Source organism: Cornus florida, unplaced genomic scaffold (assembly GCF_030987335.1).
Source record: "Cornus florida cultivar Cherokee Brave unplaced genomic scaffold, ASM3098733v1 CherokeeBrave_3.0.0_Hap2_Chr11, whole genome shotgun sequence".
NCBI lineage: Eukaryota > Viridiplantae > Streptophyta > Magnoliopsida > Cornales > Cornaceae > Cornus > Cornus florida.
The window spans coordinates 124,166,577-124,238,665 of NW_026775581.1; the positions used below are offsets into that span (position 1 = coordinate 124,166,577).

The 72,089-nt window shown below is 38.4% G+C and overlaps 4 protein-coding genes and 1 non-coding gene across 7 annotated transcripts; all 5 read left to right on the top strand.

Annotated features, from left to right (window-relative positions):
- The first annotated feature begins 20,365 nt into the window (after positions 1 to 20,365).
- LOC132283293 (cytochrome P450 81Q32-like) lies at positions 20,366 to 22,426 on the top strand. Its single transcript, XM_059785229.1, has 2 exons — positions 20,366 to 21,409; positions 21,648 to 22,426. Exons 1-2 carry the CDS (start codon positions 20,525 to 20,527, stop codon positions 22,266 to 22,268), a joined length of 1,506 nt encoding a protein of 501 aa, XP_059641212.1. The 5' UTR covers positions 20,366 to 20,524; the 3' UTR covers positions 22,269 to 22,426.
- Positions 22,427 to 24,020: 1,594 nt separating this feature from the next.
- LOC132283292 (probable receptor-like protein kinase At5g24010) lies at positions 24,021 to 27,537 on the top strand. The gene is made up of 2 exons (XM_059785228.1): positions 24,021 to 26,669; positions 27,136 to 27,537. Exon 1 carries the CDS (start codon positions 24,115 to 24,117, stop codon positions 26,653 to 26,655), a length of 2,541 nt encoding a protein of 846 aa, XP_059641211.1. The 5' UTR covers positions 24,021 to 24,114; the 3' UTR covers positions 26,656 to 26,669; positions 27,136 to 27,537.
- A 1,577-nt stretch (positions 27,538 to 29,114) lies between these two features.
- On the top strand, positions 29,115 to 49,516 carry LOC132285293 (probable receptor-like protein kinase At5g24010). Of its 3 annotated transcripts, none has more exons than XM_059787465.1 (2): positions 29,115 to 31,715; positions 49,295 to 49,516. In XM_059787465.1, exon 1 carries the CDS (start codon positions 29,265 to 29,267, stop codon positions 31,695 to 31,697), a length of 2,433 nt encoding a protein of 810 aa, XP_059643448.1. In that variant the 5' UTR covers positions 29,115 to 29,264; the 3' UTR covers positions 31,698 to 31,715; positions 49,295 to 49,516. The 3 variants fall into 3 exon arrangements, with proteins under 3 accessions (XP_059643448.1, XP_059643447.1, XP_059643446.1); XM_059787464.1 differs by lacking the exon at positions 49,295 to 49,516 and adding an exon at positions 47,458 to 47,760; XM_059787463.1 differs by lacking the exon at positions 49,295 to 49,516 and adding an exon at positions 40,316 to 40,409.
- Positions 41,286 to 41,954, top strand: LOC132282054 (uncharacterized). Its single transcript, XM_059783686.1, has one exon. The coding sequence runs from the start codon at positions 41,286 to 41,288 to the stop codon at positions 41,952 to 41,954; it is 669 nt and encodes a 222-aa protein (XP_059639669.1).
- An 11,572-nt stretch (positions 49,517 to 61,088) lies between the features above and the next one.
- Positions 61,089 to 61,197, top strand: LOC132287487 (small nucleolar RNA R71). The gene has a single exon (XR_009473038.1). It is a non-coding gene; the product is annotated as a small nucleolar RNA R71 (small nucleolar RNA).
- Positions 61,198 to 72,089: the final 10,892 nt, after the last annotated feature.

Here is a 72,089-nt window from a genome sequence, read left to right on the forward strand (position 1 = left end):
TGGTTCCTCATTCTGTTGCCTCTGAATAGGTGCCCCATTCTGGTGAGCATCTGAACCACCCTTGAGCTTCTTCCAAGGCTGTTGTCCCTGGAACTTACCTTTGTCATTTTGCCGGTGACCATTGCCATTCCCCTTTTCAGCTGATTGGTTAGTAGAGTCTTTATCACCCCGCTTCTCACCACGAGCCTATCTGATGTCCACAGTAAACTGATACTGTTGTAGAGCGGTGTCTACCACCTGAGCATAGGTAGTATAGGCTGGACTACCTGTAATAGCTCTCTTGATAGACCACATCTGTCCCTTGACGAAACTGTTACGCTTATTCTCATCTGTATCCACCTCCTCCGGTGCAAAGAGAGACAAGTGTGTGAACTACTGCTCATACTCCGCCACTGTCATATTTCCCTGCTGCAGATTTAGAAACTCGGTCTTCATAGCTGCCCTGACTGCATAGGGAAAATATTTCCCATCAAAGCGAGCACTGAACTCATCATAAGACAATATCATCCTCTCCTCTGAGGTGGTAATTGACTCCCACCACTGTAGTGCATCCCCAACTAGCTTGATAGTAGCAAGCATCTGCTTCTGAACCTCCGTGCACTGAACCAAACGAAAATGACGCTCAATGTCCTTTTTCCACTGGTGAGCTGCTCTCGCATCGGTTGAGCCTAAGAACACAGGTGGACTCCCCTTTGTGAAAGAGCTCCTAGCCTTTCCCCAAGAATCCGTTTGAACCACTGGTGCTGGTACAGGTGCCTGCTGAACCTGTAGTTGGTTCCGGAGTGCAACTGTTACCCCAGCCTCTATAGCCCGAGCAACAAGGTCATTGAGGTGTGGAGGAATCTCTGGATCTCTGACCTAGTCCAGAGTCTGTTGAACATTCTACTGTTCCTCCTGAAACTGATCCATGTCATCTTGAAACCCAAGCCTTTGCTGCTCTTCCTCTATTTGCTGACGCCGTAGGAGATATTGTTGTCTACGTGCCACTCTCCTTTCCTTCCTAGTTCCTTGCATGTTCTGTCCATTTCTAGCGTTAACCATCTGATAACACAAAAAGACAGACGTCAGTACCATTTCTATACGAACCATAAGGAATAGAATGAATCCTAACTTAAGCTCTATTCAAGAGAACGCTACGCGGAAGACTTAATACGAAAACATCCTAGAGACACTTGAACCAGGAGTGCTCTGATACCAACTGTGATACCCCTCGAATCCGAGACACAGGTTGATCAGGCCCAGGCCCGAGCCCGAGGGAATATCAAACAATTAATATTTTATAATGAACACGGAATACAAAACGAATTAAGAAATGAAATTAAAGCTGAAAGGAAACTAAAAATAGAATCAGCAAAATAATATAATTATTAAAATCCATCAAACCCAAACTCCAAAACTCCATCAGTTTACAACTCGGGAATCCATCTCTAGTGGACCCCTATTAAACATCCAAACGGAAAATAAAGCAACTGTAATAAACATCCAGAAATAAACTATGGAGTGAGTCTTACATCGTCGGAAGAGTGAATAGAGACCTCTGCTCAGCACAAACACGTCTAAGCCTGGAACTGTCGTGTACCTGAAAAATAGAAGTGGGTCAGGCCCACGCGCAAGTTCTATACTACTACAATCCAAACAGAGGCCCGGTACGCATGTACATCCTAAACAATTCAACAATAGCTAATAGTTCGTAAGTGTGTATATATATATATAGTCACACTAAAGGACTCTCACTGGACTACAGGCCGGTCTCAACCTGAATAGAGGTAACATGCTAAAAACGCACACGAAATGGGCATGTGTACCTAAACCTAAACAGGGTACACCTCTAACCATCGTATCCAGCTATGCATCCCAATGCATATACGCTCCCTAACCGTCGATTCTGAGACTCAAGCTCATATCGAGGTACTATAACAATATATTTAAAATCCATCCTGAATCCTAGTAGTGCCGCTCAACTAGTTGTTGCCATGACACTACAATCAATAGGACTTAACTTTTTGTTAATCCAATTCTTAATCCAAAGTAGGTAGGTTTTGGTATTTTGAAACCAAACCATCCCTAGTATACCACCGTCCCATACCGGTGTATATTATCTAATCATCCAGCAGTTGATAATACAGACAACTACCATAAAGATCAACTCAAACCATATCTCCCTTTCTGATACTAATAGTCATATTGTAAGCATCAATAAACACAGTCAACCATATCCTTAAACAGGCTCAGTTTTATATCCATTACTGATACTATCAATTAAGCACAGTCAAAATATTTTCCACACATGCTTAGTTTATTATGTTCCACAAAATCTGATTTAGTGCTAAGTTTAAATCTTATTAGCATCTGACATCCAGCAGTTGGTATTACAGTCAGTTAAGATAACCATTAACTATGTCCATTCCCCCAACAAGTGATACTAGCAGTGGTAAGATAAGCATCAACAGCAGAAACCACAATATGTACATAAACATGCTTAATTTAAGTTGTTTTACAAAATTTCCTTTAGTGCCAAGTTTAAGACTTAATCTCATTCAACTCTAACACATCCCAGAAGAGTATAATTCAGATACATGCTCATGTTATAGAGTTTAACAAGTTCCAGTTATATCATCCGTCTCACAAGATTTCTATTGCAGAGAGAGTTAAACACTCCTAGCTTCACAGATTTAAACATAGTTTAAATACCTGATTAAGTCCCTACTGTCCAAGCTAATCTAAGCAAGTAGACTTAATTAACACCACAACATAAGCTTTAATCTAACCATATACATCAATTAAACCCTCCATAATCACTTTGCATTCAACTGAATACTCCAGAAATAACTACTGCATGCAAAACTTACTGGAGAACAAAGGAAAAAATAAAAATTCGCCAAAGGAGACGTCTCCAAAAAGTGGAGCCGCCTCTTTTAGACCTTGGAGCTGGCTCTACTTTTTGGAGCCGCCTCCACCTAAAAAGGGAGCCGGCTCTCTCCAAGTGAGAGCCGGCTTTCTCCCTCTCTGTCTCGTTTCTTCGCCCTCTATCTTCGTTTTTACGCCTCTGCTACCTCACGCCATGATTTCCGGAGACTGAAACCCACTCCCAGTATATCCCAGTTCGTGCTTAAGTCCAGTTAACATTACACACATTGCTTTAAACAAAGATTCATGCAAGCAAACAACTGGTTCTTAACAGTTTTACAAAGCGTGAAAACTTACAGACCAGTTTCGGTTTAAGCACAAACAAAGAATGTTTTAATTCATCTGATTAATCCTAAAATTGTTTAAGAATGCAAAGAACACGAAACCTAAGGGAGAGAGTGAGGATAGAACTTGCCTTTTGAGATTTTTGTTAAAAATCTCTACGTTGTCTTCTACGATCTCCGGCGATTCCTACGACAAACTTCCTCTGTTCCTCTTCTCTATTTCCACAGACGTGTTTTGGGTTTTGTTTGTTTGTTTTTTTTTTTAAAACCCTAGTACAACATTATTACATCTATTTATCAGGTTACACAAAACCTACAGCTAATTGCAGCCCTAATGTGAAACCTAATCGGCCCATAACACCATCTAAGTGAAAAAGAAAACATGTCGGCTACTTACCACCAATCCTACAGTAACGTGAATTTAGGAAAACAAGTAACTTTAATCTATTTTAATCAATTTATTTTAATTGCCAATTAACAAAAAAAAAAAAAACTAAATAAAACAATTAACAAAAAAAATCAAAGAACACAATTAAGCAAACAAAATTAAACTAAGTAAAACAATTAAATAATTAAAGTCAATAAACAGGTCAACCAAACAACTAATTACAATTAAACCAATTAAATAAAATAAAAAAAATTAATGAAAAGAAAACAATTAATGAAAATACGTCAACCAACAACTAATTACAATTAAACCAATTAAATAAAAAAAAATTAATGAAAAGAAAACAATTAATGAAAATACCGAGACTATCCTTTTGAAAATTAGGGGTATTACAACCGGCTGACCATTGCATTTCAGTCGACCGATCCTCCTTGGAACCCTCTCCCTCTCAGCATCTACCAGATAGCTTTGTTGTTCCAACTTTGGGAGATCATATCTCTTTCATTTCGAATCCGATTTGGGTCATTCTTGACTCTAAATTCAAGAGTTTAGAGTTAGCTATCCAATGGTACCAACCACACATCATAACTCCATCTATGATGAGAGTTATTTTAGTTTTAGTAAGATAGGTTCATGGTAATTCTTAAACGACGAAGGCCACCTTGTTTTAAATTCATATTTTGTCCGTTCGAACTCAGAATCAAGCGATTCTTGAGTCTAACCTTATTCATTTTTTATTGTCTTTCCAATGGTGTGCTTAGTGGCACCCATTTCAATTTAGAAATAACCATTTTGCCCTTAGTTTATTTCTTTTCGGATTAGGCATTCTTGCTTCATTTGTTTGGCTCATGTGAGTTTAGTGGCTTTATAGGGAGTCACTTCAGTGCCTTAGGGATGACGTACATCTCTTGAGGCCATTTTAATTCTTTTGCTTCCGCATCATGGATCCGGTTCGGGTCATCACAGGACACGCTGGGTTGAAAAATCTTAAGTTGTCGCAGAGGCAAAGGTGGAGTCTTTGGAAGCTAAAGTCCAGCGCTTAAATGATGTTATTGGTACATGCATTACTACTGGGAGGCAAATGCAAGGATGCTATTCCATTATTATGCGCTTATCCAGTGCAAAGACTTTTAGGTTCGGCTTCAGCCAGGGCTCTGGTGATAAAACAAAGGATCCATAAGCCTTTGACGCTAACATGAAGGTGTCCTTCCCTTATGCTGAGGGTCCAAAAGCCCAAGAGGCTGAGGTGCTCTTTGCTGAGATGGTGAAGGCTCATCTAGAGGGTCATCTAGCTTCGAGCTTACCTGCTCCTCCATTGTCTGACCTGCCTGCTCCTTTATCTACAAATTCAAATGTAGTGGATGCTTTTGACTCTGCTCCCTTTGATCAAAAAAGGAAGCAAAGTTGTGTAATTTTTTAGTTTGTTTTGAAAGAATGAATGTAGAAACTATATATATATTTGTTCTTGATATGCAGTAACTACATTTATTTTGAAGTATCTTTCATACTTGTGAATGCTTTTGATGTTTGCACTATTACATTGTAGTTATATCCTCGAGAAGTAAGGCTCATTGCCTAAGAACTTCGTACCTCTTGTGATCCGAAGCAAAAACAAGAAAAATGATAAGAAGGGAATCCCTTTGACTATTTATTCAATATATGTGGATGGTTTGTGGATGATTTCTCCGTCTAGTATTTTAACCGTTAAGAGAACCCTTCTTATCACTGATTCATATGGCATAGACATATCAATACTTATCTTTCTTGTATTATTTCGATGTGGGACAAAACTTTTCACGAGTTATATACCATTAATCCATTAAAAATGATCTGTGGGCGTGTTGCCATAGGGAAATTTTGCCCCCAGTTGGTCTTATTCCTTACTGGCGTAGCCTCAGACTCAAATTGCCTGAGGTGGTATACTCTTTGGCTAGGAGCCTGAGAGAAATTGTATTGCACTAGACTCCTGTTGTCCGAAGCGATATGTTTCTCGGTCATGAGCTTGAGAGGAGCTGTACAGTGCCGGACTCTTGAGCTCTGAGTGCTGCATTCCCCGGTAATGAACCTGAAAGGAACTGTATTGTGCCTGACTCTTGCGGTCCGGAGCGATGCGTTCCTCGGCTATGGGCCTGAGAGGAATTGTATTGTACTAGACTCTTAAGGTTCGAAGCGATGCGTTCCTCGGCGATAGGCCTGAGAGGAACTGTATTGTGTCGGACTTTTGAGGTCTAAAGTGATGCGTTCCTCGGCTATGGGCCTGAGAGGAACTGTATTGTGCTGGACTCTTGAGGTCCGAAGCTTTGTGTTCCTCGGCTATAAGCCTGATCTGGAAACCTTATCAAGTATGCTAGGCTGGCCGAAGATTCAAAAATGACATGAGACCAAAAAAGAGAGTAACTGTAACTGAGAAGTCCCTCATTCATTTATTTGGGAGACTTTCCTTCACAGAGACTCTCTTTGTGGCAACCAAAAGTGGTATGCTAACTCTATATTTACTATATACCTCTTGTACTCCTAGTCGATGTCGAACAAGGAATATAGTTTACTATGGGCCAAAAACGTGGTTTGTTTAGAAAGAAAGAACAAAATTTATTGCAAAAAATGCCCATTGGTATAAGGGCTTTGAACACAACTTGGGCTGGGCCGTTACTGTTACCAATGGGCCCTCTTTGCAATGCACCCAAATACTTTAATATTTTCCTATATAAAGGTACGTATTGCCATAGGGAACTTTTGCTCCCAATTGGTCTTATTCCTTATTGGTGTAGCCTCAAACTCAAATCGCCTGAGGTGGTATACTCTTTGGCTAGGAGCCTGAGAGAAATTGTATTGCACCGGACTCTTATTGTCCGAAGCGATATGTTTCTCGGTCATGAGCTTGGGAGGAGCTGTACTACGCCGGACTCTTGAGGTCCAAGCGTTGTATTCTCCGGTAATGAACCTGAGAGGAACTGTATTGCGTTGGATTCTTGAGGTCCGGAGCGATGCGTTCCTCGGCTATTGGCCTGAGAAGAACTGTATTATGCCGGAATCTTACGGTCTGAAGCGATGCGTTCCTCAGTTATGGGCTTGAGAGGAATTGTATTGTGGCGGACTCTTGAGGTCCGAAGTGATGCGTTCCTCGGCTATGGGCTTGAGAAAAACTGTATTGTGCTGGACTCTTAATGTCCGAAGCGATGCATTCCTCGGCTATGGGCCTGAGAGGAACTGTATTGTGCCAGACTCTTGAGGTCCGAAGCGATGCGTTCCTCAGCTATGGGCCTGAGAGGAATTGTATTGTGTCGGACTCTTGAGGTCAGAAGCGATGCGTTCCTCGGCTATGGGCCTAAGAGGAACTGTATTGTGCCGGACTCTTGAGGTCCGAAGCGATACGTTCCTCGGCTATGGGCCTGAGAGGAACTATATTGTGTTGGACTTTTGAGGTCCGAAGCGATGCGTTCCTCAGCTATGGGCCTGAGAGGAACTGTATTGTGCCGGACTCTTGAGGTCCAAAGCTTTGTGTTCCTCGGCTATAAGCCTAATTTGGAAAGCTTATCAAGTATGCAAGGCTGGCCGAAGATTAAAAAATGATATGAGGCCAAGAAAGAGAGTAACTGTGATACCCCGGGTATTACAGTAACTGTAACTGAAAAGTCCCTCATTCATTTGTTTGGGAGACTTTTCTTCACAGAGACTCTCTTCGTGGCAACCAAATGTGATATATTAACTCTATATTATATACCTCTTGTACTCTCAATCGATGCGGGACAAGGAAAATAGTTTACTATGGGCCAAAAACATTGTTTGTTTGGAAAGAAAGAACAAAAATTATTGCAAAGAATGCCCGTTGGTACTAGGGCTTTGAACACAACTTGGGCTAGGCCGTTACTGTTACCAATGGGCCCTTTTTGCAAATGGATCCAAATACTTTAATATTTCCCTATATAAAGGTACGTATAGAAGTAGTTTTTTTCCGATGTGGGACCACAGTAGATAAGTGCTTTGAGCTACACATATTTGTGGTTTTTGTCAAAAAATGAAAGAAAAACTGTAAGTAGAGCCTGAATGTTCAATGGGCATTCGTTGTAATGCACATGCACTCTAAAGTACGTTTTCATGAAAAAAGACTTGTAAGTACCACCAAAAAGTCAAAAAATTATATAGCTTTGCTTTGTTTGTTTTGTTTTGTGGTAATATCTTTCTTTTGTCGTAATATCAACAGTAGGGTACATGCTTTTGTCGCAAAATCAACAGTAGGGTACATATATCGCCCCCTATAACGACAAAAGAAAATAACAACAAGTAATACCCTATATAACTAAAGCAAAAGGAGTAAAGATGTGTATAACTCAAGAAACTTTTATTATATGGGCTAAAAATAGCCGTACTTGGATAGAAACACAGTCGTATGCTGTCTATAAATGAAAAGTAAATAAATCATATTATCTAATGATAGTACCTTTTTAAGTGTATTGCATTCTGTGGACGTGCAATTGGACGCCCATCAGCTTCCGCCAATCAGTAAGCTCCTTTCCCTACTACTTCTGTGACTCTGTAAGGTCCAATCTAATTGGGTTGTAACTGTTTTACATAAGTTATTTCCTGCTTCAGCACCCAATCTCCTTCCACGAAACGTCTGAACTTGACTCGCTTGTTGTAACTGTTACGCAATTGTTGCTGGTATGACGCGAGCCTAATTGTTGCTGCATCCCTCTTTTCTTCCAAGAGATCAAGGCTGTGTTCAAGCTGTTGATCATTGTTACCTTCGAGCACCAAGTGGGTCCGAAGAGTTAGAATTGCTGATTCCGTAAGGATGACAGCCTCAGACCCATAGGCCATGGCAAAAGGGCTTTCTCCCGTTGGCCTCATGAGGTGGTTCGATATATACAAAGCACCTGAGGTAGATTCTCGTACCATTTTGATTTGAATTTTTCCAACTTTTTCTTCAAGCAGCTGAAAATGGTTCGGTTAGTTATTTCAGCCTGCCCATTTCCTTGAGGATAGCTAACTACAGCCAGCTTCTGCCTAATCCCATGCTCGGTAAAGAACTTTCTTGTGCTTCGGTTATCCAAGTTCGGGCCATTGTCCATCATGAAAACATTCGGCACCCCAAATCGGCAGATTATATTATTCCATGGAAAACTTTTCACTTGTTCATGGGTCACGCTTGAGTAGCTTTGGCTTCAACCCATTTAGTGAAGTAATCTGTGGCTAGCAACACATATTTCTTTTTCTCCACAGTTTTGGGTAAAGGACTGACCATATCAATCCCCTATTGAGCGAATAGCCATGGATTCGCTATTGCGTGCAAATCTTCGGCGGGTTGATATTTCATTGGACCATGTCGCTGGCACTTATCGCATCTTCTGGCATACTTTTCAGCATTTCAAGCCAGGTAAGGCCAAAAATAACCTTGAGTCAGGACCTTATGTGCCAAGGATCTACCTCCAGAGTGGTTGCCACAATCCCCGTCATGAATCTGTTTTAGAATCGTGAGGGCTTCAGTGGGACTTAAACATTTCAGGTAAGGACCTAAGAATGACTTCCGATATAATTGATTATTGATGATAACATATTTGGCTGCGGTGAGCCTGAGTCTCCATGCTTTGGCCTTCTAGTTCGGAAGAGTCCCCTCCTTAAGGTAAGCTTCCAATGGATCCATCCAGCATGATTCGCGTGGAACATTTGGGATCACCATTATCTCCTGTGGAGGGCTTATACTTAGTTCATCCAGGATGTCAATTGGTACGATCCGGACTAAGTCTTTATCTGAAAAAGACGTTGCTGCAGTCAACTGATCCGCTTCAAAATTCTCCTCGCGAGGTACCTGATGGAATTCAATTTGATCGAACCCTCGTGAGGCATTCTCCAAAGCCTCCCTGTAGGCTTTCATTCTAACTTCCTTTAGCTGATACTGGCCTGTTACCTGATTCACAACAAGTTGAGAATCACTAAAAAGTTTTAGACACCTTATCTGAAGCTGGCTTGTTAACTGGAGTCCTTTGAGCAAGGCCTCATATTCTGCTTCATTGTCAGTGGCAGGAAAAGTCAGACGGATTGATTGCTGTAGCTTGGTGCCTTCGGGGGTTGTGATAACGACTATGGCCCCGGTAATAATTAGGTTCGAGGAATCATCCACCCGAAGCTCCCATTGTGGCTCGGAAGGGCCTGGCTCTTCGGGCTTATCCTCAAACTCTAAGAGGAAATCAACTAGTGCTTGTCTTTTGTGTGACACCTTCGGTTCATAGGATATATCAAAGGAACTGAGTTCGATTGCCCATTTAGTTACTCTTTCGGATAAATCTGGCTTAGACAGAATGACTCGCATGGGGTAGTTGGTAAGGATTTTGATGTTGTGCGACTTAAAGTAATGTCAAAGTTTTCTCTTTGCATACACCAATGTTAGTATGATCTTCTCTGTATCTTGTTTCTGCATCTGTCATTGTCTTACTGGTGTAAAAGATTGGATACTGATTCTTGCCTTCTTCTCTAATCAATACTGCACTCGTGGTTATGCTGGAGATGGCTAAGTACATAATAAGAGTTTCACTAGGCTTTGGAGCTGACAGAATCGGGGGTTTAGCCATGTAGCACTTCAATTGATTAAGAGCAACCTGCTATTAAGGTCCTCATATGTCTTTGTTTTTGGACCTTATTGCATCAAAGAATGGTTTGCACTTATTTGACAATCGAGAGATAAATCGACTGAGAGCTGCGATTCGGCAGTCAAAACCTGTACTTCCCTGCTGGTTTTTGGCTCTTGATTTTGTATAAGGGCCTGAGCCTGAGCCGGACTTACCTCAATTCCCCTTTTGTTTACTATATGGCCGAGGAACTGTCCTGAAGAAACCGTAAAGGAGCACTTCGAAGGGTTTAACTTCATACCATACCTTCTCAAAGTGTCAAAGACCTCTTGGAGGTGCTTAGGATGTTCCTCTTTCTTCACACTTTTGACCACCATATTGTCAATATAAGCCTCGACCGTCTTTCCCAACATCTTGTCGAAGATCTTGTTAACAAGGCCCTGATAAGTTGCCCCAGCATTCTTGAGTCCAAAGGGCATAACTCTATAACAGTAGGTACTTTTCTCTATTATGAAGGCAGTTTTTTCTTCATCCTCTGGATTCATAGGGATTTGGTTATAGCCGGAGTATGCATTAAGAAATGTGAGCCTCTTAAAACCAGTAGTAGCATCAACCATCTGATATATTTTGGGTAATGGAAAGCTGTCTTTAGGACAGGTTTTGTTGAGATTAGTAAAATATATGCACACCCTCCATTTTTCATTCTTCTTTTGAACTACCACCACGTTAGAGAGCTATTGTGGGTAGTGCACTTCTCGGATGAAGCCCGCCTGAAGCAATTTGCTTACCTCTTCAGCTATAATTCGGTTACGCTCAGGAGCGAACCTTCTGTGCCTCTGCTTAACTGGTTTGAACACTGGATCCACCTTTAGGCTATGGCATGAGACCGAAGGATTGACTCCTACCAAGTTTGAATGCTCCCAAGCAAATGCATCTGCGTTCCGTCAAATGACATCAATTAATGCCTTCTTTTCTTCGGCTGTAGAGGAAGAACCTATATAGGTGACTTTCTGAGGATCGCCGGGGATTACTTCGACAACCTCCAGAGACTCCTCGATAGGCTTTTTAGCTTCGGCCTCATCCTCTGCTTCTTTCAGAAACCTGGGCAGAGGGTTCTGTAATTGCAATTTGGACATGCTCCCAGGAGGTGTGATTGGTTGAGACTATTTTATTACCTTCTTTGCTTCATTCTATGTCAACATGTAGCATTCTTTGGCAGCGACCTGATATCCCCTAAGATCAATGACCTCTTTACCGTCCGGAGACAAGTATCACATTACTTGATGAAGGGTAGATGAAACCCCGTTCATTCGGTGGATCTAGCTTCTTCCCATAATAAGATTATATAAAGGGTGGATCTCCGTTAGAACAAAATTCTCCTTCAGTGTCCTCTTTGCCGCAGTTACGAATAGGTTAATTACCCCAAGCGAGTCCACCTTTGTGCCATCAAACCCCATCAAGAGGCTGGAGGTGTGTGATACCCCTCGATTCTAGAGCCACAGGTGATCAAGTCCGAGCATAGATCCGAGGGATACCCAACAATTAATATTTAACCGAACACAGAATACAAAATGAATTTAATAAATAAAAGTTTAAAAACTGAAAAGAATACTAAACATAATCCTTGAAATTAAAATACTTGAGATCCAATTATCCAAAACCTTCTTAAAAAGAATCCTTCAATAATTTTACAACTCGGGAATCCATCTCTAGTGGACCCCTAATAACAATCCCAAACTGAATGTAATTAAATAACTGAAGATAAAATCCAAATCTAACATAAGGAATAAAGTCCTACATCGTCGGTAGAATGAAAGATCGTCTCTGCTCAGCCCGAACAAGCCCTAGACTGGAAACGCCCGACACCTAAAAAAATGATAAGTGGGTCAGGCCCACTGGCAAGTTCTATACTACTACTACCCAAGCAGAGACCCGATACGCATGTACATCCTAACCAATCCAACAATAACTAAATAGTTCGTAGATATATATATATATATATATATATATATATATATATATATAATCACACTACAGGCCCGTCTCAACCTGACTAGTAGGCACCATGCAAAACGCACCTGAAGTGGGCATGACTATTTAGACCTAGCAGGGTACACATCTAACCATCATAGCCAGCTATGCATCCTAATGCATATACGCTCCCTAGCCAACGACTCTGAGACTCAGGCTCATATCGTGGCACCATAAAAATATATTTAAAATCCGTTCTAAACCAAAAGTGTCACTCAACCATTTAGTGATCTGACACAAAATATAGGTAGGACTTAACTTTTGTAGTTAATCCATCCCTTAATCCAGAGTAAGTAGGACTTAGCATTCTTTTTGAACTAATCCCACTAATATGTCACCGTCCTATACCGATGCATATAACCATCCATCCAGTATTGATAATTTATATATGACAGCATAACATATTAATATCAACATATCCAATCATAAGCATAACAAGAATGTTTAACTAGCATGCTTGTTCAATACATCCAGTATCTGATTCTCTAACAAATTTTAAATGCAGAGAATAAATATAACCATCATGTAACTCACAACAAGCATAATAATAATATTAACAGTAATTACATGCTTACTTGTAATTACTCCACAACATTCCACAAGTTGACATAAACAATTCTTGGTAAACATCAACTAGTTTCTTATTAAGCATTAACTTTGTTGAATCGTCCTCAAAAAAGTTTAAACTAAAAACTTCCCTAAGGGTTAGACTGTGACCCTATTTCAGCTTCTTATGGTATCTTATGAATTACCATACCTTCTGCCCATTTAAGAAGGGTTCTTACCTTACTGAATAACCCTAGAATAGCTTTTGAATCAGCCTGGGACCTTAAAATTTCAACCGCAGTAGCCTAGGTTCGCAGAAAAGTCAAAAAACTGGAAATTGTCAAAGAAGCCGCCTCCAACCAAGTTGGAGCCACCTCCAAACATGTTAGAGCTGCCTCCAACCTTCTTTGAGCCGGCTCCATGATTCCATGGAGCCGCCTCTTCTTTCCCCTCTCCTCCTGGTTGCTTGTTTCGTCTCCGGTGATCTCCATTGTTTCCATTCCTCTCTGTTACAGCCTCTAACGCTTTTAAATTATGTTTTGACTGACTAAACTAAGTCCTAGGGTGTTCCAAAGTTAATTAAATCCATTACTTATTAACCAAATTCAATTGTAACAAGAATTTAGCAAAAACAGTTCCCGCAAGCCAAAACTAAAACCACGAATACATACTGTATAAAATTTGTTTAATCCTTCAAACCAACTTTCTTTCTAGTTAAAACTAAATCCCGAGGTGCTCCAGAGTAATTTAAATTCATTATTCATTAATTAAATTCAATTGGAACAAGAATTGCACAAAGCAGAATAACAACAAGCAAAATATTTAATCGGAAACACAAACTGTTTTGAACAAATTCCATGCAACCAAGCAATTTAATTTAGCTTTTACTCATCTTGGGATTGTGTTAGAGATGCAAAGAACACAGGCCAAAGAGATAGAGTTAGTATAAAACTTGCCTGTGAGTTTTGGTTAAAAAATCTCAACGTCTTTCTCTTAAGCTTTTCCGGCGATCCTTTGGTTTTGTCCCAAACTTCTCTATATGTTTCTTGCTTTCAGTATGCCTGAATAGGGTTCTAAAACCCTAGGCAGACGCTCATTACATATATTTATAGATTTACAGGTTTAGACAAAACCCTAATTTAATTCAAACTGTACACAAATCCTTAATCGGCCCATAGAAAACCTAATCAATGCTTAACTATGTTGGCTACATACGTGACGTCTAAAAACCTAATTGAACAAAAACACATTTAACGAAAGATATAATTAAGTCAAATAAAATAAAATAAATCCAATTAAACAACAATTAAAACAAAATAATTAAATAAAACAAAATGAAACCAAGTCATTAAATAATTCATAACTAATTCACAAACAAATCATAAAATTCTCGTCATTAAATAATTCACAACCAATTCACAATTAAATCACCAAATTCTCAATTAAATAAATTAAATTGTAATTAAACAATTAAATAAATACCCGGACTATCCTTTTAAAATTAGGGATATTACAAGGTGGGCCGAATTGATAAAGACGGAATCTCCAGTTGCTCAAAGACCACCTTTGTGATGATATTGGCATGGCTACCCGGGTCTATCAAAACCCTCTTAATCATGCAATTCGCTACCAAGAGACTGATGACCAACGGATCCTCGTGGGGGAGTTGAACTCTGGATAGATTTCCATCACCGAACCCAATGTTGATGCTTCCCGAAGCGATAACGTTCACTGACTCTTGATCATCCTCCGATCTTCCTTGTATTGCATGGATGACCTTCACTTGATTACCTTTGACTTTCTGAGGATTAACCTCATGGGGCTTCACGTACTCCTTTGTTGTGAGGTAGTCTGCCAATTCACCTCTCATTATCATGTTTTCCACCTACCGCCTAAGGGATCTGCAATCATTAGTTGTATGCCTGTAATCTCTATGGTAAACGCAATGTTTGTTCTTATCTCTCTATTCCAAAGGTTGTCTTATTGGCTGAGGGGTTACAAACTTCATCTTATTCTCCTAGAATAGACGAGCCAAGGTTGTGCGAAGAGGTGTGAACTTTTCCTCTGTCCTTTGCCTTTTCTCGGGTATTTGAATGGCTAGTGCTGGAGCGTGCTGGTTTTTTCGGCTATTTGAGTTTGAAACCCTTTCCTAAGGCTTGTTCTCCACTGTAACGAAGGTGGCATGTTGCGCTCGGTGGGCCACATTCTCCTCAAGCCCAATGTAGATATGTGCCCTAGCATCGAGAGTTTGTATATCCGGAGGGGAATATTTAACTAGGGATGTATGGAACTTGGTTCCCTGAATTATTGCAAGTTTGAACGTTTCTTTTACGATAGCAGGATGGCAATCTGCTATTTCCGAAGCCTCCATGTTAAATCTGGACAAAAAATCCTATAATGTTTCCCTTTTCTTTTGCCTTATGGTGAAAAGGCTACAATACTCTTCTTTTGCTTCTTATTACTGCAATACTGCGGCAGGAACATAGTGCACAGAGTTTCATAGTCTGGAATAGATTTATGTGGTATATTCCTGAATCACTCAATGTAGCCCCTATTAGACTGGTAGGGAAAACTTTGCACATCCATGGGTCATTGTGATCGTCTAGGGCCATCTTTTGTGCGTAGTGATCTAGGTGCCGAGAAGGATCTTCCGTACCATCAAATTGGGTAAAAGAAGGCATAGTGAATTTCTTAGGTCTGTCAATAAGGTACACATCGTCAGTGAATGGGGTCTTCACGAGAGAATTCTTATGTTCCCTGGCCATCTCAGCAAGCGTTTGAACTCTCAGAAGTCTCTTTTCGTCAAAGGCCTCCTTTACTCCTACACCATCTGGAACACCATTAGGCCATACCGTAAGCTTGCGGCTGGACTCGGCCTGTTCGTCCTGTGTACGATGAGGAAGATTGTCCGAAGCTACCGCCTCGGACCGTGTCCTCTACTCTTACTAAACTTCACTTGGTCGAACTTCATTAAGCCGAACCCCATTGACCTGAGGCTTGTTTTGGTTGGGAGGAGGCATAGCCACATCAATTGGTGGTAGCTCAAGTGTCAACTGAGCCATAGCCGTTTGAAGGGTGTCGTTTTGTTGTTGAAGTAATGCAATCTAGGCTACGCTGGCTTCATTCGCCTGATGAAGTGTTTCGAATTGGTGCAAGAACTCTTCTCGTATCTTTTGCATCAACTCCATTTGCTGATCAGCTGCCGTTGATTCTCCGTTCGACATTCCAGATCGTGGAAACAAAAACAATTTGAAACAAAAGTGGGAGTATCTTTCTATACGGTTCCCACAGACGGCGCCAAAGTGTAGGTGCAAAATTTCTCTCTATTAAAATAAATAAAAAGAAAAAATACAACTCATTCAGAACAAGCAAATATACTACTAAAAAATAAGTGTATAATGCTTAATGCTTTTATTGGAGGTCTAGGCCTCTATTTATAAGAAATAAGGTGGTGGAAATATGGTAAGACTCGCATGACTTGTCCTCCAATCCATTCCATGCATGACATTCTTTACAATTATAATCCTCTCCTTTTTACAATTCTTTCCATGCAGAACTTTCCTTACACATAACTTACTTTCTTTGTTGATTCCTTTGTTTAGCAGGACTGGTCTACCTTTAATTAGGATTTGACTGAATGTGGGCTGATCCAGACGATTCGGTAAATGGGCTTGAAGTTCACCCTTGATGCCCCGGGTCGTTGACGTCTGGGCTTAGTAAGTGGGCCGGATGGCCTGGGTCAGCGGTCTATATGGAAGCAAGACTTTGTCTGGGCTTGTTCCGGACTGGGTTCTCCCAATTTGGGACACCGATTGGGCCTTTGCTGTATATAAGATAATTTTGTAGTGTGATGACGTAGATGATTCTTATTGGAGGGGGGATTTTTTCCCTCCACACCAACCATCAATAGATAGTAATGTCTCGGCAGATCATAGGGCACACAAAATTGGTGGCTATATATGTAGGTAAACTGGTGAAACACAATTTACACACACACACACACACACACACACACACATATACAGATACATATATAGATACACACCCACACACATATATTTATGTATATACAAATACATATATATATACACACACAAAAGGCAGCGAACGGCGGCGGCTACGACGGAGTTTATCATCACCACCCACGCGCCAAACATACTCCGCTGCGAGTTAATCTAACTCACGTCGAATGTGCCCAAGCGCTCCTTTTTTAGCCTCCCGCGAGCTTCACTGTTTTACCTTGTAAGCTTTAGCGACCCAAAACAGAGAGTAGAACTTCATCTCCATTCAAGACCCAGAAGTTTCAACGTCAAACCCAAACGGCGGCGAGCAGAGAACAAACTAAAAGGCTTCATCAATCGGCTAAGATAGCTAACTTGAGTACAGGTCAATAAGCATGAAAAAAATACAGTGATCTTAAGTGTCTTCATCGGTGCAAACACAAGGCCGGAACTTGATCTATTGATTCCGACAAACTCTGAACAACTAAGCTCCATTGATTCCGGCCAAGCTTCAGTTACACCATATACATGTGGCGAGCTATAGCTTCTCATTTCAGACTGCAAACAATTCTTGTATGCTACGTTCCGGTGACAAACAGTTCCGGCACTACAGTCTGTAAATGGCAGTGAGAGCTTCACCTCCGCGGTTCCAGCGAGCTTCCCGTTTCAGACTTGTGTGCTACAGTTCAGTTCGATTTGCTATAGTCTGCGAACTTCATCTCTGGTGTACTCTGTCCATGTAAACAAGCTTCATCTCGAAAAGAGGAGGAAGAGAGAGAATGAAGAGAGAGCAGTGGTTTGGGGGTGGGGATAGTGGTGGTTGTGGGGGTGGCAGGTATGTGTGTTGTTGGTTGTAGATTTTGGTGCTGAGGGTAATCTGGTTATTTAAGTATTTAAATATTTTATAATTAAAATTAATAAAATAGTGAAGGGTAAAATGGACTTTTTACATGTTTTAAGGCTCTGTTTGGATGACAAATTTTTCAAGGGGGTGTGGTTGTCCAAAAATGGGCAAACTTTCATCTGCATGTCCTTACCTCAAATCTTAAGGGGTGTCTCTGTATTTTACCCTATATATTAAATAAGTGAGGACATAAATGACATTTCATATATGTATATTTTTTTAAAGCTTACATGAGTCTAAGTAAAAGTTAAAATCAAAATGTCTATCTATTTGAGATTTAACTTAACTTAACTTAAAGGGATGTCAACTATTTGAGATTTAACTTAACTTAACTTAAAGGGATGTCAATGTAATTTATCCTACAATTTACTATTATTATTATTTTAACCTGACAAACATAAAAAAAAAAAGATACTATAATTTAATGGGTTCATAAGTATGAATCGGTCCAGATTAAAATTAAAAAAAAAAAAATCATTTTGTATACTATATATATATATATATATATATAATATACCTCGTCGTGTCCCCCGCGTATCCGAGTCATGTCCGAGCCTTGTCCACTCCGTATCCAATAAAAAAAAATTTTTGGACACTTCACACAAATGTCGAATATGTGTATTCGTGTCTAAAAAGTATCCGACACTGGTACGGAACTCTTAGAAGGAGTGTCCGTACTTCATAGGATAAAGATTTTATAAAGAATTGTTTTATACCATATGGCGACCAAACAAAGAAGGTAATCACGGACATGAAAGTTTTTTATTTTTTAGAATATAATTGAAGAATGAGTGGACTTGGGGTTAAATTGTATGCCTTTATTGTTTTCTTTTTTTTTTTTTTAAAAAATATATATATATATATATATATATATTTTTTTTTTTTTAAAAAAAGAAAACAATAAAGGCATCTAAGAGTTCCGTACCAGTGTCGGATACTTTTTAGACACGAATACACATATTCGACATTTCTGTGAAGTGTCCAAAATTTTTTTTTTATTGGATACGGAGTGGACAAGGCTCGGACATGACTCGGATACGCGGGGGACACGACGAGGTATATTTTGTAATTTTTTTTTTTATAAAGATAATTGGGGTTCCTAATGTAATTTACTAATTTTAAAAGTTTAAAAGTAAAATTTTGAAAAAATAAAAAAACAACTATAGACAACAAAGTACTACATAATACATTTATTTTTTCTCACTTCCTTTCTCAGTCTCTCCTCTTCTTCAATTATCTCTGTACATGAATAAAACATTTTTTTTTTTTTCAAGTTACATGAACAAGACTTTATGAAAGACTGAAAATATATATGTTTATTCATGTACATATATAGCCCATTATAGCTATGTGTCTTCTGCGCATCTTCATTTGAAATTTGGATCAACTTTATTTTTTATTTATTTTCTGTTTTGTCTTGTCTATGTTTTTCTTATAACAGAGATGAAATTATTGAAATTGGTCCTGTTATTTGTTATTATTTTATTTACAATTCTGTATTCATATATACCTGTTTATTATTAGAAAAATGAATATGCAAGGGTCTAGTAATTATATTTTGAATATATATATATATATATTCAAAATATAGGCGTATCCCCGTCATGTTATATTTTTTTGAAATTTAATTGCCATATCACCCTATTCGTATCATGCCGTACTAATATCGTGTTCATATCTGTACTTCATAACCTTTATCACTGTCATATCTTTTACACTATTTTCTAATTTTTTCCTCATCTTTGTCAAGCGCCATATACCACCACCTCAATGAAATATAATATATTATCTTTTTATTAATAATTTTATAAATAAATAAGTCATTATTTGAAATAACAAATTGTTATTGAGTGGATGCCTTAATGACATGACACCCCATTCAATATTTACCCATCTTTCAATTTTCATCAATTTCACTTCTCTCATCAGCTTACACATTACCTGATATTTACACTCAAACGCTACAATCGACGACCAAAACTTCGTCCGCGATGCCTCATTCGAATACATAAAACACAAACAACAAATTTATAAAAGTTCAATAATAAATTTTAAAAAGAAGAAAATAAAAAGTTAGTAATTTATTTATTTTTATATAATTAAAAAGTATCTATTTACGTAAATATCATAAAAAAAATAATAATATAAATTTTTTTTTTATATATTTAACAAATTTCAAGACAATTGTGAGTTTGTCATAGACTCACCCCGGCATAAGAAGTACGGCATGTGTATATTTTTTTCATTTATATTCATCTTACACTCCTTTATATTCAGGGTGGAGCCAAAAAAGTTTAAGTAGGGCTCAATTTGTATTATATAACTAAATTTTAAAAAATTTATAAAATTAATTATAATATAATTTTATTTAAATATTTAAATATTAGTTATAATATATATATATATTCTAAGAAAATTAAAAAAATATAAAAAATACAACTTTATGTCGCATTCGATAAAGATTTCACAAATCAACAAAAGTAAAAACCCAAGCCTCAATAATAAGAAAAATACAACTTTATATCGCATTGGATAAAGACGTTCCAAATCAACAAAACCCATTAGAACAGCCATGCTTGATAAGATCAGGACAGCTATTTTCACGTGAGCCGCCGTTAATTACATCCACAAGAACCCACCGGTCCCCTACCTCAAATAAAGAAACACATTAATTACGTCATGCATGATGCAAATTGTTAGACAAACTTGTGCCAACACCATTATTTATTTATTTATTTATTTTTTCACCAAGTCCATTATTGTACCAACACCATTATTGATTTCCCCCAGTCATACTAGTAATAAGTAGATCTTTCATATATGTATATGTGTGTGTATATATACGCAATCTGTTCATGCGAGCAATTTAGCTACTACAACAGTATACAATATTCACGAATATGGAACTTTCTTGGGTGTACACTTGTCTGTCTGTTCTCCTCCTTGTTCTAGCTTTGAACTTCTTGTCAAAAACAAGAAACCGATATCGAAACCTCCCGCCGAGCCCACCGGCTTTTCCGGTCATAGGTCATCTCCACCTACTAAAACCACCTCTCCACCGAACCCTACATATCTTGTCACAAAAATACGGCCCCATCATCTCCCTTCAGTTCGGGACTCGCCGGATTGTGGTGGTGTCATCACCATCTGCCGTGGAGGAATGTTTCACCAAGAACGACATCGTCTTTGCCAACCGCGCACCCTTTTTGACAGGCAAGTACATAAACTACAATTACACCACCATCGCCACAGCCCCCTACGGCGACCACTGGCGCAATCTTCGCCGCCTCAGTGCTCTCGAGATCTTCTCAACCACTCGACTCAACTCCTTTCTATCCATTCGAAGGGATGAAATCAGGCTTTTCTTACTAAGACTGTACCAAAACTCATCCGGAGAATTTGCAAAAGTTGAGCTGAAATCAAAGCTTACGGAGCTGAGTTTTAATATCATGATGAGGATGATTGCAGGGAAGCGGTATTATGGCCAAGACGTGCCGGCCGACTTCGAGGAGGCGAAGGAGTTCCGGGAGCTGATAAAACAGGTGGCCCGGTACGGTGGTGTATCGAATTCAGGAGATTTCTTGCCGGTTCTACGATGGATTGATTATCAGAACGTGGAGAAGAATTTGATGGGACTGAGTAAGAAGATGGATGCGTTTTTGCAAGGTCTGATTGATGAGCATCGATGCGGGAAGAGTAAGGCTACAATGATCGATCACTTGCTCTCCTTGCAAGAATCGCAGCCAGAATACTACACGGATAAGATTATCAAAGGGCTTATGATGGTCGGTCTATATTTCATTTTTATATTATATATATATACATATATAATGAATCTGGACTTGGATGTCCATTGGAATTGAGAAATTAACTTAAAAAGAAAACTAATATATTACATTAAAAATTATCTTAGAATATTTTTTTTCTTCATTTTATTTTTTCTCAAGGTTTCAAATAAACCCACACAAATCCAAATTATTGCACCTCCACAAGGATTACAATTTATTAACTTATAATGTGCAGGTGATGTTACTTGCGGGTACAGACACATCTTCAGTGACAATAGAATGGGCTATGTCAAATTTACTTAACCATCCCGAGGTGTTGAAGAAGGCAAGAGTTGAGTTGGACTATCACGTGGGCCAAGATCGCTTGATCGACGAACAAGATTTCTCAAAATTGAATTACCTTCTTAATATCATTTTAGAAACCTTTCGATTGTGCCCGGCCGCACCACTTTTAGTGCCACATATGTCCTCGGATGACTGCACCGTCGGTGGATACGACGTGCCACGTGGCACAATATTGTTGGTCAATGCATGGGCCATCCACAGGGACCCTAAGGTTTGGGATGATCCTACAAGCTTTAAGCCTGAAAGGTTTGAAGGTGGGGAAGTTGAGGCACACAAGCTAATGCCATTTGGGATGGGTAGGAGGTCATGTCCTGGTGCTGGGCTGGCCCAACGTGTGGTGGGCTTGACTTTGGGGTCGTTGATTCAGTGCTTTGAGTGGGAGAGAGTAAGTGAGCAGCATGTTGATATGACCGAAGGAACGGGGGTTACAATGCCCAAAGTTGAGCCATTAGAGGGCATGTGTAAAGCACGTGACATCATGAAGAAGGTCGTTGTTTCTGAAGCAACATGATCATGTTTGAACAATTTTTGTAATATATTTTAAGTTTGTAAATTGTAATAGCTTAAATATGCATTTTACTGTTTCTTAACCATTTACTCTATTTTGTAATTGTACTTAAAGTCGAAACAACGTTTTTGGGCCAAAAATACATTGTTTTGTTCATGCAATTGGGCAGTCTTTAGGTTTATAAATTGAAACTGATTTTTAGTAGATTACGAACAAAGAGTAGTACTATTACTAGTTTACTTGCCATATGTAGATCAGTTGCTACATGTAGATCATTCATTTGAAGGCCAATCTTATATTGACATTAATTCTGTCAGCTTCTGAATTTTGTTGATCAATCCACACATGCTCGAAACTTTCAGAGATAATAAATGCACAGAGTTAGCTAGAATCAGAAAATGGATGTAAATACCGCAAGCACTTCAAAAGTTTCTGAAATTTACTCAAGATGATATAAAAATTTTAGCTAATCTGAATTAACTTGAATTTTCAATTCAAAATCTCATTTTCAGGTACCAAATCCCAAAAAAAAATCTCTTAAAAAAATAAATTTGAAGACGCTGTGAATTAAGAAAAAAAAAAAAATATTTATTCAAGTATTCAATAATAGCAACATTACTATTCTCGAAAGCTATAAAACATCATACATGTAAAGATACATACATAATCTACATAGAGAGAGAACTAATAAAAAAACTCGTCAGGGCCTTTGGCTGATTATGGCTGTAGGGCATCTTAGTAAAATAACTTATGAAAACTAAAATTGTAAATCATTTTCTTTCCAAATGCAAAAAAAAAAAAATAATAAAAAAAATAAAAAAAAAAGAGTCTAAGCCTATTAACAATAACCAACTGATGATGTCCCTCAATCATCATGTATACATCTTATATTTTAGTGGTACCAAAGAGTTGTACCCCCTTCAGTCAATGTGGTCGCTGGAAAGGATAAACACAAATTTCTAATTGGTGTTTCTTTCCAAATGCAAAAAAAAAAAAAATAATAAAAAAGAGTCTAAGCCTATTAACAATAACCAACTGACGATGTCCCTCAATCATCATGTATACATCTTATATTTTAGTGGTACCAAAGAGTTGTACCCCCTTCAATCAATGTGGTCGCTGGAAAGGATAAACACAAATTTCTAATTGGTGTACCCCACTTGTCATTAAAAAAAATAAAAGAAAAGAAAAAGAAAAAGAAAGATAAAATGCATAAAATTCCACCAACTATGAATCTCAATGCTTATAATAACCACTCACTATCACTCACTCTTTGGACTTAGTGTAAGAATTTTCAAACTAATTTATTTCCGTGAGATGTAAATACTATTATACGTATCCAATAATTTAATCCTCTACAATTCTTTCACAATAAATTGTGCATCCCTCGGCAATGATTATAAATTTTATAAAAAGGATATATTTCTTTCGTTTTAATTTAAGTGTTATTTATAGATAATAGCAATTTTTAAAAGGATATGTGAGACTTTCGTTTGAATTTAAGTGTCATTTATAGAGAATAATAATTTTTAAAGGAATATGTGAAATATGCATTGTCAACCTAAAAAATTATTAACATGTCTTTCTAAATTTTAAATATATAAATTTAAAATTTTAAACTTTTTTTCTTAAAAAAAAAAAAAAAAATCATTTTGTATATTATTTTTCTTTTAATAAAGGAAATAATCAACGTATACAATTCAACCCCCCAGTCAACTCATTCTTCTTCCTTTATATTCTAAAATATATAAAACTTTCATGTCCGGGATTGCCCTTTTTGTTTCGTCCCCATATTGTAAGAGCCTCATTCTCACAAAGAAGAGTATCAAACATTTCTCAACCAAATTTCATGGAAAACCTTTACCCCCATCACATCTTTTACTCTCTTTTCTATCTTCTTCTCCTCCTCATCTTTCAATTCTCATCTATTTCACTTCTCTCATCAGCTTACACATTACCTGATATTTACTTTATCAACTGTGGGTCAGACTCAAACGCCACAGTCAACAACCGGAATTTCGTCGGCGATGCGACCTCCGCCTCCTTCGGCTTCTCCGCCGGCCAGAGCAGTCCTGTTAAAGCCTCCAACTCATCTACACAGACCTCCCCTGGTCTCTATCAAACTGCAAGAGTCGTCACAAACCCATCGTCTCCATATGAGCTCGACATACAGCAAAATGGCACTTACATGGTACGCTTCCATTTCTATCCTTTTTCATCCCCAAAACGGAATTTATTCGATGCCCAATTCGATGTTTTGGTCTCTGGGTTTTCGCTTCTATCGAATTTCACTGTCAAAAATAGTAGTAATTCACCTGTGATTAAGGAATTCCTGCTCACCATCAATGTTGGGAAATTCAAAATTTACTTCAGACCTTCCCAAAATTCATCTTTCGCATTTGTGAATGCTATAGAAGTGTTCATTGCCCCCGCAAACTGCATACCTGATAGTGCCACTCTTGTCACTCCTTCAGCAAGTAACACTTCTAATTACAATGGTTTGCTCTCTCGGGCTTTACATACAATTCATAGGATTAATGTTGGTGGTGTTAATGTGGCACCGAATAACGATACATTGTTGAGGAGTTGGGTACCTGATGATGATTTTCTATTTCAACCCAATACTGCAAAGAACAGTGAGTTTTATAATGGCAGGCCTGTATACGGGCTTGGAAAAGCCACCGAGTTTACTGCTCCTGATTTTGTCTACAAGACTGCCAAGGAAATGAATATAGATTCAAACAGGGGAGATAATTTTTTCAATATAACGTGGCGATTGGTTGTGAACAAAAATGCCAGACATTTTGTTCGTGTGCATTTCTGTGACATCGTTAGTTATTCTCTTAATACTGTCAAGTTCAATCTCTATCTTTATAGCAAGTTCAGTGAGTTAGTAGATCCATATGAAGTAATAGATCAGTTGGCTGCTCCTTTTTACTTTGATTTCGTGGTTGATTCTGATAATTCTGGTTATATGAATATTAGTGTTGGTCCACGGCGTGATTCATTTAATCAAACTGCATTTCTGAATGGGCTGGAGATTATGGAATTAATGAAGGAATCGGAGGATATGGAAGATCAGGCTTCGAAGAGCCATATGTTTATAATAATAATTTGTTCGGTTGTTGGAGGTGTGGCTTTTGTGTTGAGTTTGATGGGGGTGTTGTTTTGGAGAATGAGATGCAGGAAAGCAAAGGCTGTTGAGAGTGTGGATTGGCCTTTGGTGCCTATGTACGGAGGGAGTTCATATGGCACAGAGAGAACTCCCAATGGCTCCACTGCTCCGACTTTTTATCTCGGGTTGAAGGTACCAATTGCTGAAATACTCCATGCAACAAACAATTTCGACACCAAGCTGATGATTGGAGAGGGTGGGTTTGGGAAAGTGTATAAAGGTACTCTTAGGAGTGGTATGAAAGTGGCCGTCAAACGAAGTCATCCAGGCCACGGTCAGGGTATTGCAGAATTCCAAACGGAGATCATGGTATTGTCCAAAATCCGCCATCGCCATCTTGTTTCCTTGATCGGGTACTGTGATGAAGGGTCTGAGATGATACTAGTTTATGAATTCATGGAGAAGGGGACTCTGAGAGATCACCTATATGTTTGTAATGAAGACACTCAGAAATCTTTTTCAGGATCTGAATTGTCTTGGAATAGAAGGCTTGAAATTTGCATTGGTGCAGCCAAGGGTCTTCATTACCTTCATACTGGTGCAGATGGGGGAATTATTCACCGTGATGTTAAATCCACAAACATCTTGCTTGATGAACAATATGTGGCTAAAGTTGCTGATTTTGGTCTTTCGAGATCAGGTCCTCCTGATCAAACACATGTCAGCACTGATGTAAAAGGCAGCTTCGGTTATCTTGATCCCGAATATTTCAGATATCTTCAGTTGACACAGAAATCAGATGTGTATTCTTTTGGAGTGGTTCTTCTTGAGGTGCTTTGTGCAAGGCCAGCTCTTAATAACTTGCTTCCGCGTGATCAAATAAACTTGGCGGAATGGGGGATGTCTTGGCTAATGAAGGGGGAGCTTGAAAAAATTGTTGATCCTATACTTGTCGGTAAAATCAATCCCAACTCATTGAGAAAATTTGGTGAAACAGCAGGGAAGTGCTTGAAGGAATATGGTGCTGAAAGGCCCAATATGCATGATGTACTGTGGGATTTGGAATATGCACTGCAGCTTCAACAAACTGCAAGAAACAGAGAGCCCCACGAGGACAGCACAACAGATGCTTCATGGGTGTTACCAATGACTGTTGTTCAGCGGTTACCTTCTCAAAGCATCATAATTGACGAATCCATAAATGATGGTTCAGATACAACTCTTATAAGTGCTAGTGAAGTGTTCTCACAATTGAAGATTGATGATGCCAGATAATCTGGTGGTTTGAGGTACAGTTTGGTTTTACTTTGCTTTCTTGATTTGGTTTGCTTACTACTATTATCTTGGGCCTGCAAAAATATAATATATCCTGTTTAGAGAAGTTCTGACAAAATTTAGTCATATGACAAATTGAAGTATTTTTCCAATATATTTGGTGTTTTTAACTTGAGATACGGTGCTAGATGTCTGCTTTGACATTATTTCTTCAATATATGTTATGCGCTTAAGACACGGATTAAGTTATAAAAACAATGGTAACAAGTTATAGACACAATTACCTTCCGAAAAAAAAAAAAAAAGTTATAGACAATTGCCTGAATTGAATTCGATTTTTGGAACACATTTGAGTCATGATGATGATAAACATATTGAATTTCTTTGTTTTTTTTGCAAGTGATTCGATACTTCTTCAATCTAAATTTGATTCATTACTTGCATTTTGATCCTTACATTCTTGTTGGTGTTGAAATGCAGAAAGTCTGTCCACGCTACAATTCTCAAGTGCGACTCTTTGTGGCAGTCATAGGCCAGGCCAGAGCATGACCTCCTGATCAAATGCTGTTCCTTGTTTCTTGTGAAGTTATTCTAATCTCTAGGATATCAATATTCAGTATCTGCTGCAATTAGCATTCTATGTTCTTGCTGTTTTGTGTAGAAATTGACCGTGCTACAATTCCTCTGGTAGCATTTAAGTTTGCGTATCTGAAACTTGTTTATATAGAAACGTATGTATTAATGGTTTAGTGCAATTTGAATTATAGTATTAGGTTAGAGTGGGTCCAAATTAAATTCTTGCTGAAGAACAAATATGTGATTTTGCTTATTATATTTGGTAGTACTGAATTGGTGCATTGGATTTGGGATTGAACCGCCAAACATAGCATTGAGTGCATTTGGTGTGAGATGATTTGAGCATACTCTCAACATTCACCGAGACTAATGCTCAGCTAAAATTCCAAAAATTCTCATTATAATCCTGGATTCTTTGGCATTTTAGAAAAATACTTCAATGCTGGTGTTAAACCATATCTCATTTTCTTTCCTTCAATGCTGGTGTTAAACCATATCTCATTTTCTTTCCATCTTTGTACATACAATTCTATGATTCTGGCTGCAAAGATTTCCCATTCTCACCTTCCTGAACCAGAAAGTCTGGTACAATTTCACGAAGTTCTTGTTCTCCTTCCTGACTTTATCGGAATAAAGAGCAAGTTAACCTTTTTGGCTTATAGGCACGAACTGGTATTGGTCATTTTAGCAACCTACTTCAAATATCATGGCAATGGTGACGATCATGATTCAATTCACAAACCCTAATTCCCTCAGTATCCCCACCAATCTCAACCAGGAATCAATCTTTTGCACTTCAATTAATACACAATATCACCATAGTCGGCGACTATACACGATCGTTAATGTGATCAAACAGCTTCATGCGATTGGTTAATAGGCTAAATTTCTCAATGCGCTTCTGATTTGGGCACCTGGGTATGTCTGCCAGAGCTGTGGAGATGTGAGCTTCGTTCCGTGCTTGAATTATAATGGAAGCAGAAAGGTTTACGAAGAAGATGAAGAGAAGTTGAAGAGATGTCTGGAGTGCAACAAAAGCGGGTTGATTCGGTGTCCGACTTGCTGCTGTTCTTCAATTTTTTATTAGATGCGCATCTTGAATATCACAATGAATGATGTATATTCAAGTATGCTTTGGATTCTAAAAAAAATAAAATATCACCCTGCAAGTCCAAATATATCTGCATAAAACTAACTAGCCACTTTGCAAAATATTCAATCTTGATCCTCCAATCAAAATATGTAAATTTTGAGTTGTAAGTGCCACTCCATCTTCTCATAATTAGGACCCTAAAGAGAGATTTTTAATTTTTAATTTTCTTTTTTTTTTTTTTTTTTAAAAGTCTATTGTAGACTAGCTTTTTAACAACCTGAAAATTTCACAGCACTATGCTATTGGATTGAAGATCCATGTTAGGCAACAAATTTTGGTATCTAGTTCTTTTCTGGAGGAGCAATGGCTTCTGCTTCTCCTTATGGAATGAGCCTACTCAATTTTTTTTTAACCAGAAGTCCTTTGAATGGGCATGATGAGATTCTTGTTAGAGGCGATTCGTAAAAACCATTAATAACATAAATTCGCTGAGATCAATAATTGGATGCTAAAATGTAGTCCAATCTGGAACCGGAAAATATATGAGTCAACACCTAGTCAGTAGTCTTTGTTTAACTTTTAAAAAAGTTTAATTTAGCAAGTTGCTTCGTATCATCTACCTTATTGTGGTGGCCACAGATACTGATAAGCTTCACTCCTACCGGAAAAAGTAGCAATCCCCATCAAATTTGCATGGAAAAGCTTCAATAGTCTTTCTTTCTTTAACTTTTAAAAAGTTTAATTTAGCGAGTTGATTCTTGTCATCTACATTATTGTTTATTGATAAGCTTTTCCCATCAAATTTCCATGGAAAAGCTTCAATAGTCTTTCTTTAACTTTAAAAAAGTTTAATTTAGCAAGTTGGTTCTTGTCATCTACATTATTGTTTACTGATAAGCTTCACCCCCACTGAAAAAGTAGCAATTCCGGTCAAATTTCCATGGAAAAGCTGCACTCCCACAACGTTCTCTCCCCTTTCTTTCTCCTTCTCCTCCTCCATCTCTCTTCTCTTCAACTTCTCTCTTCAGCTTACACTCCTCCACTAAAGTACTTCATCAATTGTGGATCAAAGTCCAACATGAACTTGAGCAATAGGAACTTTGTAGGAGATGAGAATTCAGGTACCTTCTCCTTTTCCAAGAAGAGCAGCACTGAAACTGACAACAGCCCCACAAGGAATCCATCGGCTCTCTATCATACAGCAAGAATATTTAACCGCCAATCTTCATACAAGTTCACAATTGATGAGACGGGCACTTATCTGGTTCGTCTCCATTTCTACCCTTTCTCATCACATACTAATCTCACCACTGCTGTGTTTAATGTCTCGATTCAAGGGTTTTCTTTATTGTCAAATTTTAGTGTACGAAACAGTACAAACACCCCTGTGATCAAGGAATTCCTGATCACCATCAATCCAAAGAAGTTCATAATTCAATTCACACCGTATCAAAGAACTTCTTTAGCTTTCATAAATGCCTTGGAAGTCTTCGTAGCTCCTCCAAAGTTCATCCCGGATGCTGCTCCTCACGTTACCCCTGGAGGAAAAGCTAATCTTACTTCAGGAGGTTTGCCCTCTCAGGCTTTAAAAACCCTCTATAGAATCAATGTTGGAGGTGACTCATTTGGGTCAGATTATGACACTCTCTGGAGGAACTGGACATCAGATGATGGTTATCTAATTAATCAGGAATCTACAACAAACAAGTTGCCCCCCAAAGGTATTAAATATGAGGACGGTAATGCTACGAAATATATTGCCCCAAATTTTGTCTACAACACTGCCAGAGTCTTGAATGTGAAGTCAAATATATCCAACATAACTTGGCGTTTTGATGTGAGTAAGAAGGCTAGCCACCTTGTAAGGATTCACTTTTGTGACATAGAGAGTGAGTCACAAAATACTCTTGTGTTCAATCTCTATATCTATAGCAAGTTTATTCAAATAGTCAATCCTTATGAAATCTTTAACCCGGTGGCAGCTCCATTTTGCTTAGATTTTGTGGTTGATTCTGATGAATCTGGATTTATGAATATCAGTGTAGGGACTATGCTGGACTCGGATAACCCTCCCATTCTGAATGGGCTGGAAATATTGGAGTTTATGAAGGAGAGTAATTCTGCTTTTGTGGAAGAAGAATCGAAAAAGAATCATCTGTCTCTAATAGTCGGTTTAGCTGCCGGTGGTGTGGTTATTGTCTCCATTTTGATGATAGTGGTGTTGGCTTTGAGATGCAGAAAAACATCTGACTCAAATGTTCCAAAAATGAACCTTGGGCTAAAGATACCATTTGCTCAAATAAAGCGTGCAACTAAGAACTTCGACAAGAAAAAAATGATTGGTTCAGGTGGATTTGGGAATGTTTATTTAGGAACTCTCAGGAATGGTATGAAGGTGGCTGTGAAACGAGGTGAAGCAGGGCATCAACAAGGCTTCTCAGAATTCCAAACGGAGATCAAAATATTGTCCAAGATTCGCCATCGCCATCTGGTTTCCTTGATTGGGTATTGTGATGAAAGGTCTGAGATGATACTGGTATATGAATTCATGGAAAAAGGGACACTGAGAGATCATCTATACAATTCGAGTAAAAACTCTGCTGCACCATCTACAGAATATTCATTGTCTTGGAAGCAAAGGCTTGAAATTTGCATTGGCTCTGCTGAGGGTCTTAATTACCTACACACTAGTTCAGATGGGGGAATCATTCACCGTGATGTAAAGTCGACAAACATCCTGCTTGATGGAAATTGCGTGGCCAAAGTTGCTGATTTTGGTATTTCAAGAACAGGTCATCTTGACGAAACCCATGTCACTACTGATGTAAAGGGCAGCTTTGGATATTTTGATCCAGAATATTATGGAAGTCAAATGTTAACACTTAAATCTGATGTTTACTCATTTGGAGTGGTTCTGCTGGAAGTGCTTTGTGCAAGACCACCTATCGATACTTCACTGCCTGGGAAGGAAGTGAACTTGGCAGAATGGGCGATGTCTTGGCAAAAGAGAGGACAGCTTGAAAAAGTTATTGATCCTAGGCTGGTTGGTGACATCAATCCAAGTTCATTGAGAAAATTCGGAGAAATAGCTGAGAATTGTTTAAAGGAATGTGGTGCTGACAGGCCTACTATGGGTGATGTGATGTGGGACTTAAAATATGCACTGGAGCTTCAACAATCTATTACGAGCACAGAGCCATTTGAGGATAGCACAATAGATGCTTCATTGCAGCTGCCATTGATTGTTACTCAGAGTCTTCCTTCTCATAGCTTCTCAATTGAGAAAGATGATGTGCCCACAGAAAGGAATGATGGATCCGAAACAACTGCTAGTGAAGTGTTTTCTCAATTAAGAATTGATGATCCCAGATAAGGTCTATTGGCTTGAGAGGTACTTGTGTTATTTAACTTTCTTTAGCATCAAATTGGGATTTCTTCTCTAAATGATATATAAGTTGAATAAGGATCAGTTCGAGTTATTATGACATCTAAGCTTCAGTCCTTAATTGTTTTCTATTTCATGTCCATGCTTTGGTGAAGTGAGCAACTACATAATGAAATGTTGTAATCATTCATCAAAGGCCATAGATTTCTACAGCGTGAACTTGTATGTTCTTTTTCAGGAATCCTTGTATATATATGCCATTGTGTACCATGGCAGGCCTTTTTTAACTTTGTTCCCCATGGCTTTGCAAACTGCTTGGTACCATATAGCATGCATAAGGGCTTCCATTCACCATTGTTTTTGGCTGCAAGCAGGTGTGAAACCATCAGGCTCCATTTGATGAATTCTAGGAATTGTAGTAAAACTAATTTCTGTCAATTGATGCAACTAAAATTGAACTTGGCTTCACCTTCATTCCAGTCCAGTACTTTATTGCATTTAGTTTAGAATTATTGTCCTCTATGGGACCATTTTTGTAATATTTTTGTTTTTCACTATTTTCCATTTCTCTGAAATTTTCCGTTTTTGCAAGGGCATTTTCGTCGTTTCTCGTTTTGCGTGCCGGACACCGCGGGGTATGCCGGGTGTGTTCGAGAGTTGGTTGGGACATTTATGTGAGTTCAGGACTCTTATAAATGCAACGGTTGCCATTTCGGCATTTTTCTGTTTTTTGGGCCGGAAGGTCCCGGATGGGACCCGCTACCGAAATTGTCACGTACGGGAGTTTTGTTTGAGTTCATTTGCATCTCATTCATTTTTAATTATTGTGTTTTATGTGGCAATAATATGGTTTGTATGCATATATGTATGTGTGGTGGAAAAGAAAAGTAAAAAAGGTGGATTTTTAGTTGTGGGACCCACCATTAATGCATCTGTAGCCAAGAGGCCAACTTTGGCCTCACTTTTCTCTCTCTAATTCTTTCTTTCCTCGGCACTCTCTCTCTCTCTCTCTCCCTATTTTCTTTTCATTTTTCTCTTCTTTTTCATTCAAAGTTTCAAGCTTTGATTAATCTTTAACCGTTAGGAGTTTGGTTATGTCGTTTACGACAAATCGAAGAGCTCGTCAAGATCTACATATTGATGTAAGCAATTTCTTGTTTGGCTAACCATAAGAATTTCGAAATTTGGGCTTGGGAATTGGGGATTTTTCATCTAGCTTGAGGTAGGAGTTTTTAATATACAATTTCTAGCACTTTAGTGAGTGTTGAAGATGGATTCTGCACAACCCGGATCTGATCTGACTTCCTGAATAAAGAGAAGAAAAAGTGATCCTACAAACACCGGTGTGTTACCGGTGGAGTAGGCTCCGACGAACAAGTCAGTATGAATGATAATCTCTCTGGAGAAATCGAGATATTGAGTTAGGGTTTTTTGCCTACCTCCAAACGTCGATTAGCCCTCCCTATTTATAGGACTTGGGTCAGGATGTTACGTAGCGTCCACGTCGTCCTTAATCCTTATCATAATCTGTTGGCCTAATCCTTATCATATTCTGCAATTCTTATCGTAATCTGTAACCCTTATCTTAGTCGTAGTCCTTATCTTAGTCTGTAGAGCCTATCTCAATCTTATGAGATAGCGCGTTACTTTAACGATCTTCCCCTATCCACGGGTAATTAAATTATAATCATCAGTGAGTTTTCTTTTTGATTTGTTGTCGAGCATGCTAATTGAGTTGACTTTATTGTAAAATGATTAAATTGTTCTAAATAAATTATATGATTATGTGTGTTAGTTGATATTATATGAGAAAACATGTTTAAATGATTATCTTCCATGCCTATTGTGTTTAAATTGCTAGAATTTGCAATATGGAAATATGTTGATGTGTGAATTGTAATAATCCTTTACTTGACATGGCATTAGAAAACATGAGACATTCATGCATAGCATTAGGCATGGAAATGGGAAATTGGTTTTGAAAGAAATGAAAAATGAGGTTTTGGGGAAAAGTTTTGAAAAGGTTTATGAAAAACCTGGCTGCTTAAGAGTTGCTTAGGGATCACAGCGTTAGTGAGGCCTAGAGGGTACTAGGGAGATCACCCTAGCGTGGTTGAGTTACCTGGGCCCCAAATGACGCTATAGAGTTGCCATGGGTCAGGGACAGTTAGCTAATCCTCCTCTCGTGCTGCCATGGAGCTGCCATGGGATGGGTTTCATTAATGGTTTTGGAAATGAAGATGGAAATGGTTTGGAGATGGGGAGTGACATTACATGGCATAGCACCCCATTGCACGACATACTTCATACATGACTCAGATTATTAATGTTGCTATTGTGGTTGTATTCTTCCTTGAAGTAGCATGACCCCAATTCCTTCATTCCTATTCCTTGTGTGGATTCACGGGGTCTCAAGAGGTGTCCCTTAGGTGTAATATTTTTGAATTTCGCCATTTCCATTTTTCTGGAATTTTTCGTTCATGCAAGGGCATTCTCGTCCTTTCTCGTTTTGCGCACCGGACACCGCGGAGTGTGCCGGTTGTGTCCGAGAGTTGGTTGGGACATTTCATTGTGTCCAGGACACTTTGAAATGCCAAGGTTGCCATTTTTGTATTTTTTTCATTTTTCGGGCCGGATGGTCCCGGGTGGGACCCGTTACCGGATTTGTTATGTACTGGAGTTGCGTCACGGGTCCATTACATTTCATGCATTGTTTTTTTTTTTTTTTTTTTGCACAATTTCACGGTGATGTATTAATTTGTGTGGTTGGGATTTAAAAGATATATATATATATATATATATATATTTGTGGTGGAAAATAAATGATAAAGGATATATTAAAAGCAAGTGGGCCCCACCATTTCATTAAATCATCTCAAAGGCCTAATGGCCATATGTAACCATCAGTTTCTCTCTCTTTACGTAAATCTCTCTCCCTCTTTTCTTTTCTTCAAAGCTTTAGACCTTGATTGCTTTCTCATTTTTGAGAGATTTTTGATGCCGTTTGCGGCAAAACGGAGAGCTCGGTGAGATCTTCAAGTTGATGTAAACAATTTCAGCTTTTGGCCTCCCATGGGATTTCGAATTTGAGACCCATTTTGAGGGTTTTTCTACAAATTTGAGGTAGGGGTGTTCTAATCCATGATTTCTTGAATTTTTGTGAATTTTGCTCTTTAATTTGACCTAAAGCATGCTTAATTTTAATTATCTTGTCCATTGCTATTGTGGTTGTATGTGCACAAAATGATGAATATATTTTACATGCTAATTGGGTTATATACATGGCTATTTACATTATTGTGAAGAAGCATGCTTAATTTTGGTATATTATGTGACTTGTAAATTCTCAATTGCTATGGAAATTGATGTTGTGGTTGTGAAATAATTGTTTAGAATTTTTTATATAAAAATAAATAAATAAATAAATAATAAAATGATGATGATAAAGAAGAGCATGTAGAATTTTATTATTAAATTGTGTTTAGAAGTATGAAGCATTCATGCATCTATTGGGAAAGGAAAATGGGAAAAATGTTTTGAAAGCAAATAAAATGATTTTGGAAAAATGGTTTTTTTTTTTTTTTTTTTTTTTGGAAAGTGTTTGCGAAAATCCGAACGCCTAGGAGGCGCCTAGTGGTCTGTGGTGTTAGTGTGATCTAAAGAAGGTAGAGAGAGACTCTAGTGTGGTTGAGCTACCCAGGCGACGCCATGGAGGTGCCATGTGGTCGAGGAAGACTAGCCAACCCCTCCCTCGTGACACTTTGGAGGTGCCTTGGGTCGGATTACACTAACGGTTTGGAAGTTGAAACGGAATTGTTTCGGAAATGGGGAACGACATGAGTATGGCATTGTACTTCATTGGCATACATGGTGTATTTGTGACTTGGATGACATTTGTGTTTATATTGGATGTTGTGGGTATGGTTTACATCCCTGGTAGAGTATGATCCCATTATCTTGTTTTCTATTCTATACGTGGATTCACGGGGTTATAAGAGGTGTGTCTTAGACACTTTTTACTGAGCTTATGCTCACCCCTTTATTATTAACATTTTTCAGGACATGGAAGGGAAGTGGCGGACGACGCTCCTCCACAGGGTTCGATGGGTTAGTAGATCGTTTGACATATTTTGTAACTATGATCTCATTTTATTACTATTATTTATTAATTAATTATTATTATTATTATTATTTTATAAACCCTGGGATGACATGTATATTATGTATTGACATAGGAAAGGATGGTAGTGCCCTTAGTTGATCTCGGGTTCGGGTAAGGACTCGGTTAGCGATTCGGACCCTCGGGTTCGGATCGTTACAAAATTGGTATCAGAGAAATGGTTCGAATACCATTAGGATGACGGGTAGAGGCCTACCTAGGATTGCATGAGAAGTTGAATTGCATGTTTGTATGTTTATGTGTTAAGGTGCTTAATTGTTGAGAAGCATGTATAACTAATTATTTGTTTTATTGCTTTTGTGTTTACAGTTTTAAGAGACATGATTCCTTGCTAAGTGTTGACATGCTTATGTGCTTAAATGTTAAAATATGTGTTACATGGCTAGAACGTTTATGTATTAATGATTGAAAGCATGTTATATGTGATAAGATGTCGAGCTGTAAGTATGGGTTATGGATGGTGAGCTGTAAGTATGGGTTATGGCATGTAAGTGGTGCATTGTAATGTGACGGACAGTTGAGCACGGGTTGTGCAAGTGTGTATTATATGAGATGATGATGATGATGAACGGAATATTTAATTTTACATAATATTTTAATGGATTCATTGGTTGAACTTATGTGATAGGACACGGTTGTGTCAAGAGTACGACTTCAGGATGGGTTTGTATTTCATGGCACGGTGTCTGTGTTGTGTGTGAGTTTCATGCATCGGTGTATAGGTTCTTGTGACAGTGGGGTCAGGTGTGCGAGTGAAGGTTTTGTGGGAGAAAGGTATGACCTTAGGGGATTAGTGCTCATGACTTGAGTTGTGGTTTGGTGCGGAGACTCTTTTCGAACCAGTCGTGGTAGGTGTGACAGAAGTTATTTGAGTCACGAATGTAGTCTATAGGATGTAGATATGTATCTTCTGGTACGGTCTGAGGAGGCGTGTTGGTTCTGACTGTTGTGGGTACTTGTTGGATTTTGTAGGTCTGAGGTGATATAGGACCGGTTGCAAGGTGTGGATCATTTTGTGTCTTGTAAAAGTCTGTTTTGGAGATTGGGTTATCAAGGAGTGATTTTCATTTTGGATAGTTGTAAGAGCGTGTTAAGGGTAATTAACTCTCAGTGAGTTGATTACATGGTTTGGTGGATAAGTAGGGTTATAGGTTGTTACGATTGTTGAGAGAGTCTCGAGGTAGTGTATAGTGGTTAGTTTTAGTTGTGTAGAGCAGGATTACACTATAAGGCAGGTGGCATGGGGTCATTGGTATGTTTGGTCATTGTAGGTGAAGTGATAAATGGTAGGTGATGCATACCAAATAGATTGTGTTTTAGAAATTGAAAGATGTGGACTGGAGATTGTATTTTAATCAGCTCTTAGGTATCAGGAGATAGTGCTAGTTGTTTGAGGATCTAAAGAGGTGGACTGATGACAAGGATGATTGGGACAAAATTGATCTTGTAGGTTTAGTTATTAGCCCATTCGACTTTTGTCGAGGCCAAGGGTGTTCTGAGGAACGGTGAAGAGGGGAGGTAGTGATGTTGAACCTAGGGTATAAAGTTTTCTTGTTTGATGGTTTTGAGGTGACAGTTGAGTGTTGAGCATTCTAGTTTTTATGTTCATTTTTGTTTTAAGGATTTGTCGACATGACATTACCGTATGGAGGTTCTTTTCTAGTGGTAAATAGTGGTCATTGTGGGGGAGTATCGAGAGTGATACTTATTCTCTTGTTATGATGGTGTTACCTTAAGGATGTTTGAGGATGAATTGTTTGGTAGTAGCTTGATGGTCCGGTAAAGATGAGAGGTTCAAGTGTCATTCGAGGATGATGGTAGTCAAGGCGTTATAGGGTGATGTGTAGTGCTGATAAGTAGAATGGTTTGAGGTATGATCTAAATGTGGTTTAGGGATTATAAGTTGTTTGTTGCGTGTTGTCAGTTATGTGATGGGATTGTATGCCAGTTGAGGCGATTGTGGGAAACTTAGACTTTAGAGCCAGAGAGAGAGAGAGAGGTGTTGCCATGTAGGCATTTTTTTCTTTTGAAGAGTCAGTGGGTTGTTGTGACTGAGGTCGCGGGAATTGTGCGCATGGTAAGACCCCTAATTTTAAAAAAGGATAGTCCTGGTATTTTTTTTATTGTTTAAATTTCATTTTTATTGTTTAAGTGTATATATATTGATTTAATTGATTTAGTTATAGTTAATTTATTTAATTGATTCAACTTATTGATTTAATTGTGTTAATTGTTTAATTGTTATTTAGTTGTTTTGTGGTAATTAGTTGTTTTAAAATTGTATTTGTTTTAATTAGTTGATTTAATGGTATGAATTTATTTAATTAAATTTAATTCGTTGTTAATGTAATTGTAGGGTTGCTTGCCTATAGGGTATACACATAAGTAACCGACATAGTTTTAACCTAGCTTTCTCTATGGGCTGAGTTTCAGTTTAGGGTTTAGTTGGACTTAGGTTTAAGGGTGGTTTATAAATATTCACCTAAGATGTCTGCCTAGGGTCCTTATTCACGACAGTGGAGGCAGAGAAGGAACAGAGGAGGATTACGGTAGTTCGTCGGAGAAACTTAAGAAGACGACGTTGGAATTTTTGAACCGAATCTCAAAGGCAAGTTCTAACCTTATGTGATGTTTCCTAATTTTATTTATTTTTTAGTTATTTATTTATTTTATTATATTGTCTTGTTGCTATAATATATATAATGATGCGGGGATAGGATAGTCTTTTGGCATTGGAATGGTATAGAGGTGATTTAGGATGGTTTGGGAAGGCATTTAAGTCCAATTGCATGGTCACACATTTGACCACTTCTACACTTGACACATGCACCACACTTGGCAGCTCTTTCTCATGCAAAGGACACCTATACACTAGATGGTAGCATTCCACTAACTCTTACAGACTCCTTCTCGGCAGCTAATCTTAATTTGTTCTTCTCTCTTCTTTCTTTCTTCTTCTCTTCTTCTTTCCTCCATTAGAGCTTGTTTTTGGAGCTTAATTTTGATAGCTTTCTAGAAAGATTTTGGGGCTGCCATAAGAACAAAAAATGTTCCTTGGAGAGAGGATTTTCCATTGATGTAAAAATCCACACTATTCCTTCATAGCGAAATTTTAAAATTACCTTGGAAGTGGGCTTTTGGTTGGTGCTTCAAAGAGGAAGTTACTCCTCTTTTTTTCTCCTTTCCATTGGTGGTTCTAGTTGATCAATTGGAGGCTATTTTGTGGGTCTTATCTTGAATTGAGGTAGGAGTTGTTCTAACCCTCAAAACCTTTATTTCTAGTGAATTAAATTATCTAAATTGAACCTTCTTTCAAGCATGTTAAGTGTGATTCAAAAACTGAAATTTCTAGCTTTTGTCAGGGTGTGTAGCATGTACTAGAAATTGGATTTTTGTTTCTCTAATGTTGGTTATGTCTTGTATGTCAAAAACTAAAATTTTGTACATGCCTATTTGAGACTATTCTACCCGGTGCTCAAACATTTTTTGTATGTTATATGTTCTACAAAAATTGAATTTTCGTGGCTTCCTATACTGATGTGTGTAGGTACCTAAATATATATATATATATATATATATATATATATATATATAATAATTATGAACCTTCCTTATATTGGATATGTGCTGTAGATATATGTTGTATGTTTAGAATTGGTTAATTGCATGCTAAATGGTATTGTCTAATGTGGTATTGTTGTTGAAAACAATACATGTTGAGTATGCTTGTATTTACTCTAGTTATGCTGCTGAAATTTGTACAAGATTGAATGTATTGTTCTCGTATAAATACTGCCATGTTAGTTGTTGTATATATGGGATGCAAGCTGAAATTCTGAAGTTGAAATATTTTGGTCTTATGATATTAGATAGCATGTAGAAATCATGCATTACATTGGGAAAGAATAGGGCAAAACTAATTTTGTTAAGGAAGAGTTTTGAAATGAAAACAAATTGAAATTTTTTGGGAAAGGTTTTGAACTAAAGTTTGTGAAAACCGGGCGGCAAGGAGTTACCTTGTGTCTGTGTCGTTAATGGGACCTAGAGGGGACGTAGGGAATTGCCTTGCATGTGGTTGAGTTACTAGGCCTCAAATGACGCTAAGGGGTTACCTTAGGTCAGGGATAGTGGTCAATCCTCCTTTTGTGGCGCAGGGGGTTACCTCGGGCCAGGTTACATTAAAGTTTGATAACTAAGGCATTGGTTGGATTTTGGAAATAGGGAGTGGCATTGACATTTTATTCGCATTGCATTTCATTTCCTTCATAGAGTTGCATTGGTAGTATGATTGTATCTCCCGACAACCGTGATCCCTTTTACTTATAGCTATTCTTTGTGTGGATTCACAGAAGTATTAAGGAGTGTGTTTTAGGCAACTTCTACTGAGTCGTTGTGCTCGCTCCATCATTATTATATATTTTTTTAGGTCATGGAAAGGAGGTCGTTGAGGACATCCCTTCGCAAGCTTAGATGGATTTGAACTATCACCTATGAATTTTTTTTTTTTTTTTTTTTTTGTATCACTGTATATGTTATATCTATGTGAAGTCTTTTATATTTTGACCCTGTAATAGCAGTAGTACTCATCTCAAAGGCATATAATTAATGGACTTTAAGGACTTATGTTTTAGGATGTATATATATTCGGGGAAAATTATGAATGGTTATTTATAACTTTTCAGTTTCATTTTTCATCCTATTGTATGTGCATTAAAACGTACACTTGGGACAGGTTAGGGGTGTTACAAATTTGGTATCAGAGCCTTGGTTCGAAAGGCATTAGGACGATGGGTAGAGGCCTACATAGGGGTTGCATGGGAAGTCATTTGCATAGGTTATGTGATTAATTGTTAAAGTGTTTTGCTATGTGAAAAAGAGCATGCTTAACTGTTTACTTGCTTACGTGTTTCTGTGCTTATATGCTTATATTAATGTGTTCATTGCCTAGTCTTGCATGCTAAGTGTTAGTATAACATCATTTTATGTTGAGTTATTCACGGTTAGACCTTAGTGTTATCATTATTGAATCGTTTTATTTGTTTTATAGAACGATGTCACGGCATGAGGAACCCAGGGAAGTTGGCCCTAGGCCAACAAGGGGTGATGTTGGCGAGAGCTTGAGCTCCAATTCGGCAGAGCCAGTTAATGAGGACACACTTCTTAGGGACTTGATTCCCCCAACAGTTGTCCCCACAAAGAGGGATAATGTTGAAGCACCCGTAGAAGTAGGTAAAGGTTCTGTGGCATTAGAGTTGAATCATTTGTTGCAAAGTGCCGTGAGGGCAACGATTGCGGCTTAGTCGCAGTCGGCACCACAACCTACAGTTCAAGTTGATGAGACGCCGGCTCAGAAGTGTCTCAAGATTATTAAAGGGTTTTCTCAGTTGATGCCGGTAATGTTTGAAGGTGGTGCAGATCCTATGGTAGCGGATGACTACATGGAGCAAGTTGAAACTCAATTAACTTCTATGGATGTGAAGGAGGATCATTTGAAAATTATCCTAGCTACTTATAAGTTTACAAAGGATGCCAAGTTTTGGTGGAAATCGATAACAAATCAATATAAAGTTGAAGAGATAAGTTGGGATAGATTCAAGGAGCTGTTCTATGAGAAATATTTCACTGCCTCCAATAGGTGGGAGTTAAAGAATCAGTTTATTGGCCTTATCCAAGGCAATATGTCAGTGACAGAATACAAGAACAAGTTCACGTCTCTTTCCCGCTTTGTTCCAGAGATGGTGAGTAATGAAGTTGATAAGGTTCAGAAGTTTAGCTCCGGACTTGACTACAAAATGAAGCCGTTGTTAATAGCACAGGGCATCAAGGTTTATTCTGAGGTAGTGGAAAGGGCATTAATGTTAGAGGTGGAGGCCAAAGATAAAGAAGCAAGAAGGGAACAATTGAGGCAAAAGAGGAATATAGGACCATCTGCAGAGGGACCTTCAGGGAAAAAGAACAGGGGTGGTTCATCTCAGTTTCAGGGGCATCCGTTTGCACGATCTGCTCCTACCACTCCTATGCCAGCTGGGTCAGATAAGAGTGCAGTTGTTTGTTATCAGTGTTAGCAGCCTGGACATTACAAGTCCAGATGTCATATGAACTTGTCTACAGTTTCCGCAGCACCAAGAGCTTGTTATGGTTGTGGCCAGCAGGGCCATAGGGTGAAGAATTGTCCGAATCAGGGAGCAGGCACAGGTAGTGGTAGAGGGTTACAGCAGAGACAGTCACAGTCTGATACAGCTCAGTCAGATTTTAGACCGCCGCCGTCACCTCAGCCTGCCATATCTTCACAGGGTTCATGGCCAGTCAGGAGGGATGCTCCTACTAGGTCAAGGCAGTAGTCAGTTGTTCAGATTGGTAGTTCTCAGGCGCAGGCACCATAGGGGTGTGTCTTTGCACTTGCTCAGGCCAATGCATCTTCTGGACCATCAGTTCTTCGTGGTATTTTTCCAGTATTTGGTTCTTGGGCCCGTGTTTTGTTTGACTCTGGTGCATCTCATTCTTTCATTTCATCATTATTTGCACTTGCATCGGGGTTAGAGGTCAGTTTCATGGATCGGGCGTTGTGTGTTGATACGCCAGTTGGGGTTTCAGTGTCATTGAGCCGAGTTATGCGGGATTGTTCTATTATGATAGCTGGGCGGACTTTTGTGTTTGACCTTATCCTCTTGGAGATGACTAGCTTTGATGTCATTCTCGGGATAGATTGGTTAGCTTCCTTTCATGCCACGATCGACTGTTTCAGAGGTAGAGTCACAGTTTGCACTCCTGAGGGAGACTGTTTCTTTTTCGTGGGAGATCGGAGTGATTTCCACATTTCATCATTTTATGGAGTTCGTGGACGTAGTCGTGGTGATTACTTCTTGGCTAGCCTTATAGCCGAAGAAGATGATGTTGTGGAAGAAGATTATCCTGCAGTTGTTCGTAATTTTCTGGATGTGTTTCCGGAGGACTTGACAGAGTTGCCTCCATACCGAGAAGTGGAGTTCTCTATTGATTTGATGCCAGGTATCGCGCCAATTTCTATGGCATCGTATCGTATGACACCAGTTGAATTGGAAGAATTAAAGAGGCAACTTGATGATTTGAGGATGAAAGGTTTCATCCGACCTAGTGTGTCACCGTGGGGCGCACCGATCTTGTTTTCTAAGAAGAAAGATGGTTCTTTGAGGTTGTGCATTGATTACCGAAAGTTGAATCATGCCACCATTAAGAACAAGTATCCTGTGCCAAGGATAGATGATTTGTTTGATCAGTTGAGAGGAACCAGTTGTTTTTTGAAGATTGACTTAAGGTCAGGCTACTATCAGTTACGGGTTAGGGATGAGGATATCCCAAAGACAGCGTTCCGTACGCGGTATGGACACTATGAGTTCCTTGTTATACCTTTTGGCTTGACTAATGCGCCAGCGGCATTCATGGACTTGATGAACCGTGTCTTTCACGATTACTTAGACCAGTTTGTGGTAGTTTTCGTAGATGACATTCTTGTGTATTCACGATCTCGGGAGGAGCACGAGATCCATTTGATTATTGTTTTACAGATTTTGCGGGAGCACCAATTGTATGCCAAATATGAGAAATATGAGTTTTGACAATTTTGGGGCATGTTGTTTCAGAAGGTGGAGTAGCAGTAGATTCATCAAAGGTTGAAGTAGTTTTGAATTGGGAGTAACCCAAGAATATTTTTGAGATTCGGAGTTTCCTTGGCCTAGCGGGTTACTATCAGAGATTTATGAAGGATTTCTCCCGTTTGGCAGTGCCTATGACCTGTTTGACCCGGAAAGGGATCAAGTTTGTGTGGAATGAAGCATGTGAGTCATCTTTTCAAGAGTTGAAGACAAGATTGACTACAACTCCAGTGTTGGTGATACCTGAGCGTGGCTTTGATACAGGATAGTAGAGTAGTGGCTTCTGGGTCTCGACAGTTGAAGACTCACGAGCTTAACTACCCTACTCATGATCTGGAGTTAACGGCAGTCGTATTTGCCTTGAAGTGTTGGAGACATTACTTGTATGGTGAGAAATTCGAGGTGTACTCGGATCACAAAAGTCTCAAGTACCTTTTCTCCCAAAAGGACTTGAACAATAGACAGAGAAGATGGGTTGAATTCTTGGAGGACTACAACTTTGACTTGCAGTATCATCCGGGCAAGGCAAATGTGGTAGCAAATGCCTTAAGCCAGAAATCTCGTGGAACTCTGGCCTGTTTGGCTATTTGGAAGTGGAAGATGCTTAAGGATTTAGCAGAGATAGGATTGTATTGTTTTGATGATGATGTTGGCAGTGAGCCAGCATTCTTGTTCAGTCTTGTTGCTCAGCCTACTCTTATCAGACGAGTGATTGAGTCATAGAGACAGGATCTAGATTTTGATGCCCTTTATACCTTGATCTCTGGTGGTGAGACAGTGAAAGATTGGACCTTGCATGTAGACGGGAGTTTCATACTTCCCACTTTGTAGTTCATCCAGGTGGTACCAAGATGTATCACAATTTGAGACGTCAGTATTGGTGGAACGGGATGAAGAAAGATGTTGCACAGTTTGTGGCTAGATGCCTTACCTGTCAGCAGGTGAAGGCCGAGCATCAGAGACCAGCCGGTTTATTGCAACCATTACCTGTAGCGTAGTGGAAATGGGAACATATTGCTATGGATTTTGTGACAGGTCTTCCAAGGTCACAGAGGGGTAATGAAGCCGTATGGGTCATCGTTGACAGATTGACCAAGACGGCTCACTTTTTACCTATTAAGGCAACAGATGATGCAGAGAAGCTTGGTGTACTTTATGTGAAGGAGATTGTAAGGTTTTATGGAGTTCCTGTAACCATTGTGTCAGATAGGGATGCTAAATTCACTTCGGAGTTCTGGGAAGGACTTCAAGCAGCGTTTAGTTCAGCATTACATCTTAGTACGACATTTCATCCACAGACAGACGGCCAGTCGGAGCGTACTATCCAGATCTTGGAGGATATGCTTCGGGCGTGTGTGCTTGACTTGGGAGGTAGTTGGGAGAATCACCTTCCGCTTATTGAGTTTGCTTATAACAACAGTTATGAGGCTAGTATCCAGATGGCTCCATTTGAGGCGTTATATGGTAGACCTTGTAGGTCTCCTGTTTGTTGGACTGAGGTGGGTGAGACCGCCGCTTTAGGACCCGATATAGTACTCGAGACTACCGAGAAGATTAAGTTGATCAGACAGAGGTTGCTTACAGCTCAGAGCCGACAGAAGAGTTATGCGGACAAGCGAAGACGGCCGTTATCTTTTGAGGTAGGAGACTATGTTTTTCTACAAGTTTCTCCATGGAAAGGATTGATGAGATTTGGGAAAAGTGGCAAGTTGTCGCCACGATTCATTGGACCGTTTGAGATTTTGGATCGTGTAGGAGAGGTTGCTTACAGACTTGCTTTGCCACCATAGATGGACATAGTTCACAATGTCTTCCATGTATCGATGTTACGGAAGTACGAGCCGGATCCATCTCACATTTTGAGTTAAGTTGATGTGGACATTGCTGAGGATGTTTCCTACGAGGAGGGACCAGTCCAGATTCTTGACACCCGAGAGAAGTTGTTAAAAGGCAAGACGATACCGCTAGTGAAGGTTCTGTGGAGACATCACGGCATTGAGGAAGCTACTTGGGAACGAGAGCAAGATATCCGTTCCAAGTATTTGGAGTTATTTTCTTCCTCAGGTACGACTCGATTTCGGGGACGAAATTTTTTTATGTTGGGGAGGCTGTGATGTTTCCTAATTTTATTTATTTATTTAGTTATTTATTTATTTTATTGTATTGTCTTGTTGCTATAATATATATAATGATGTGGGAATAGGATAGTCTTTTGGCATTGGAATGGCATAGAGGTGATTTATGATGGTTTGGGAAGGCATTTAAGTCCAATTGCATGGTCACACATTTGACCACTTCTCCACTTGACACATGCACCACACTTGGTAGCTCTTTCTCATGCAAAGGACACCTATACACTAGATGGTAGCATTCCACTAACTCTTACAGACTCCTTCTCGGCAGCTAATCTCAATTTCTTCTTCTCTTTTCTTTCTTTCTTCTTCTCTTCTTCTTTCCTCCATTAGAGCTTATTTTTGGAGCTTAATTTTGATAGCTTTCTAGAAAGATTTTGGGGCTGCCATAAGAACATAAAATGTTCCTTGGAGAGAGGATTTTCCATTGATGTAAAAATCCACACCATTCCTTCATAGCGAAATTTTAAAATTACCTTGGAAGTGGGCTGTTGGTTGGTGCTTCAAAGAGAAAGTTACTCCTCTTTTTTTCTCCTTTCCATTGGTGGTTCTAGTTGATCAATTGAAGGCTATTTTGTGGGTCTTAGCTTGAATTGAGGTAGGAGTTGTTCTAACCCTCAAAACCTTTATTTCTAGTGAATTAAATTCTCTAAATTGAACCTTCTTTCAAGCATGTTAAGTGTGATTCAAAAACTGAAATTTTTAGCTTTTGTCATGGTGTGTAACATGTACTAGAAATTGAATTTTTGTTTCTCTAATGTTGGTAATGTCTTGTATGTCGAAAACTAAAATTTTGTACATGCCTATTTGAGACTATTCTGCCCGGTGCTCAAACATTGTTTGTATGTTATATGTTCTACAAAAATTGAATTTTCGTGGCTTCCTGTACTGATGTGTGTAGGTACCTAAATATATATATATATATATATATATATATAATAATAATAATAATAATAATAATAATAATAATAATAATTATGAACCTTCCTTATATTGCATATGTGCTGTAGATATATGTTGTATGTTTAGAATTGGTTAATTGCATGCTAAATGGTATTGTCTAATGTGGTATTATTGTTGAAAACAATACATGTTAAGTATGCTTGTATTTACTCTAGTTATGCTGCTGAAATTTGTACAAGATTGAATGTATTGTTCTTGTATAAATACTGCCATGTTAGTTGTTGTATATATGGGATGGCAGCTGAAATTCTGAAGTTGAAATATTTTGGTCTTATGATATTAGATAACTTGTAGAAATTATGCATTACATTGGGAAACAATGGGGCAAAACTAATTTTGTTAAGGAGGAGTTTTGAAATGAAAACAAATTGAAATTTTTTGGGAAAGGTTTTGAACTAAAGTTTGTGAAAACCGGGCGGCAAGGAGTTACCTTATGTCCGTGTTGTTAATGGGACCTAGAGGGGACGTAGGGAATTGCCTTACGTGTGGTTGAGTTACTAGGCCCCAAATGACGCTAAGGAGTTACCTTAGGTCAGGGATAGTGGTCAATCCTCCTCTTGTGGCACTGGGGGGTTACCTTGGGCCGGGTTACATTAACGGTTTGATAACTAAGGCGTTGGTTGGATTTTGGACATGGGGAGTGGCATTGACATTTCATTCGCATTGCATTTCATTTCCGTCATAGAGTTGCATTGGTAGTATGATTGTATCTCCCGACAAGCATGATCCCTTTTACTTATAGTTATTCTTTGTGTGGATTCACGAAAGTATTAAGGAGTGCATTTTAGGTAACTTCTATTGAGCCGTTATGCTCACTCCATCATTATTATATTTTTTTTCAGGTCATGGAAAGGAGGTCGTTGAGGACATCCCTCCGCAAGCTTAGATGGATTTGAACTATCACCTATGAATTTTTTTTTTTTTTGTATCACTGTATATGTTATATCTATGTGAAGTCTTCTATATTTTGACCATGTAATAGCAGTAGTACTCGTCTCAAAGGCATATAATTAATGGACTTTAAGGACTTATGTTTTGGGATGTATATATATATTCGGGGAAAATTATGAATGGTCATTTATAACTTTTCAGTTTCATTTTTCATCCTATTGTATGTGCATTGAAAAGTACACTTGGGACAGGTTAGGGGTGTTACACCTTACTCTTTCCCTTTTACTCGTGTTCTTTGCATGCCTAAGCAGTTCTAGGAAATCATTAAACGGAATTAAATTGACTTTGCATGTTTAAAATTTATTACATCAGTATGTGCTAAAACGAGTTGTGTATTGCTTGTCTTGTGTTCGACTGTGTATATTTCCTTGTTTAATTACAGTTAATCAATGCCTAAAGAAGTTAGATGAGTCTTCTTTGGTTAAGTCTGAACATAATTAAAAGCATCAGAGGCTGTAACAGAGAGGAACGGAAACAATGGAGATCATCGGAGACGAAACAAACAATCAGGAAGAGAGGGGAAAGAAGAGGCGGCTCCATGGAATCATTGAGCCAGCTCAAAGAGAGTTGGAGGCGGCTCCAACTTGGTTGGAGGCGGTTCCTTTGACGTCTTCCAGTTTTCTTGATTTTTCTAGCAAACCTAGGCTACTGTGGTTGAATTTTTAGGGTTCCAGGCTGATTCAAGAGCTGTTTTAGGGATACCCAGTAATGTATAAACCTTTGTTAAATGTTCAGAAGACATGGTGATACATTCAGCACCATAAGAAGCTAAGGTAGGAACGGGCGGGAACACTTAAGAAAGTTTGTGTGACGATTTTGTTACAGACAATTCAAGTTGCTTATTTTTAAATTTAGCAATTGAATTAGGAATTTCATATTTAAATCATGTAACAGTGGTATGGGATTAAGCATGTCAACTAATATAAATTCAGTTAATGCTTAATAAGAAACTAGTTTACAAAGTATTGTTTGTATCAACTTGTGGGATATTGTGGAGTAATTACAATAAGCATGTTAATTCTATTGTTGATATTATTATGCTTATTGTAGGTTACAGAATGGTTGTAGTTATATCTTTGCATTTTAAATTGTAGAGAATCATTTACTGGTAGTATTGAACAAACATGCTATTTATACATTCTTGTTATACTTATATTGGATATGTTGATATTGTAATGTTTACTATCATTTATATTATCAGCACTGGACGGATGAATTGTATGCGCCGGTATGGGACGGTGACATACTAAGGGGATTAGCTCAAAAACGCTAAGTCTTACTTACTCTGGATTAAGAATTGGATTAACTAAAAGTTAAGTCCTATCGATTGTAGTGTCATGGCAATAACTAGTTGAACGGCACTACTAGAATACATGATGGATTTTAAATATATTGTTATGGTACCTTGATATGAGCATGAGTCTCAGGATCGACGGTTAGGGAGCGTATATGCATTGGAATGCATAACTGGATACGATGGTTGGAGGTGTACCCTGTTTAGGCTTAGGTACACATGCCCACTTCGTGTGCGTTTTAGCATGTTACCTCTATTCAGGTTGAGACCGGCTTATAGTCCAGTGAGTGTCCTTTAGTGTGACTATATATATATATATTTATAGACTATTAGCTATTATTGAATTGCTTAGGATGTATATGCGTATCGAGTTTCTATTTGGATGGTAGTAGGATAGAACTTGTTTGTGGGCCTGACCCACTCCTATTTTTCAGGTGTACGTCAGTTCCAGTCTTGAGCTTGTTCGTGCTGAGCAGAGATGGTCACTCATTCTTCCGACGACGTAGGATCTCTCTCCATGATTTAATTATGGATTTCTTCTAGTTTTATTTCAGTTTGGTTTTCTTATTAGGGGTCCACTGGATGGATTCCTGAGTTGTACCCTTGAAGGTTTTTGAGTTGGATTATTACAACTTTATTATTTAGGATTTTAAGTATTTAATTTCAAGGATTATGTTTTAGTATTCTTTTAAGCTTTTAAACTTTTATTTATTAAATTCATTTTGTCATCTGTGTTCGATTATATATTAATTGTTTGATATTCCCTCGGGTTTGGGCCTAGGCCTGATCAACCCGTATCTCGGATTCGAGGGGTATCACATAGCTTGATGGTCCGGTAAAGATGAGAGGTGTGATACCCCTTGGATCCGAGGGGTATCACAAAGGCAAAGGTAAGTAATCAATTAAACACACCAGAATAACCAATTAAACAAATAATTAATAGTTAAACAAATAAAAATTCAATAACATAATAATCAAAATATCGAGATTATCCTTTTAAAAATTAGGGGTATTATATTCTTCCCCCCTAGCAAATGGAATTCCGTCCTCAGAATTCGCTCTTACCTTCTTCCAATATTTTAGGAAACTACAAGGGAATGACGTCCTCCCGTTCCCAAGTAGACTCAGCCTCATTGTGATAACTCCACTGGACACGAACTAAAGGTATAACCTTGTTATGAAGGATTTGATCCCGACGGTCGACAATACGACATGGTGGCTCCAAATAAGTTGCATCCGGCTGCAACTCAATCGTCCCAACGTCAATATGCTGATACCGATCTTCATCTCGTAGAAATTTTTGCAACATGGAAACATGAAACACATGTGCATGTGATCCAAATTATCCAGAAGTGCCAATCGATAAACAACAGTGCCAACTCGGTCCGTAATCATAAATGGACCCACAAACCGCGGTGCTAACTTCCCTTTCTTCCCAAAGCGCATAACTCCCTTCATAGGAGACACTTTGAGTAGAACTTGATCCCCAACCTGAAACTCCAATGCCCGAATGCGACGATCAACATAGCTCTTCTGCCTACTTTGGGCAGTACGCATGCGATCTCGAATAAAAGCTATCTTTTCAGAAGTATCCTCGATAAACTTAGGACCCAAGAATCTGCTCTCGCTAACCTTCATTCAACAAACGGGTGATCGACACGGTCGGCCGTATAATGCCTCAAATGGTGCCATCCCAATAGTCTTTTGAAAACTATTGTTATAAGCAAACTCCACAAGCGGTAAGTAATCCTCCCAGTGGCCCTTGAAATCAAGAACACACGACCGAAGCATATCCTCCATAATCTGATTCACCCGCATAGTCTGTCCATCAGTCTGAGGATAATAAGCAGTGCTAAGATGCAACTCTATAGCCAAAGCTTGCTGAAAACTCTTCCAGAATCCTGACACAAAGCTCGAATCCCTATCCGATATGATAGACAATGGAATGCCATACAACTTCACAATCTCTGAAATGTAAAGCCTCAACAACTGCTTCGAAATGAAATCAGTGCGAATAGGCAAGAAGTGAGCTGATTTCGTCAGTTTATCCACAATAACCCAAATGGAGTTGTGATCCTTGAAGGAATTTGGCAACCCTTCCACAAAGTTCATAGAAATGCTCTCCCATTTCCACTCCGGTATCGGTAGTGGCTGTAGAGCTCCTGGCGGCCTCTGATGATCAATCTTGACCATCTGACAAGTACTACATCGCGAGATAAAAAGAGCAATGTCCCTCTTCATACCTGCCCACCAAAACTGCCGCTTCATATCCTGATATATCTTGTCGCCTCCTGTATGAACAAAAAACTCAGAGTGGTGAGTCTCAGTCATGACATCCTTCCTCAAATCATCATCAGAAGGTACCACTAACTGTCCCTTGTACCTCAAACCTCCATCAGCCCCAACATAGTAGAACAGAACCTCTCCGAAAGTTATCTTTGCAACTTTGTCAATGCACTGCTGATCCGCGAGTTGTGCCTTCAAAACCTTGTGAATGATAGAAGGTGTAACTACCATACAAGCCATGAACGCATCTGATAATTCATCCACCTTCTTTAACGCATTCCACTCAGTAGTGAATAGAGCAGAAAGACTACCAATAGGTCGGCGACTGAGTGCATCCGCCACCACATTTGCTTTCCCTGGATGATACTGTATAGAGAACTGATAGTCTTTCACAAATTCCAACCACCGGCGCTGTTTCATATTCAGCTCCTGTTGAGTGAACAAATACTGCGGATTCTTATGGCCGTTAAATAATCTGAAGGACTCACCTAACAGATAATGCCTTCAAATGCGTAAAGTAAATACTACAGTTGCCAACTCTAAATCGTGTGTTGGATAATTAAGCGCATGAGGCTTAAGCTTCCGAGATCCATACGAAATCGGTTACTCCTTCTGTATCAAAACACATCCAAGACCCTGCAAAGAAGCATCTGTGTAGACCAGATGCTCTATCCCGATCTGTGGGGTAGACAAAATCAGTGCAGAAGTCAACCGAATCTTCAACTCATCAAAAGCTCTCTGACATTGTTCATCCCACACGAACCGTACACCCTTCTTAGTCAGATGAGTGAGTGGTCCTGCTATCTTTGAGAACCCCTGAATGAACCTCCTGTAATATCTTGCTAAACCGAGAAAACTTCGAATCTCAGTAGGTGAAGTAGGCTGTCCCCACTCAACCATTGCTGAAACCTTGGCCGGATCCACCGCTATTCCCTTTTCTGACACCATATAACCCAGAAACTTCACCTCCCGCTGCCAAAATTCACACTTCTCGAACTGGGCATACAACTGGTGCTCACGAAGTGTCTGCTAGACTATCTAAAGATGTCTAGCACGATCGTCCTCCGTCCGAGAATAGATCAAGATATCATCAATAAAGACAATGACAAACTGATCCAAACAAGCCTGGAAGACCTTGTTCATTAGGTCCATGAACACTGCTGGTGCATTAGTCGTCCTAAACGGCATGACACGGAACTCATAAGATCCATATCTAGTGAGAAATGTTGTCCTTGGAACATCCTGCTCCCGAACCCGAAGTTGATGATACCCAGACCGCAGATCAATCTTAGAAAAATAGGTAGCTCCTTTCAACTGATCAAACAAGTCATCAATCATGGGCAACGGATACTTGTTACGAATCGTAACCTTGTTCAACTCCCTGTAATCTATACACAAGCAGAGCGAACTATCCTTCTTTTCCACAAATAAAATCGGTGCTCCCTAGGGTGAAGTACTCCTGCGAATGAAACCCTGGTTGAGTAGTTGCTGAATCTGATCCCTTAGCTCGCGCATCTCCACGGGTGCCATCCTATAAGGTACCCTAGCAATAGGCGTTGTGCCTGGAGCTAAGTCTATCACAAAGTCAATCTCACGACTAGGTGGCAACCCTGGAATCTCCTGAAACACATCCGGGAAATCCTGTACAATTAGTATCCTATCCAATGACACAGTAGTCCCCTCCTCCGTTTCCTCCTCCACATGGAATAAATAGGTAATGACCCCGCTAGAACGTGGCACAACGACGACATACATGTCTTGACCAGGTATGGTAAACATAATAGACCTATCAAAACAATTAACTTAGGCATGGTAGTGCGACAACCAATCCATCCTAAGTAACACAGCATGCGTGTGCATATCCAGAACCACTAGATTGGCTAGAAATATGAGCCTACAACATTTAGTGACACCAACTAAACTATCCAAATCCAATGCTAAATACTCCGTAGAGCAAAACACATGAGGTAACTAAAGTACTCCGACGCTACTCCCTTTTAGATTGTCGTGCTATCCTAGAAATTCATCATTCAAAAACAAAACTACCACATCGACTTACACAAGTTCGTTTATATATTCCTTGGTAATCGTCCTGTCTTAACACAACATACATATAAACAAATATTTGTTTGTTTATCCAAAACCAATCACTCCACTGTGATAATCCTTTATTATTACAACAAAAATAATAACAAAAATACTTCCATAAACCATTTATAGAAGAAATCTCTACATACTTTAAACCATCAGCTGTCAAAAGCATAATAATAAAATATTTGATGCGACCCGAGCGTGTGCACAAAATAATGCACAACACTTTGGTTTTGGAAATGGTATCAAGCGGGCATCATAGTTTACATTTGTAAACCGCTAGACACTTATACTATGTAGTATGAAGTGAGAAGGGATCGAATCCAAGGGATTGAACACATGTTGGGACTAAACTTGATTTTAATGCTAATTAGATTGTAAAAGAGAGAAGAGAGAGAGAGAGAGAGAGAGAAAGAGTGTGAGAGAAAAAATATTTTGGTGGAGTGATTAAACTAAAATTCAATTAAAAGCATGAAAATAGAAATGACATTAAACTAAGAATTAAAGAGATAGGAAGAGAGTCTTAGGGTTAGGATTCACCACTAAGCCCATGCAATTAACCATATGCTTTCAATTAATGGGGAATTTATTAGTGTAATTATAGATGTGGTCACATTATCATCACAAATCACAATTGTAAACATCGATTATCAACATCAAGAATGAATTGTCTACCTAATGACAATTAAACTAAAGTGTAGAACCCATTCAAGACTACGTCATAACCCACCATACACATTCACAAATGTATCCAATAAGAGCACACATCAATCAAGAAGATAATACTAATTGTAATTAGAAGCATGGATTAAAATAATCAAGCCCAGATTGCCTACTTTACTACAATTAACTAATGACAAATAAGCTAATTTGTAAAACAATCTATCATGATTAAGCCTTTATCCATCAAATTAATTGACAATTGTATCAACTAAGTCTCATGCTATGGCCATCACTAAACACAAGTAAAAGAAGTATCTAGTGTAGAGTATAATTCTAAATCAATCACACCTAGACATGCAATTTTCATATAGAATCAATGGAAGAATTAAATTCTAATCATCTAATGAAGAATAAAATCCCTAATTAATCATACATAGACATACAGTCAATTGGAGATTTCAATGGAAGAATTTATCAATACAACCCCTAATTTATCAAATCAAGCATGTATATATTAAGAAATCGCAAGGCTATACAATTTAATTACAACATAATAATTCCCCAAGAAAAGAAATACAAAGGTTAGGGTTACATGAACTTAGGGCTCATCCAAGCCCTAAGTGAAGAACTAGCTCATGGAGGAGATGATTATGGTGTCAACAAGTCCTATCTCCATCTTTTGGCCCTTCTTCTTCTTCCTTCAACTGTAGACAAAGCCTCTGTAAAAAATATTCTTGAAACCCTCGCTTTTTTTTCTTCCTTTCATTTTCTTCCAGAGAGAACGATCTCATGATACAGATTAAAAAATAATAATCAAAACTTCATTCCCAAATACTAAATCACTAAACTAATAAATACTAACCCTAAAAACAATGGGCCTTACTGGGCTTAAGTAATAAACCTATTAAAGCCCACTAGGTTACAAAATAAGCCCAAACATTAAAATAAAAATATGCAATGTTGCCAAGTCCTGGGGGATTGATCCCCCACCCTGGGGGATCGATCCCCCAGAGTTGGAAAATTCCTTTAAGCCTTATTCAGCTCCATTTTTGCCCCGGGCTATTTGGTTTGCTTCTCCATCTTTGGGAACATCATCAAAGGCCGGAGATTGACCGCTTTGTGCCATTTTCTGAAAATCTTTGCTTAACTCCAAAAAGGCTTAATTGGACCGTTCTTAGCTCATTTTAACTTTATTGCCCTGAAATACACATAAACATAAATTAGGACTAAAACATAAACTTAAGATAGATGCAAAGACTGAAATACCCTAACTTAGGTGCTGAAATGTGCAACATTTAAGCACTTATCACACCCCCAAACTTAGATATTGCTAGTCCCTAGCAATGAACTACAACATGGAAATGAAACAAACATATATACAACTATGAACTAATTAAGCAAATAAAGATAACACCACTTTCGTAGGGATCACGGTTGCATTTAGCATATGCAACAAGCCTTTTAAACCCCTAGGTTACCCCTAGTGGACGAGTGAAGTCTCGTGAGGGTTTCTAGAAATGGTACCCACAAACATCAATAGCTCTTTCTTACTTGAGAAGTAACGACACATATCAAATAAGTGTTTAAAGTTGACTACTTCAAGTATGCAAATTTCTACCATTTCTAAGCTATTCTCAATATTTCAACATCATGTAAGCAAAAATGGTCCTCCACACATCAAGCAAGTTAATCATGCAAATTGAATCAATTTTATCATCATTTTTTAGCGAACCGGCATCAAAATGTGTTGTTATCCTAGCAAATCAAAGTAATGGCATAGCCTTACCCTCAAACTAGCATACAGATATAGTACCAGACATCAAGACATTGAATGAACCTTGTTATTCAATCAAACATTTTTTTTTTTTTTATTGATTTCATTTTTATTTTTATTTTTTTATTTTTTTATGTATGACCATGTGCAATGTCCAAGTTCCTTAAGCCATCTAATCACCCCATGTAACAAGCGTTGAGCCAACGACTCCCAAACCAGATGGTCTTAGGGCGTTAAGTGTAAAGACACTCCTAAGGGCGTAATGACTCGGAATGGCTAGGCTACGAACTCAAACTAATCATACATCTTACATTCTTTCCTTGTCTTCCTTTTTAATCAGTTGACATGTTGAAAGAATGCAGTTTTTTTTTTTTTTTTTTTTGTTCCTCACCTTTGGTGAGTGCTTTTATTTCTTTTCTTTGCAAATTCATTTTATCAAGAATGAAAGCTTCCAAAGCATACTAGCTCAATTGGGATAAACCAAGACAATAATCAACTAAGCATGTACCCCACAAATTGAATGCTAGTGTGCGCAAGTGCAAGTGTAGAATTCTAGAATCAACTCTCAAAGCATTTTCAACCAACAAGATGATGTGTACCACAAGACCAAACATGATATCAAAAATTAAAAATTTACCCCTAAATGGCATCCTAGAGCATACAAGAAGTATTAGACTTTAACAACTTATTTTTTAAAAGTACTATGCTTCAAAAGTTTAAAATCATTGCCAAATACATCTCAAATTGCATCATGCATTTAAAACTCGACTTAAAATAGAATGAAGCATGATAACCTTACCCCCAAACTTAAACTGTACATTGTCCTCATTGTGCAAAGAGAACAATGAAAAATGATGGAAAGAGTATACCGTGATGGCAAAGATTATGAAGTCCAGCAATGATCCAGTAGGAAAGATGTCTCCCCCAATTTTGGATGTAAAAACCTAGCCGTAGAACCATACTAGCAAACTCACATCAAATATCATATAGGATAAGCAATGCATACAATCAAAAACAATATAGAACAGGATGCAAAAAGATATGAGATGAAACCCTGGATAAAAGATGAACATGTATAACCAAGCATAAGGGTATACTAGTAACATATTTTTTATTTTTTTTATTTTTTTTTTGTGAAAAAGAGTAAGTATACAAGACATAATAAATAAATAAATAAATAAATAACATGGACTAAATTTAACGTCTTTAGTAAGACGGAATGCGACTTTGAAAAATTTTGAATTTTTTTTTTTTGGACATTTTAAAAGAAATAATTAAATAAATAAAAACATTATTTCAAAATCTACTAAATTGGTTTTTTTTTTATTATTTATTTAGTTTGAGTCAACAATTTAATTAATTTTTTTTTATTTTATCATGAATGCACATTTTTTTTTTTGTTTTTATTTATTTATTTTTAATCATCAATTTAACACTTTTTTTATTTTTTATTTTTTTAATTTTTAATTTTTTGTTTTTTTTCTTATTTTTTATTATTATTACTATTTAATTTAATTTTTTTCATTTTTTATTATTATTTAATTTTTTTTTTTTTTCTTTTCTTATCTTTTCTTTTTCTTTTTCTTTTTTTATTTTTATTTTTATTGGCAACACGTGCTCGTCGGAGAATGAAGCACGGCCGGAAGGAACCTGCACACTCGCCGGCGAAGATCCCAGTCGAAAGCGCCGGATAGATCCAGCCGAAATTGCCAGAGAGACGCAGCCGCGATGTCGGAGAACGAACAGCCGCGAATCGTTGACGAACCCAGCCGCGAATCGCTGGAAAACGAACAGATGGGACGCCGGAAAGACGAACAGAGGCGACGTCGGAAGATGAACAGCCGCGTCGCCGGCGCAGCGAACAAGCCGGCGAAATCTCTACCCAACAGCCTCAAACGCAACCCACAGTCGGCGAAATCCACAACCCAACGCCTAAACTGCCGGTGAAACGAACAAGCCGGCGAACGAACCAGCCGCGACGATGTAATCTTGGCGACCCAACAGCCGCAGACGCCAGAGAACCAAGCCAAACGCGTCGAAAAAGAAAAACCAGCCGCGGTGATGTAATCTTGGCGACCCAACCTCGTCGGAGGAATACAGCGATTAACACACCCGCCAGAAAGACCCAGCTGACGCTGGAAAGTTGTACAGCCGCGATCTCGGAGAAAAATCTAGCGGCGATCGCTGGCCCAGATGTGACAGAGAACGGCGAAGTAAAATCGCCGGGAAATAACCCACCACCCAACAGCGACGCCGTTGAACGACCTCTTCAACACGGCGTAAGAGAGGATAGAACAGAGAGGATCGAATAGAGAGGATGGTCGAAGAACTTGGGTTAAGAGATTTGAGGGTTAGCAGTGAATGCAGACGAGAGTGAGATGGGAAGGCAAGCTAATGGGCTCGATCCATTAGTTAAGGGGATCGATAATTTTAGACACAAAATTGTCCCTTCACTGTGGAATGAGAAAGTGGCGACATAGGTAAAAAGGGATCGATCCACGTGATTGGGATCAATCTACTTGGGACATTTTTTTGTTGCTATCTGCCAAGATGGTGATCCATCTTTTGCTTCTTTTTTTTTTTAATTTATTTATTTTTTAATATATACACTAAAAATAAAAAATAAAAATAAAAATAATAACTAAAAAGAATATATACCCTGAAATGAAAAATAGATAAAAATAAAAATAATAATAAATAAAATTAAAAATAAAATCACTTACCAACTTAAATTTTTTTTTAAGTAAAACTAAAAAGAAAAATATATATACTAAAATTAAATATATATAAAAATTAAAATTAAAATAATACTACTAAAAATTAAAATAAAATCAAATACCAACTTATCCTACCCATCACAACAAATTTTTTTTTTTTCTTTTTGAATTTAAAAATACATAAATGTACAAAAGGAAAAGAAAACAAAATAATAATAAAATGCATTTATTTATTTATTTATTTTTTTTTTGAAAATTCTATGAACAACTAGTGTTTAATGTCTCTAGCAAGACGTTTGGGCGACTCACTAGTCGAAAGAATAAAAAACTGGATATGAGACATCCTCATTGATCCGTTTATCTATTTTCCCAAATGGATCTTCTCTCGCAACAATGAATACATCTCCCAAAAGAATGATTTGGAAAGAAATGGTGAAAGATGCAATTTGTTTCCTCTCATCCACGGTTTTGAAAATAAAGTCCATAATGAGCGGCCTTGCACTTGGCAAGGTAATGTCTTTCAAAGGCTCGGTTAGATTATTAAGAAACTCAATCTCTTCATCATTTTTGTCAACTTCCACATTGATCACTTTCTCCTCCTTCACTAAGGTCGCCTCAATGACTTCATGCTCAATATTATAAGGAATGTCCTCATAAATTGGATTGGCCATTGGCGTACTTACCACTTCTTCCTCTTCTTGATAAGAAAGAGTACTTGCGATTGAAGGGAGAGGTTCTTTTGAGTTTTTCCATGGCGGGAAGTCTAAGATGGCTACGGAATCCATTAGAGAATTCACTTCATATATGGAGCTTTCAATGTCAAATGCGTCCATGTTGAAGTGAGAGAGGCATGCCTCAAGAGGATCTTCAGAAGGAATGGAAGGAATGACTTCTTCAACAATTTCATCCAAGATATTCACCATGAAACACTCGCCTTCATTGATAGGATGTTGGCTCGTGTTAAACACATTAAGCTTAACCATCATATTGCCAAAAGAGATGTCCATAATGCCGGACCTACAATTGATTGTCGCATTAGCGGTGGTAAGAAATGGTCTTCCTAAAATGATGGGAATGTAAGTGGTAGGATTGGGAACCGGCTCAGTGTCAAGCACAACAAAATCAACCGGGAAATAGAATTTGTCGACTTTGATGAGGATGTCCTCAACAATTCCCCTTGGTTGTTTTGTAGACCTATCGGCGAGTTGAATAACTACCGAAGTTGGCTTAAGATTTCCCAAACCTAATTGAAGATACACGGAGTAAGGAATAACGTTAACACTAGCCCCTAAGTCAAGAAGTGCCCTTTTTACCTCATGGTTCCCTATGGTACAAAAGATGGTTGGAGCGCCAGGGTCTTTGAACTTAGGTGGGGTGCTAAGCTTAATGATAGAGCTTACTTGCTCCGTGAGAAGTACTTTATTTGGGCTTGGTCCCTTGTTCTTCTTCTTTTGAGTACACAAGTCCTTCAAGAACTTGGCATATGGTGGAATTTGGCGAATAGCATCAAGAAGAGGAAGGTTGATTTTAACTTGTTCAAAAACTTCCATCATGTCATGGATTTTTCCTTCTTGCCTCGAAAATGGAGTAGAGTTTAAAGCTTGAGGAAATGGAGCTTTTGGCTCATAAGGCTTCTCTACATGGGAGGAAGATGATGATGATGGAATTGGCTCCTTAATGTGACCATTTGACTCTAGTGAAGTAGGAATGGAATTGGGAATTGTAGACGAGCTAACACTTGGTTGCATTGGAACACTTATTTCACTAGGTCTTTCAACTTCATTATCAATTTTTCTCCCACTCCTCAAGGTGGAAATGGAGTATGCCTTCCGGTTAATCTCAGGTTGAATAGGCCCTTTCTCTTTTATTGATTTAGCCATTTGCCCAATTTGGGCTTCAAGTTTTGCAATTGATTGAGAATGTGAATGAAACACTTGATTTTCCTTTTGAAGATTACCCAAAGCTTCTAAAACCTTATCCTCAAAAGTGGGATTCCTAGGAGGCTCTTGAGGTGGATGAGAATAAGATTGATGATTTGAAGAATGAGAATTAGAGAATTGATTCACATTTGGAAGAGGATAAGATGGAGAGTGGTATGCTTGAGAATTTGCATTTTGGAGGTGGGGAGGCACATACTTTTCTTGGGAATTTTTATGAATAGGAGGAATGATACCTCCTAATTGATTTCTTCAAGAAAAATTAGGATCACTCCATCCAGAATTGTAGGAGTTAGAATTTGGATTACTTCCCGGATGAATGGAAACAACATTGACTTGTTCTTGATACTCACTCGGAAAAACTTGTCCAAGAGGACAATTGGAAGTATTGTGAGTATAACTAGAGCAAGTCATGCACATCACACTTTGAGAATGGAAAGAGTTGGATGTTTGAATTGCCGGGTTTTTGCTCGAAAAGAATTTATCAAACCTTTGAGTAAGAATTTTGACTTCGGCGGCAATTTCCATGGAACTTTCCACTTGAGAAAGACTGGAGCTTTTCTTCCCTCCTTCATTCAAGTTTTGGCCAAATCGGGACGATGAAGAACGATGCATTGAATTTTCGCTCATGCGATCAAAAAGATGCCACACACCATCTTCATTTTTGTCCAAATAGGCTCCTCCACATGAAGCATCAACCATACCTTTTTGGGTATCGGATAAGCTTTCATAGAAGCAACGAACTAATTGCCACTTAGGAATGTCGTGATGTGGACACTTCCGTAGCAAATCGTTCAAACGCTCCCATGCTTCATGCAAAGGTTCTCCCTCATTTTGGGAGAATTCACGGATATAAGCTCTCATAGCATCGGTTCTACTTGCGGGGTAAATTTTTTTTAGGAATTCATATTGTAGTTGAGCCCAAGATGTGATTGAATTTGCCCTCAAGTTATTGAACCAATATTTAGCCTTTTCTCGAAGAGTGAAAGGGAAAAGCTTCATTTTTAAGACTTCTTCCGGAAGGTCCGTGATTTTCACGGTTGAACAAACTTCTAAAAACTCATCCAAATGTTTATATGGTTCTTCATTGTTTACCCCATAGAAAATGGGGCACATTTGGATGGTTGCGGGCTTAATTTCATAATGGGTTGCCCGAAAGTTTGGCAACCGGATGCATGTTGATGCATTGTATACATTGGGAGTGTAGTGATCCTGAAGAGATAATTGATGATTGGGGGGATTCACTACATGATCTTGAAGATGGATTGGCATTATTGGAGGTTGTTGCACTTGATTGGGTTGTGGCACCACATTAGGATGAGGAATTTTCAAGGGTGGATGCCCATTAAGAGGGTAATACTCACCTACATTATCCATATTCCCTAGATATTAAAATTGGTTTTCCATTAAGTGTGGGATAATCAAGAATGGGAAGAATTCTCCTAGAACTACCTCCTAACACCGAATGGATGATTCAAGATTAGACCACAACAACTTCACAACAAACCACAGCAAAAATCAACAACAATTCACCACCTCCACATACGATGTTCCCATACTCCCATGTTATATCAATGCACAAAATTAAATTGCCTCCACACGGGCCGATGCTTTCTATCAAGAAAGTAGTAGCCTCCTTTTGGGCTTATGCTTGGACAAGAATTTAAACAATGTGATAGCCTCGACAAGGGCTATCTCGCAAGCATACAGAGAATTGAACAATTATAATAAAAGAAATTCAAGGAAGCTTACAAAAGTCCCTAGCAACAATGTTACAAAGGTGCTAAAATCCAATGCTTGCTCCTTTTCTTTTCAAGTACCTAATTGAACAAGGGGGATTAGTAAGAATATAGTAATTTTAAGAAAACAATTAAATTAGCCCTAATGCCTAATTTAATTCCAACTAAACCGTCAGTCCCCGGCAACGGCGCCAAAATTATGATGCGACCTGAGCGTGTGCATAAAATAATGCACAACGCTTTGGTTTTGGAAATGGTATCAAGCGGGCATCATAGTTTACATTTGTAAACCGCTAGACACTTATACTATGTAGTATGAAGTGAGAAGGGATCGAACCCAAGGGATTGAACACGTGTTGGGACTAAACTTGATTTTAATGCTAATTAGATTGTAAAAGAGAGAAGAGAGAGAGAGAGAGAGAAAGAGTGTGAGAGAAAAAATATTTTGGTGGAGTGATTAAACTAAAATTCAATTAAAAGCATGAAAATAGAAATGACATTAAACTAAGAATTAAAGAGATAGGAAGAGAGTCTTAGGGTTAGGATTCACCACTAAGCCCATGCAATTAACCATATGCTTTCAATTAATGGGGAATTTATTAGTGTAATTATAGATGTGGTCACATTATCATCATAAATCACAATTGTAAGCATAGATTATCAACATCAAGAATGAATTGTCTACCTAATGACAATTAAACTAAAGTGTAGAACCCATTCAAGACTATGTCATAACCCACCATACACATTCACAAATGTATCCAATAAGAGCACACATCAATCAAGAAGATAATACTAATTGTAATTAGAAGCATGGATTAAAATAATCAAGCCCAGATTGCCTACTTTACTACAATTAACTAATGACAAATAAGCTAATTTGTAAAACAATCTATCATGATTAAGCCTTTATCCATCAAATTAATTGACAATTGTATCAACTAAGTCTTATGCTATGGCCATCACTAAACACAAGTAAAAGAAGTATCTAGTGTAGAGTATAATTCTAAATCAATCACACCTAGACATGCAATTTTCATATAGAATCAATGGAAGAATTAAATTCTAATCATCTAATGAAGAATAAAATCCCTAATTAATCATACATAGACATACAGTCAATTGGAGATTTCAATGGAAGAATTTATCAATACAACCCCTAATTTATCAAATCAAGCATGTATATATTAAGAAATCGCAAGGCTATACAATTTAATTACAACATAATAATTCACCAAGAAAAGAAATACAAAGGTTAGGGTTATATGAACTTATGGCTCATCCAAGCCCTAAGTGAAGAACTAGCTCATGGAAGAGATGATTATGGTGTCAACAAGTCCTATCTCCATCTTTTGGCCCTTTTTCTTCTTCCTTCAACTGTAGACAAAGCCTCTGTAAAAAATATTCTTGAAACCCTCGCTTTTTTTTCTTCCTTTCGTTTTCTTCCAGAGAGAACGATCTCACGATACAGATTAAAAAATAATAATCAAAACTTCATTCCCAAATAATAAATCACTAAACTAATAAATACTAACCCTAAAAACAATGGGCCTCACTGGGCTTAAGTAATAAACCTATTAAAGCCCACTAGGTTACAAAATAAGCCCAAACATTAAAATAAAAATATGCAATGTTGCCAAGTCCTGGGGGATTGATCCCCCACCCTGGGGGATCGATCCCCCAGAGTTGGAAAATTCCTTTAAGCCTTATTCAGCTCCATTTTTGCCCCGGGCTATTTGGTTTGCTTCTCCATCTTTGGGAACATCATCAAAGGCCCGAGATTGACCGCTTTGTTCCATTTTCTGAAAATCTTTGCTTAACTCCAAAAAGGCTTAATTGGACCGTTCTTAGCTCATTTTAACTTTATTGCCCTGAAATACACATAAACATAAATTAGGACTAAAACATAAACTTAAGATAGATGTAAAGACTAAAATACCCTAACTTAGGTGCTGAAATGTGCAACATTTAAGCATTTATCAATATTCTTTAACATATTACTAGTGTGTGTGATTAAATCTGTACCACACTCTTATTAATATCTCCACTACTAAAAATAACTTAAATTACTCCTAAAAGAACCATCCTCCTTGCGAGTCGGTACCCTTCTGCCCGAACTGCCTAGTATCTTCTCGTTTGGGACACTGCTTGGAAATGTGACCCATCTCCCCACATGTATAGTAAGTACCCCAAAAAGTACCAAACGGTCTCCCCTGCTGGTTAGCCTCTGACTGATCCCATCCTGCCTATAGTCCCTCATTATGCTGTCTCTGAGCGAACCTAGGACATTATCTAGCTGTATACCGATAATTGCCACAAGCATAACAATGTCCTTTAAACACATTCTGCACCACTGGTACTACTTCTAGTATCGGCTGAATATGTAGCTGATTCTGGAATGCAGTTGCTACCCTTGCTGCTACAGCTTGAACAATGGTGTAAACTAACTGAGGAGTAAACTCTGGTTTCCTGCCTTGATTGTAGCCCTGGTCCTGGGACTCCTGAGTTAGTTGTTTGTCTTCCTGCTCGATATGCAACTGACCACCTTCCTCTTGCTCCTCCTCCTGAAATCTAGGCAGTAACTGTTCTTCCCCCATTTGCTGACGCTGTAGGAAATCTTGCTTCCTACGTGCCGCTTCCCTTTGCTGTCTACGGTTCCGTCTGGTTCTAGCGTTAACCATTTTGTTAACACAGAAGACAGACATCAGTACGATTTTTAATGGACCGTAACAGAATACAACGAATCCTATACTGAAGCTCTAATCAAGAGAAAATGCTACGCGGAAGACTTAATACGAAACATCCTAGAGACACTTGAACCTGGAGTTCTTTGATACCAACTATGATACCCCTCGGATCTGAGACGCGGGTTGATCAGGTCCAACCCCAAACCCGAGGGAATATTAAATAATTAAAGTATTTTAAATCGAATACAAAATAGAAAAAAAAAATAAAGAATTTAAATATAAAATCCTCCAATGATAAATAATAAACTAATCCTCCAAAAACCTTCAAGGTTACAACTTGGGAATCCAACTAGTAGACCCCTAAACCAAACTCTAACTGAAATTGAGTAACTGAAAGTAAAGACATTCCAAAACTAAAGCATGAAATGAAATCCTACGTCGTCGGTAGAATGAATGAGAGTCTCTGCTTAGCACGATCAAGCTTGAGACTGGAACCGTCTGATACCTGAAAAGAATAATAAAGGAGTGGGTCAGGCCCACGAGCAAGTTCTAATCTAACTGCAATCCATACAGTGACCCGATACGCAGATACATCATAGACACCTCATAATATCTATCTAGTCCATACATATAAATATATCCATACTAAGGGACATTCACTGGTCTATAATGGGGGTCTCAACCTGAATAGAAGGCAATATGCGAAAACGCACCCAAAGGTGGGCATGAGTACCTAGACCTAATAGGGTACACCTCAACCTATTATAACCAGCTACGCATCCACTGCATATACGCACCCTAACCAACGAGTCTGAGACTCAAACTCATCTCGTGGTAGCATAAACATATATATAAAGTCCGTCCAAAACCAGGGTATGTAGTTCAATTATTTATCGAACTGACATACAATAATAAATTAGTTAGTCACTTAACTTATTCAGTTAATATGACTTAACCATCATCCATTAATCCTGGAAGCCACTCAACTTAGTTACAGTTGATTTGACTTAAAACACAATTAGGATTCAATATTTATAAATCCATTCCTTTAATCCGTTAGGTTAGGTTTAGGTGTTTTGAACTAAACTGTCCCTGGTATGTCATCGTCTCATACCGGTACATACAATCCTCGATATCCTTGTAAATTACATCATATATATAACAGTTTAGTAATTTATAATCCAAAACTAATATCCAAATAATTGTAAAAAGAAGATTAACAATCTAACAATTAAAATCCAGTATTAATCCATGTAATTGCATCAAAGAATTTAGTATTCTAACAATTAACATCCAAAACATTCATAGTTCAAATTTAATATAACAATGACCCTATCATGTATTTAAAATAAGTTTTATTAGCATACTGGATCTCCTTAAATTGCTAAAATTTAATTAAGCAATTAATCCGTCCTCCATCCGTTATCAGCGTAGAAAATTTATCAATTTTATACTATTTGTCCCATGGATCAACTTAAATCAATTCAAGGTTTTAATCACACCCTAAATTAACTATTTAATCCCTCTGTGAAGTTCCATTAAATTTATGAAATTTAATCAAGCCATTCAGTTCATTTCTTCTGTTAATAGCACGCACGGCTGTATATTTTTACACTGCTTCATCCTTTATCACAGAGACTTAAACCATGTAACAAGAGGTTTAATATTACTTAAATTTAACCCTTTAAACCCTCTATGAAGTCCCTATAACCCATCAGAACCAACCAAATGCTCAAATAGTGTCAAAAGTATCAAACAGTGCCGTAGAAACCAATTCCAGAACGTACAAAAGGTTGGACCCTGCTCTAAAAATGAAAGAGCAGGCTCTTTCTCACTTGGAGCCTGCTCCAAACTCCCTTGGAGCTGGCTCTTCCTTTCCAGAGCCGGCTCTCTCCCCCTTGAGAGCCTCCAGTTCAGTCTCTGCTCCGTTTTAATCTGTCTGCTCATTCTCTGATCAATTCCTACCCCTCTGTTGGTTTCTTAAACTGATCTTAAGGGTTTAATACCACTCTAATAGCATCCCCAAGGTTTGATTAGAGCAATTTGAATCAATTACCAAGATTAAACTTGCTAATGAACTTAACATGCGTTAGTACCAACTGAAATCGCATGCATGAATTGAAACGGAACAAATTGCAACATATATTTAAAACAGAATAATAACAACCCTATGAGTTTTATATAACCCCAGTGGTGTTCCTATATTTTGTTTATAGTAGTTGCAATCAAATACAGAGACTAAAGTTACAACAGAAACAACATGCTTAAAGGACAGAAAACTGGAACAAGACTTGCATGCACTGTAACAGATTTGAATTTAAGGCAAACAGATCATCAACAAAGCATATATCAAACATGTAAATCTCAGTACTGATTAATTAAACCCTAGAGACTATCTAGGTGCACAGAACACGAGCCAGAGGGAAGGAGGAAGAAAAGAACTTGCCTGTAATTTTGGACTCAAAACTTTGTTGCCGTTTTCTTAACTTCCGGCAACCATTGACTACCTTCTAGCCTCCTCTGGTTCTGGTCTAATCCACCAAAATCCTCCCTTGGTCCTCTCTGTTCTTCTCTTTGACAGACCGTTACTATGTTCTGTTCTCTTAACTTCTCTCTTTACAGAACCAATACTTTGTTTTTCTCCAAACCCTAAATCAACGTAATCACTATATTTATAGACGTACAACACTAAACCCTAATCCTTGTTTAATTAGAACCAAAGCCCTAACATAAACCTTAGTCGGCCCATATACAAAACCTACGTTTAAAGTGTCGGCTATATAAATGTACTTAAGTTAATAACCTAAAATTATCATTACAAGAGATATATTACAAAAATAAAATAAAACAGTGAGTGAACAAAAATATAATATCATTAACAATTTATTTCAAAAACCATTTAATAAACCTAACCAACCAATTAATCAATTAAACACACAAATAAATAAACAAAGGCAAGTAATCAATTAAACAACCAGAATAACCAATTAAACAAATAATTAATAATTAAACAAATAAAAATCCAACAAAATAATAATCAAAATACCGAGACTATCCTTTTAAAAATTAGGGATATTACAAGAGGTTCGAGTGTCATTCGAGGATGATGGTAGTCGAGGCGTTATAGGGTGATATGTAGTGCTGATGAGTAAATGGTTTGAGGTATGATCTAAATATGGTTTAGTGATTATAAGTTGTTTCTTGTGTGTTGTCAGTTATGTGATGGGATTGTATGTCAGTTGAGGCGATTGTGGGAAGCTTAGATTTTAGAGCCAGAGAGAGATGTTACCATATAGGCATCTTTTTCTTTTGAAGAGTTAGTAGGTTGTTGTGACTGAGGTCGCGGGTCTTGTGCGTACAATAATCCGAGCAATATGGCGTAGAAGTTGTCGATTGGGAGTGACTGATTCTAGGTAAAACGGGATATGGTGTCCGAAGGGCTGTGATTGTTTCTAGTGTTAGTGTGCCGTAAACGTCGGTGCTCTCATCTGATTGGTTTTGGTTAGCAGGGGTATCGCGGTGTATCGTATGTGGGGTTTTTATATTGATAGTGTGTGATGGTCCATTTGGGGCGAGGTCGCCTAGAATTGAGTTTGTAGTTCTGTATGGGTATCCACTCGGTTCTTTTCCTTGTGTATAAGGAGTTTAGTTCATCTCAAGTGAGATTGGGAATTCGTGGTTGGATGATTGATGAGCTAAGTGTGACAGGGTGTCAGGTACATTCGGGTAGGAGTTGTTAGTCTTTGGTAAGTGTAGGGTTCATTACCTTTCTGTTTGTTCTAGTTTTAGCAAGGACGTCGATTGTCACAAGTCTTGCTATCCATTTAGGAGTTGTGCGCGTCCGTGGGTGGACAGACCTGTGTGTGGTTTGTTATGTTATTAGAGTTTATCAGTAAAGGTTGGTTGATTTAGTCGACTCACTCCAACGGAGGGAGATAAAGTCATTTGTTTTAGGTGGTGTTTGTTTTGAGAGTGGTTTTGATGGCATGAGTTGCTGAATAGGGGTTGCATTTCCGGCGTCTAGTACTATGGTGATATCTAGGGGTGTGTCATGAATTGTAAGTCTGAGGATGGTTAGGTGATGTGATGTGAGTTTTGTACTCGGATGTTTTTATAGGCGTTTGATTCAAGCAGTGTCTTGAGGACAAGTGTCGATGTTGCCTTAGAATTACGTGATTAAAGAAAGTGAATGTGGGATTCCATTGAAGAATAATAGGAATGATTGACTTTGGTTTTGAGGTTTTAGGTATGAGACAGTCGTATTGAGTGTTTTGAAGAGGTAAGAATTGAACCGAGTGATGACATGGAGTTGTTTATCGGTATGGGTGTTATGAGGAGATTAGAGATATTTTATGCTGGTTGACGATTATGACGCTTGGTGCCGTATTGTTTCCAGCTTGTTAGGGGTTGTGTGATTAATGTGGGATTGGGATTTTTAGATCTGGTATGTGACTGTATAGTTGTTGAGGTTATGTAAAGCGACAAATTGATTAGAGAGTGGATCTCGTGGTTATTTTGTGGACTATATGGGGTTGTGTATGAGGTTTAGACCTGAGGATAGGAACGACGTTTGTGTTGAGATCGGATCGATGATGAGAATGGCCTGGCCAACCATTTCTCCTGAGTCAATCTGTAATGACCCGAATTTGGGGGTCCGGACTGTTACCCGGGTCCTTACCCTGACCCGAGGTCACCTAGGTCACACCATTAATTTCCTGGGTCTTTAACCATCACACAAGGCAATCCAAGGTTCAAAAATGTCCCAAGTCCTAAGCTTACAAGGAGATCCAAACATACAGGTTAAAAAGGAGCTGTCAGCCGGCTGATAGCCCATGGTCGGCTGGCTCACAAGGCAGGAGCGGTCGACTGACAAGGCAAGATCGGTCGGCCGAAACGGTGAGGAGAATTGTGTGCTTTCGGGACTTTCACTGTAGGCGTTTCGGTCGGCTAACAACGGGGGTTCGGTCGGCCGAACCTAGGGTTTCAGTCGGCTGAACCTAGGGTTTCAGTCGGCTGATGGGGAGGATTAGCCTGCCGAAACATGCTATCCTAGGATTAAACTCACTGGAAGTGCATACTAATGATGTATAATGCATACTGAACCCACAATGAACCTATTAAGTACTGAAGTTCCAAATTCACGGCAAATACTCATCATTATACAAGAATAGATGTCACTAAATTTGCCAATGATACATTATCGTTCTCCCATTCAACACAGCAATTACATAGTTTCCATTTACATCAAAATATAGTCAAATGTCTTAATTATATTATATGGCCATGTCTTAATTATATTGATTTACAAAAGAATGGGAAAATATACAAAAGGTATAAAATAAACTCCTAGTCATCCTCATGCTTGTAGAAGGTCGGCATCCACTACTTCCTTTCCGGGTCCTGAAAAAAATATTAAGTAATGGGGTGAGCATAAAGCTCAGTAGGTGGTGCCTAAGACACACCTCTTGTGGCCCCGTGAATTCAAATAATGAATAGATCAATAGGAAACGGGGTCATACAAAGCATGGTAAAAATACCATATCAATCCCAAGTTCAAAATAATTAAATGTCACGCCGTTAAAGCAATGTTATGCATGTCACTCCCCATTTTCAGGAAAATCCATCACTTCACAAACTGTTAATATAACCCTCTCTTTGGTGACTCCGCAGCAACACGAGAGAAGGATTGGCTACTGTCCCTGACCTTTGGTACCCCCGCAGTGTCATTTTGAGCCCAGTTAGCTCAACCACGCTAGGGCAATCTCCCTAGTTCCCTCTAGGCTATATTAACACACCGGCCCTTTGGTGACTCCGTGGAGACTAGGTTTTCTCAAAACACTTTATCAAAATTTCTTCCTAAAATCCCCTTTCTCTTTTATTTCAAAAACACCTTCCCTTTTCTTTCATGCCTAATGCTATGAAATGCATGTCGGGTACTTCACCAATAATGTGAGCATAAAAGAAATTTACACTACACAATTTAACATGCTCCTTCATTGCAACTTTTAGAAAATTAATAAACACCATAGGCATGTAAATTAACATCTAAGCATGCGTTTAAGTATCACTTCTAGCAAGTCTACAACATAATACACATACAAATTCAACACTTGGCTAAGGAATTTAACACATAAGCATGATTTGTAAATAACTCAATTAGCACATATGATCATAAATTCCATAGACAATATTTACATCATCTCTAAGGCAAATAACTCAAATTTAAACATGCTAATCAACAATTAATGAGGGATAACTCATGAAGGAACAAGAAAAACATGGATTAGGAACCCCTACCTTAAATGATGCAAAACCCCCAATTTTACACTTCAAACCCTAGGATTAGATATCCTCCAAATAGTGGCAATGAAGGTTGGCTCCGATAAACTTAAAGATCTTGTCGTGAGCTTCAATTTGCCGTAAACGGCACTTAAAAATACCAAGTATAGAGAGAGAGATCTAGGATTGAAGATTGAACTCAAAAGAAAAAATAAAAATCAAGAAAGAGAGGGGAAAGAGTGCACCAGCGAGAGAGAGATAGAGAGTTGAGAAATGAGATAAAAAATGACCTCTAACCTCTTTTTATGATAATTGTGGGTCCTACATTTTCTTTTTATTTTTCCTTTTTCTTTAGCCTTTTATTTTACACCACATAAATAGACATTTACACCACTATACAAAATCCACATAAGGCACATCAAATAGAATGCATGGAGTGCAAATGGACCCAATCAAAATACCCGTATGCAACTGTAACAACCCGAACCCGTGGGTCCGGACCGTTACCCGGGTCCTTGCCCTGACCCGAGGTCAACTAGGTCACACTATCAATTTCCTCTGTTCACTTCAGTCACACATGCTAACCTAGGGCCCTCAAATTATCTCAAAACTCAACCTTACAAGAAAGTCCAACACACAGGTCAAAGGGGAACGGTCAGCTGGCTGACAAGGCAAGGTCGGTCAGCTGAACCACAATGGTCTGCCGGCTGATGAGGTCCTGGAAGTTGCATGCTCTCGGGATCTCTACTGTAGGCGTTTCGGTCGGCTAATGGAGGGGGTTCGGTCGGCCGAACTTGGGGTTTCGGTTGGCTGATGAGGAGGATCAACCGGCCGACACAAGGCCCTGAACTCAAAAAACCCACTGGAATGGCCACTGCTTGTGTTTAATGAAATCCAAACCCACACTAGACCTGTTTACATAAATTCCCGAATTCTCGGCAACCATTCATGACATTACACAATTGGATGGCATCCATAATAGATCAAAAATATAATTTCTTAACCCATTCATTAGGAAATGTTACATAGTCTCAAGTTACATCAAAATTTCATTGA

What these genes read in the sequence shown, in the direction of transcription:
- LOC132282054 (XM_059783686.1), top strand. Translation starts at nt 41,286, where the DNA reads ATGTTTGAAGGTGGTGCAGATCCTATGGTAGCGGATGACTACATGGAG.
- LOC132285293 (XM_059787465.1), top strand. Translation starts at nt 29,265, where the DNA reads ATGGAAAAGCTGCACTCCCACAACGTTCTCTCCCCTTTCTTTCTCCTT.
- LOC132283293 (XM_059785229.1), top strand. Translation starts at nt 20,525, where the DNA reads ATGGAACTTTCTTGGGTGTACACTTGTCTGTCTGTTCTCCTCCTTGTT. An exon ending in TTATCAAAGGGCTTATGATG is followed by an intron (nt 21,410 to 21,647) that starts GTCGGTCTATAT and finishes TATAATGTGCAG; the next exon opens with GTGATGTTACTTGCGGGTAC.
- LOC132283292 (XM_059785228.1), top strand. Translation starts at nt 24,115, where the DNA reads ATGGAAAACCTTTACCCCCATCACATCTTTTACTCTCTTTTCTATCTT.